This window comes from Apus apus, chromosome 1, assembly GCF_020740795.1.
Source record: "Apus apus isolate bApuApu2 chromosome 1, bApuApu2.pri.cur, whole genome shotgun sequence".
NCBI lineage: Eukaryota > Metazoa > Chordata > Aves > Apodiformes > Apodidae > Apus > Apus apus.
Window position 1 is genome coordinate 127,115,173 of NC_067282.1, and position 71,606 is coordinate 127,186,778.

General features: G+C 43.9%; 1 protein-coding gene across 8 annotated transcripts; it reads right to left on the bottom strand.

Annotated features, from left to right (window-relative positions):
• Window positions 1-2,216: 2,216 nt before the first annotated feature.
• On the bottom strand, window positions 2,217-40,807 carry CCND2 (cyclin D2). 8 transcript variants are annotated; one of them, XR_007888383.1, is made up of 7 exons: window positions 40,513-40,797; window positions 38,307-38,527; window positions 36,532-36,747; window positions 33,965-34,124; window positions 21,982-22,112; window positions 8,666-8,873; window positions 4,869-4,947 (listed from the first exon to the last, which is right to left on the bottom strand). XR_007888383.1 is itself a non-coding variant. In XM_051608107.1 (7 exons), the coding sequence occupies exons 1-6, from the start codon at window positions 40,694-40,696 to the stop codon at window positions 20,684-20,686; spliced, it is 1,044 nt and encodes a 347-aa protein (XP_051464067.1). In that variant the 5' UTR covers window positions 40,697-40,805; the 3' UTR covers window positions 11,074-11,359; window positions 20,667-20,683. The 8 variants fall into 8 exon arrangements, 7 of the variants coding, with proteins under 7 accessions (XP_051464066.1, XP_051464067.1, XP_051464070.1 ...); XM_051608107.1 differs by lacking the exons at window positions 4,869-4,947; window positions 8,666-8,873 and adding exons at window positions 11,074-11,359; window positions 20,667-20,815 and having other exon boundaries at window positions 40,513-40,805; XM_051608110.1 differs by lacking the exons at window positions 4,869-4,947; window positions 8,666-8,873 and adding an exon at window positions 11,074-11,359 and having other exon boundaries at window positions 40,513-40,792.
• Between the last annotated feature and the right edge of the window lie 30,799 nt (window positions 40,808-71,606).

The window sequence follows — 71,606 nt, forward strand, 5'->3', positions numbered from 1 at the left end:
GTCTCCTTTTGCGCCATCTTCACACTGAATGAATAAAACCCAGACAGGCAAATTTAGGTCAAGGTGAGTTTATTGTCCATACAGCATACCTAATCCCGCCAAAACACTTTTCTTAGAACCATCTTTAAACTAGTCAAAACAACAGGTTATTAATAAAAATGACAACACTGAACAAAGAAGACCTTTTAAAAGGTAATCAAGACTACACTGTATTAGAGTCTTATCCATCGAAAACAATCTTGCGTACTTTCTAAATACTTTTGTTTACACTGATCATATCTACTACCGCACTTTCTAGCATCCCCTGACCATATAAACATCCACAGCTCTTAAAGAGCACATTGTGAGAGAGTAACATTGACTTGATATGGCATCACACTCAAAAAAGCAATTAAAAAAAAAAAAAGTTTGAGAACAGAAACTGTGCAACTGAAAGGGATTTCTGAGGTACATGAGAACATGGTAATAAAGTGGAAAAAATCCAGAGGCCAGGTGGTTTGCTGAGTAATTACGAGCCCTCCAATTATTCAAGCCTAAATCATCAATATTAAAATAGGATTAATAGGATTTTTCTTTTTCACAAGCATGCTGGGAATATAAATAAATTGATTACGAGGTGCTCCTATACTACAGTAATGGGAGGGAGGGGAAGATCACCGAAGCACCATCAACAGGAAGCTGACAGAGAAACACTCAGCAATTGTGCGGATCCTTTGGCACTTGTAAAGGTATAATCAGCAAGGTATTTTTTTAAATTAATCAGTAGGAAGGTTTGTGATTTCTGCAATTCAGGGGAAAAAATCTCACACCTCTTTTGCAATAGTAGTATTCACTTTTTAAATGTCTGATAAAGGAGTACTATGCAGTGTTTTAATTTTGAATGCTACTGTGAAAAAGCTCAAGTTCTAGGTTTTCCAGACTTCACATACAGCATGCTTCCAGGTGTAACCAGATGGTTGGCATGTTTTGAGTAGGTCAGTGCTGCTGAGGACACTTACCCCCAGTGGTGGATCAGTCAGACCCACCTGGATGCCGCAAGGGACCAGGGCTGCTGATCAGCACTATGACTCCTGTGCCTGCTCCTGGCCCCTCCAACCGCCACACAAGGAGCAGACCTTAGCGGTGGACCTGACCCCCTTCCCTGTCAGCACTGTGGAGCCCTGGGAGAATGATACTACAGGAGGGGATCCCCGCATGGGACAGGTACACTGCAGGATGTGGGATGAAGAGCAGGCAACCTAAAGATTACTCCTGCCTACACTTGACCTATTGCACAGAGGGGAGCAAACCAGGCACATGGGATGGACACTGTGCCTATGGTCACTGTGGGCAGCTGTGCCACAGCCCAGGATGCAGTGAGGGCTTCCCACTATCTGGGGAAACCTCCTAGTGAAGCCATTATTTGCTATCATAGGAGGGCTCTCGAGGAATGATCTGAGCTGTCATATATATGCTGCATGAAGCTCCACACTCTTGCTTCCACAAAATTAGCAATTTTTTTTTCTTCCAGGAGAGATAGTGTCGCTGAACTTCAGGTAATCTCAATGTGGAACATTAAGCCGGGAGGCAATGGCAGTGATAACAATGCTGTCCCTACCACCAGTTTTGTGAAACTCCGGTGAAGCTGCTGGCAGAGAGTCAATGCATTTTTTCCACTATGAAAAGGATACCAAAGCCAGCGCTCTGGCTGCCTGCAACCTCTCCCTGCCATGGCCAGAGTGTGGGCCCCGGGGAAAAACCAAACTGTCATGTTGTGAGGTATTGTGAAAATGGGAACCATTTCTGTTTTGTCCAGTAAACCTGAGGTAAGTATGCTGTCTTTGCAGGATGTGATGGAAGGAAGGAAGGAAGGAAGGAAGGAAGGAAGGAAGGAAGGAAGGAAGGAAGGAAGGAAGGAAGGAAGGAAGGAAGGAAGGAAGGAAGGAAGGAAGGAAGGAAGGAAGGAAGGAAGGAAGGAAGGAAGGAAGGAAGGAAGGAAGGAAGGAAGGAAGGAAGGAAGGAAGGAAGGAAGGAAGGAAGGAAGGAAGGAAGGAAGGAAGGAAGGAGAGAGGGTTGGGGAATAATGAACACAAAAAAAACCTGTACAGGGCATTTCCAGTAAATCAAAGAACTCATAGTATCTCCACTTAACCATCTACTTCAGGATTTGAAATTTAAGCAGTAAAATAATATATTATAAAAATGTTTATAAAATAGCAGCACACTCAGTGAAACAATACAGCTAAGTACTGTTAATGTGAATAAGAATGAAACAAATAATAGCTTCTTAGCAGCGCAAAAAACCCCCAAAAAAACTAAAACAAAAAAAAACCCAAAAAACCAACAAAACCTTAGAATCTTACTCCATTTTCTACCCTCATCTAGCCAAATTCGGCTTAGTCCATTCATATATTCTTCTAAGTAGCATGGTCTTTATGAATTTTTGTCTTAAAAATGCAAACATTAACATTTCAACCAACAGCTTCATACTGTATATTTGCAAACTGTTAATAATACAATTGTGCAAAGAAAAAAAAAAAGTTGCTCCAACTCCTTTGCCATCTAAATGCCTCTTAGTTACCAATGGAGCAGAAAAATAAATTCAAGTACACTGAACACACCTTTGTAATAAACTCCAAGTCACACACCTTGATGTTTACCATTCGTGTCTTTCACACGAGCAATTTTCTTTCATTGTCCATAGATAAGCATGCAGGTGGTAGTAAGATCCTTCTGTGACACTGAACAATACAAATCATCAGGCTTGTATCTGGAATGTCATGACAGGAATGTCATCTGAAGCAAGTGTTGGTATTTCCAGCAACACGGACACTAACCAATTACACCACATATTGGAAAATATTGACTATAAAGCCATATGCTTTGCTTTTGTGACCCCTTCCTTTCTTTCCCTTTCCCTTTCCCTTTCCCTTTCCCTTTCCCTTTCCCTTTCCCTTTCCCTTTCCCTCTCCCTTTCCCTTTCCCTTTCCCTTTCCCTTTCCCTTTCTCTTTCCCTTTCCCTTTCCTTTCTTTTCCTTTCCTTTTTCTTCTTCTTTTTTGTTTTTTTCCTTGGCAAAATTATCATAAACCACCTCATTTAATCCCTTAGGAACAATTTTCAAAGTGCTTTTTGAATTAAATGGTTTACAAAAATACTGTGGATCAAGGAAGTTATTGAAATGTTGAAAAAAGTGTGAAGGGAAAGGTGGGTAGTAGAAGAGCAATCAAATCAAATCCCATCTTCTTTAACACAGTGAGTATACGTTAAAAAGGAAGATCAACAGAGCATCACTTAAATATCTTTACAGCCAAGCTAAGGAGCTGCCCAAAGTTAACACTGATGTGAAGCATTAGCACTGTAAGGAAATATAATGCTTTTTACAGGTGATCCACAGCATCTTGCAATCCAAAGGTCAGAGGCGATCTGATTAACCAAATGGTTGGAATTAATTGGTGTATTACCCCCATCTAATGTGAACACTTGATAACTTTGGCTTGGTCCACAGCTGGGTAAGTGGAATTGCTCTTATGCCAGAGACACTGCCATGTTTAGAATGAACCATTTCTGAAGGAAAAGTAGAAGTCAAAAGGGGAGTGGGGAATTTGGAAAAGGAAAAGGAAAAGGAAAAGGAAAAGGAAAAGGAAAAGGAAAAGGAAAAGGAAAAGGAAAAGGAAAAGGAAAAGGAAGGAAAGGAAAGGAAAGGAAAGGAAAGGAAAGGAAAGGAAAGGAAAGGAAAGGAAAGGAAAGGAAAGGAAAGGAAAGGAAAGGAAAGGAAAGGAAAGGAAAGGAAAGGAAAGGAAAGGAAAGGAAAGGAAAGGAAAGGAAAGGAAAGGAAAGGAAAGGAAAGGAAAGGAAAGGAAAGGAAAGGAAAGGAAAGGAAAGGAAAGGAAAGGAAAGGAAAGGAAAGGAGGAAGGAAGGAAGGAAGGAAGGAAGGAAGGAAGGAAGGAAGGAAGGAAGGAAGGAAGGAAGGAAGGAAGGAAGGAAGGAAGGAAGGAAGGAAGGAAGGAAGGAAGGAAGGAAGGAAGGAAGGAAGGAAGGAAGGAAGGAAGGAAGGAAGGAAGGAAGGAAGGAAGGAAGGAAGGAAGGAAGGAAGGAAGGAAGGCCCCAAAACAAACAAAACCAAAACAAAAAAAAACCCACCTGCTCTTCTGGCTGGCAAAATAAAGCATCTTCTTTCTTAGGTAGCAGCTACCACAGACAGCAGGAGTAAACAAAACTAACATACAGAGATCCAACAAACACTTCTAACAGAGGTGACAGATCAGCAAATCTCTTCTGCATTCAAAATGGTTCAATTGCTTCAGCGACCATTTCCCACTTTGCCCTAAAACCCTTATTCTATTGCTTTGCAATCTAGTCAAGCCATAAAATCGCACACACGATTCCTTTCTTAAATCTAAAAAAGGGGTGTATGCACTACATCATAATACACAGACAAATATACTCTACTTTGTTCCCACAAACGCAGGTTTACATTTATCTAGCTACTTTGTATGCTTTTATAAGCATTTTATATCATTGATACATAATCAAATAGCAATTATGTTGTGGGATTCCCTTCTGTAGAACATCACAGGCACAAAATGTGGGTTTTTTTTCATTATTCAGTGTTTTGTTTCCGTTTTTTTGTTTGTTTTGTTTTGTTTTGTTTGTTTGTTTTGTTGTTTGTTTTTTTTTACCTAAAAGAGCTTTAAATATGTTCTATGTGGGAGCAAATTTAAAAAAAAAAAAAGAAGAAGATATTTCACTCTACAAATAATAACAAAAATAAAACGGCTGAGGAGAGCAAGCGTGACTTTCTGTGCCGGTGTCCTCACAGGTTGATATCTCTCACATCTGTGGGAGTGCTGGCCTGGTCCAGTTCATCCATGGTCTTAGGATTGCTTTGCTGTTGCTGCTGCTGGACTTGCCTAAGGCTCGTTACTAGCACCGCCTCGATCTGTTCTTGACAAGCTTTAAGGCAATCCTAGAGGACAGAAAGCAATTTGATCTGTTAGCAGAGACAGAAAGGTTTTTTCCTTACTGAGCTGGCAAACACTGGAAGAGCATCAACCTGGTATTCCCAAGGAGCATCTGCTGTGACAGAAAATCACCGTGAATTCTCACATGCAACCACTGGGCACAAACTCCCTGAGTTAAAAACTGTTAATGCCGTATTTATTAGAGTCTCCAAATCTTAATATTTTACCTGCTCTTGCTCATTTGTGTGGTCTTCTTGTGCAGGAACCAAAAGTGTGGCAAAAATAAAGGGCAGGGTATATGAATTTTCCCATTTCTCTCTGAAGGGTTAAGTGACTTAGGTGGGTCTTCACTGCAAAAAAGCTGCATTTTTCTTATGAAATAACAAACACGCGCTATAACCAAAACCACACAGACAGAGTCAAGTGAATTGATGGTAAATCAAAGTGAAGGAGAAGTTTTGAGGTCCCTGAGAAAGCACAGTGCTCTGTCACTGAGTTTTTATCAGTCATGCATTTGGGTTCACAAGGCAAATGCAAAAGAAGGGTCTGTTTATCTGTGAAAATGCATGCAGGGAGAATGAATGTTGCAGCCCTAAACACACAGGCACATTATCGTGCTATGAGCACATTCCAGAGAAGAAAAGTGATTTCAGCAGCAGAGGAGGAGAGGAGGTGCATGGTATGTTTCAATACCTTCTCTCTGGGAGAAAGACTATTTTACTAGCCGCAGGAATAGCTACTGGCAATAATTCACAGAAGACATTCAAGCAAGGACAGCTACTAGAAAAGTTTTGAGTCAAAAATGCACAGCCAAGCCTCAGAGACCACTACATTACAAATTATACTACACAACACTTGGAGAAACAGCAGGATACAGTACAGCTACACAAACTTGGGAGCCCTGTACAGAAGGAGTCCTGCAATGAAGTGACAATAAACAAATAAATGTGAAGGATTCACCCCACTTAAACCAGAAGATGACTACTAATATATTACAGGATGCTCCCCATTCTTGATAATATGCTGCAAGATCAAACAGTATGTATATTAAAAAAAAAAAAAAAAAAGTGTGAGAAACATTGATAAACACTTGGATATAGCAGGACCTGAAAAACAAAACCATGACATGACTGTATAAACAGAATGCCAAGCATGTGCAGCGCACAGGGACTGCAAGAGTATCGATATGACACATTAACCGGGGTTTTCTAGAAGCAGCCCCGTGGAGTACTGGAAAGGTATTGATACTGGTCATTAACAGCTGGGTCTCTCCCAAAGTCTTCAGGTGGTAAAGAAACAGGGGTTTCAGTGGCAGAGGTTTTACAGCAGAGTATTTTAGCCAGAGCCCTGGCAGGGGTGGTGATACCCAGTATCACCATTCCCACTTTTGGGCAGGATTGCTAAAGAGCAGAGCTGGACACTGACGTCCACGGGGTCCCATGGGCACTTGTGTCCACCTTGGAACCCAGTATGGAATGCAACTACAACTCTGGGGAGCTGGGCTCTGACCAGCAAAACACACTGCCTCCATGCAATACCAGGTTATTCAGGAGAGTCTGAAATGTTCATGTATGGATGTTTTATTTGTCATTCTAGCGAGACTCTGAAAACACATCAAATGCAGAGTATCTGTTTCACTGACAACGTCTACGTTTGTGATGGGCACAGTCAGCTCTAGTGGGTCATGAACATCCATTTTTCTTGGCTACTGACCAGCATATGCTAGCTGCAAAACCATGTCCTCTCCTTGCTGTGAAACCATCCAGCTTAATACAATGAAGCATCACAACCTTTCTCTGAAGATGTATCTGCCAAAGGGAGGCCATAAGAGATGACTTTTCAAAAGGACCAGGGAATAGGGGGTTGATGAGATGCTTGCTGTATTCAGTGATGTGGCTCACACCAGCTAAAGGCAGAGTAAGATGCCATTGAAATCTGCTGATTGTCTGTGCTACTCATGTACAATCTGATTCAGAAGTTTGTTCCCTCAGAATAGTAAAACCCCGGTGAAAGAGGCACGGTGACACAAAAAACCTCTACTGCAACACTGTGTGCATGTGGTGGGCAGACTGAGCCTTCCCCATGTTTGCCTTTTGTCATGAGAGACTGTGGGACTGCCACTCAGAAAGGTGCTGTGGTCAAGTTAGCTGGCTTGCAGCCATACACCACCTACCCCAACACAGCATCACTGTAAGCAACACCTGTCATGGCTAGAAACTTTCCCAAGTTTCAGTCACTGGAGCTAAACTTCCCCACAGTTTGTCCTCTGCCTCAGACTGGCTTTTTTATGGAAGAGGAGAAACCACAACAACAAAGTGCCTCTTGTGTCCAAGGACAGGTGATTTTACCAGCATCAGTCAGCTCTTAACCAAAGTTTCCAATTGCTGTGGGGTTGGGAAGATTAAGTGTAATTATAATTCAGCATGGCACATGGAGGTGTGGTCAGACACCTTTTGATATTCTCAAATGCAGCCCAAGATTAGCCAAGATACATGGCTAAAAAAACTGCATACTGCATTCAGTTCAGAGCCCTGATGATTGAGGAGGTCTGTGCATTGGAGGAAGGCACCCACCATCATCCCTCTTTGCCTCTAAACCTGCCTGAACATAGCAGAGTCCCTGCAGGGGTGCACAGGAGTTACCTGCCAGCCCAGGCACCTATTCTTCCTTCCTCTGGAAACTAGATTATAAGAAAAATTGTATCTATGTGCCATGCCACTGGCATTGAGTCAGAATACAAATGAAGCATGATGCCAAAGGAAGCTGGGACACAGATTGTTAAAGGTGGCCTGGGGAGCACTGAACACTGAATTAACGTGACTGGCTGTAGGCTTCTTGTCTCAGGGAGCACAACACACTGCTCCTGAGCTCCAGCAGGCACCAGTGTAGCCCACAATACAGCAAGAGAGTGCCGCAACCTGCTCTTGGTCACACCAGTTCTTGCCCATACACTGGCATGACTCCTGCATGAGGTGTATTGCAGAGATCACCCTGAGCTCTTTCTAGCCACCTGTAGCTTGTGCCCTGATTTCCCTCACTCCACTAATTCATCCCAACACTCTATGAGCAAAAATCATGCTCTTGGAAGATCTGAGATATCTCATGAACACCGCCACTGCATTGTCACAGTCAGTGAGTAATCACAATCATTTGCAACCAGTAAATAACTGCAGGGCTCCGAACCATGGAGCACCTGAAAAGTTATGTCAACTCAGCAGGACACAGGGATTATCAGTGGATTACAGAAATGACCACTCAAGGGGAAAGGCTGGAAAGCTGTGTTGGAAAACACTGGTCTTGGAGTGCCTGGTCACTGCTTCCCCACCCAGAGACAGGAAACTAGCTTGTCCCAGCAACCATGCTGTGGCCCTGGGTAGACCCACACTGGGCTGCAGCCCTGTCTCCATCTCACACCAGCACCCACTGCCTTTCCCAGCGCCCCACATTGTGAAGGTCCTCATGTGGCAACCTTGCCAGCTGGAGGTTAATTTTAAAAAAAAAAAAAAAAAAAGCAGAGTTACCAAACAGATGGTTCATGCATTAGCTTCATTACAGATGGGGTTTGATGGAAGAGACTACGCCTAAACCCAGGACTCCCAGAGCTGCCTGGAAGGCAGAGCACTAGGCAGCTGCCTGACCCTGCTGGCACTCCCATCAGCTGGGGACTGCCGTCTGCTGGACTCCTGCTCCTGGAGAGAAGGGAAGCTTTAGTATTTCACTTACTTGGAGTGGAGCAGGAAGCTTCAGAAGCGAGAGATTGAGGCAAATGTCTTTGAAGATGCAATAAAATGTGAGCACTGTGTATTTTCTGGTGATGAGATCCGGGGCAGGTAAGCAAGATATCAGTATGCTTCACCTCATGGTGTTATTCCTTTCCTTTTAGCAAAAGGTAAAGAGAAGGGCTTCTCTGTCTGTCACCACTTTCCTGCTGCTGCTGGGAAAGGTAATTTTTTAAGGTAAGACTATGTACTTTTGTTTAACCCGGTAAATGTGTTTGTTTTTTTTCTAGCTGGGGTTTGCTCTTGTGCTACTGGGCGCTTAGTGATTTCCTAATATTGGAATTGCTTGTGTAATGATGGGAGCTTGGCCTTTCTTCCAAAGTATCTACCTGGCAAAAGCTATCAGAAACTCAGCTAAAGAAAAATCCCTCATTATTAGCTTGAGCGGGTTTTAGGTCCATTGTAAGCATTGACCTGTTTGTGAGAGGTCCACAGCAACAAGTCACTTTAAGGGTCAAGACGCTTTCAAATGGTAGAAAGGACAAGGACACCATATTGGAGACACTTGTGACAGACTACACTCATAATGCACTTTTATTTTTGGTGTAAGAATATCTTCTTCTAAAGCATAGTGCTGCACAATTACAAAATAGTATGTCCTTCTGAAAATAAGCCAGATTTTTTTATGAGCAGCTTCAGGCTGGAGAGCTTAATGAGACAATTTCCTTGCAGCTAGGCTTGGGGAAGGAAGGGTGGTGACACACGGAAGGTAAGGCTTGAGCATTTGAAGCCAACTTTGTTTAGAAACCTAAACACCCTTACGCATGATCATTCACATCGTTATTTATAAACACTTCTCATGGTCAGTATGACACTTCATTTAATGCATCAAGAGGCTAAAGTATCAAGATTTTCCTACAGAAAAATCGGTAATTTTTGATGTCTTCGTTTTGTACATAAAACCAATGGACCCAGATCGGAATGGTCACATTTGAATGGATTTTATTTCATAATGGGATTCACAGACTACTGCTGTGTTTTTTCTGTCACGTGTTAGCTCTGGTCTACACTTATGTTTTGAACTTAAAATAATGTATCGCTGAATTCTTTAAAAAAAAGAACACTATGGTAAAATGACCAGCATGTTGCATTCAGCATGAAATAGCTTCCCAAAAAATGTTATTATTTGCATACTAAAACTCAGGGTTTTGTTACTTAGAGTAATACATTCTACTTAATTAGTCTTATTTATGAAGCATCTGTTGAGCAGCTGAAATTGCCCGGCCAGCACAAACCAAAAATGTCAAAACTTTAATTTTCCAGGTTGTCAAATTCTACAGTCAAAACCTAGTAAGGAACTACCCCCCCAAGTGCCAGGCTCCTGAACAAACCTCAGCCATGCAGCAAAATTACTTGGAACACACCAGCCCAAACTCTCCAGTACAGATGATGTAGACTCAACAAACGTATCCGCCTGAGGCAATGATTAGCCCTGGCTGTCTACTATCCCATCAGCACAACCACCCAAGTGTGCTGAAGACCATGCACAGGCCCACACCACCACTTCTGCTGAGGTATTCTTATCACACAATGGGTTTTTACTCACTGTAGTACCTGCAGGACAAGAGATGACAGCTGGCACAGCACAATGTCAGAGTGCTGCAGACAGATTTGAGCTATGTGTTTTATGCCAGAAGAGATGCCAACTAAACCTGTCAATGGCTTTTTTAACAAACTGAAATTGGTGGAAGAAGTTTATACCAGGCCAATGTGACACATGAGCAAAGTGCTCTTGTATGAAAAGTGCTGAAACCGTATCTGCTGTACCCTTGAACCATTGTTTCAGTCCTCAACTAGTTTTAAGACATATGAAGTACACCAGCAGGATGGTAATCTCACAGGTGAAAGGGAAAAAAAATGAAACTATTATGAGTATCTTATCAGCCCAGTTATCACAGTGTGATACAGAAAGTGGCTTATTTTATAGATGGGGCTATTACGTTTGCTTGCCTCACTGGTACTTTCTGCCAATCCAAAGTGAAGTGACACAATACAAAAAATGCAAAATCCCTACCAGGACAAACAGCTTGGCCTTCCTGTGATACAGTGTTTTTAACCTCTCCAGGTCTCATGTACATTTGCTGCATGTGTACATATTTTACTGGTGGACTTTCATTTTGCAAGCTCTAGATAGCACTGACAAAAAAAAATTAATGTTTAAAAAAACATATCAAAGAAAAAAAAAATTCATTACACTGTATTTTGCAATACAGTGACTGGGCCATTCCCTCAGAATACTGTAGGACTGCCTGTGTTGTTTTTATCATAAACTTTTTGAAGTGTGTGTCACATGGATCAACTTACCCATTCTTCTATAGGGTCTAGTAGTTTTAATAATTAAAATAGTCCAGGTGCTTTCCATTTCATAGTTTTATTTTTACTTCAGCATGTACAGAACTAAAAAGGCAATTAACTTTTGGGTTTTTCATCCCTGGGTGATTTTAGTAGCAGATTTGAAAAGCATGTAAAGGAAAAACAATGCTTTTCTGTGTCCAATGAGGAGTACCCTTGTGACTGTGACAGAAATGCTGGCAGTGAAAATGACTGGAAGGAGGAATCAGCAGGCTTATATCAGGATCTACTTATTCAGGTCAATACTAATTGAAGGATTTCATTTTCCCTGAATGACAGGGAAATCCTGAAAGAAAACACAAGCCCTTAGAAAGATCCTGCAGACTATTATATATAATTCATTTTCTTTAACTTTTCAACACCTCTGTAATATATATGCCCTACAGTGCTTCTCAGCTTCCAGTTCTAAACTGACGTCACTAATGCTATTATGAAAATGCCATTGGTGAGCTATTAGGGGAGACACCCCACCCAACTCAACCCACAGACTCTCACTTTGCACTGGTTACCACTGAGATTTTCAGTGCTCCAAGCCCTAGGACTACCTCACTGTGACACACGCAGCTTATCACTCCATCTTTACTGAGTTAAACAGGTGCAAGACATCCTCTTTATCTTGCAAGATTAGGACAGGACTGATAAATAAAAATAAAGAAAAAAAGAGACAAGGGAATTAATACAACATTTTATAGCTATTCTAGTAACTTAGCTTGGATTTCTGCCATAGACTCAAACTAGCCATTTTCAAGTCTTCCTCGGCACCCTGTCCAAACCAAGTAGACTGACGGCACCTTTCGGATGACAACCATCTCTGAATCAGATCCTGCAGCAACTGAGTAGCAGTACACCACCTTATCTAGAAAGAAAAAGATTACTCCTCTCATACGCTGCTAGTGGAGGGCTATCACAATAAAGTGAATTCTTTCAGCCACACATCTTTTCTCTCCTTCCCCATTTTGAATCAATACAGAGCTTCTTTGACCACAAGGGGACCGCAGCTGTGTAATTATGGCATGCAGTCTTGTGATGACTACAACTCTAAAAGATCTTCAGACTACCAGATTAATTTCATAGCCAGGCAGGGCTGAGGAACAACAGTGCAACCATAAATTCGTATTGGTCATGTAACACCCAGGCCTGTCAGACCCCATGCTCCTTGTGCCAGCAACCACCACAGCTTTGGTGCTCACTGACTGGCAGGCAGCAAGGCATGCCATGCTGAAGTGGTATAACTTAGCTCTGGTCTCTTCTACAGTGCCTCAGGACACAGCACTGTTCATATAATGATTTTTAGATTCTCCTTTGCATCTCAATTTTGGTCTTGTCTGGAAGAAGAAATAAGAAAGCTTATCCCAGCAAGCCTCCTAATGGGTACATGGAAACTGATTTGAATCTTGCAGCCACCCAGCCTTTGCTCATCCAAGATGACACTCACTGTCCAGAGAAAATGTGTTACAGCAGCATTTAGTGAAGAAACCAAAGACTGCAGAACTACTGTTTAACAAGGTTCTGGTTCAATTCTGTTAAACTTAAATACCCTTGACAAGATCTTAATTTTATGGTAAGGTGTTGTACATCAGCACCCACAGAGTAAGTTAAGTCCAGCACCAGCCAAAGCCTAAGCCAGTTAAACAGCTTTGATCAGACAACAGAGAAATGACTAAAGAGAAATGACAGTGCCTCCCAGAGCCCAGTGTACAGATGTCCAGCTGCCCAGAGCACACCTGGATAACCCCAGGGAAGTCGGTGGGGATCGGCATGCCCGCCAGTTCTTCCACAGCCCAAGATGCACCGAGCCTGGGCCAACGCAAGGCAGAGTCACAAACCCTTTGCAACGCCAAGGCCAATGACAATCCCACTAAGTGATTCAGAGGGTCATTTCTCATTGCAAAAATGAAACTGCAACCCTCCTCACCTCTGCAGCCAGCAGCACAAGAGTAATAGTAGGGCTGTTGTTACACATAACTTACGCGTATAAACGATGCAAAATGCCAAGCTGTAACTCTATAGGATACGTCTTGATGCTCTTACTTTTCCTGACCAGATTTAGGAGCCTGCACCCAAACACTGGGTGCTCTTCTGAGTGCTTTAAGTCCCAAAGCTGGGAATGCTGCAAAATCCTTCTGGCATTTCTGGGTTAAGGAGTGGTTGGTTTTCCACATATACATGAATTACTTCACAAGTAACTGTTAAGACCCCCGATGATGACCATAAGGGTCTCTTCTGCTACCTTAAAATTAATTGCAAAAGTAAAACCAGAAAAAGGACTGCTTTTTGGGTGCAGAAGCAGGTATGATAAATGGAAAGGATGCTGGAGATACCTGAAGAGACAATACCGTTCACCAGTCATGTATGCATTACTTGGGCAATCTAAGAAAGCAGCAATCTGAGATGTATTAAAGTGTTGGGATTTACATAAATTCCAGCATGGAACATGTCATCTGTCCTCCTAAATACAAAAGGTGGCTGCATTCTTCCGCTGTTTCACATTTAGACCCCAATTCAAACCTCTCCAAATCACATGCCTCTCTGTTGACATAAACAGGGATTCCTTCCCAAAGTGGGGCCTTCATGTGCTGAGCACTGGCCTTTACCTTGCTGATGTTCTCCAACATAAGAGCTGCTGTGGGAATATCATGCCCATTCACTAAATTTACTGTATCTCCAGTGATCTCACATCTAATGGATACGGTTTAAAAACAGAAATAGTTTCCCTCCTAAATGTGTCTGGTATTTGCAACTGCAACAAATAGCAACAATTACAGATAAGCATCTATGTCTGTTTTTCTGTCTGCAAGTACAGAAAATAGCAATTTGCTGTTCCAAAGGGCACTTCATGCAGATGGAGGACAACTCACTTAAAAAAAAAAAAGTCCATCTATGCCAGAATTTCTGCACTTACTATCGCTTCATTATTGTACTAATGCAATATACAAGATGAGTAACTAAGTATCTAAAAGATGGCACATTTTTCTTTGCAAGTTTTCAGTCTTTCCAGCACTTTCAATGGTGTACTTTCTAGATTCGGTTCCACTGTTTGCTTAGCAGTTTGTTTGTTGGTTTCCTGTTGCTCATGTGGTATTTGTCATAGCAACGGGAGAGAACAATGTTTTCAGAACTGGAAAAAGTGAGAGTAAAGCCAAAACACTGGCAGAGTGATCCAGGGGCAGATGCTGTGCTCGAAATTGTACTCCTTGCTTAATGTGACTTGGGGTTCCAAGCTGATCATCTCTAACAGGTATACTTTGCAACTATGAAAAGCTGTGAATTTACCATGCTGTAAAAAATGCTGCAAGTATTTCTCGAAAAAGGGGATTTTTAAAAAGCTGTAACAACCCACCCACATTACACAAAGCTGTAGGAGCTGAGCAAGGATTCCCTGATGGAGGTCAGGGGCAAGTCTCTGACCAGGCTATCTGTTGCTGGCCCATGAGCTCCTCCAGCAGCAACTTTTGGGCTGCGGAGCCGGTGCCTCAGCACGCCCGGCTTCCTTGGCTTGCCAGCCAAGGCTGTATTTATGAATGGATCTGACGGAACTCCGCCATGAGCCCGTGGTGTAACTGCATCACCCCATTGTTGCTACACACGCACAGCACTCACTGGGGAACAAAAAGCTGAATAAAGCAGAGCAGCTGCCAACTCAGGCAAAGACAACTTAGGAAACTATCTCATTCTTCCTTTCTTTTGGAGGCTATTTTGTCTGTTGTTTCCTTGCATACAAAACGTGGTGTGCAACAAATAAAGCAGGGTAAGATACAGTCAGTCCTGTTACTTGGTTTCAAAACCACAGCCCCTAAATGCTACAAAGAGGGGGATGAATGGTGTATGTGCTGTAGGGACAATGTTCAAATGCTAACAATTCAGAACAGATTTTCTACTGGAACTAAATTCTTGATTGTGGTGGTTCTGAACGTTGTTTCTGTGATGAAATTTGCAGGGATTTTTTATGAAGGGACTTTTCAGACCAGAAGGGGAAAAACATCGTAGCAGTGACACGTGTAGCACATTTAAGTGGAGGTATTTTACGTGCCGTTTATTATGGAACCAGTCGTTGAAACAGCCTGACTCCACATTTTCAAAGGTTCACAGCCAGCTATTTCTACAAGACTTTAGGAAAAGCCTGGTTCCTCTTTTCTTTCTACCTCAGGCCCTTAAATATGCTTTGGATTTTCAAAACCACTCAGTACACACCAGTTCCCAGCTGGGAAGAGACTTTAGAAATTACTTGTGCCTGTGTACAAACCTATGTGCTGGCTCTGCCTGAAAACCTTTGCCCTGCTGCTGATGCTGGGAAGGACAACTCCTTTTGTCATCCAGATGCAACCTTGGGAGCTGGGCTCTGGGAGGAAGACGCTCCTTATGTGTGTATAACCCCCGTTATCACACAGAGTGAACCTGGCCAAACAGCTAGTAACTGACTTAATTTGGGATCTGACCTTGCCAGCTTTTGTCAATGATATAAACCTGAACACATTTTTATTATGGGATTGTTTCTACGTTTCAATGCATTCAGACTCATAAAAAGTGATTAGAAGGGACCTCTGGAGGTCACTAAATGCAACATTCTACTCAAAGCAGGCTACCTTTAAAACTTAGTTGTGTGTCTAATTCTCACTGAATTTAGCCTATAAAACTCTGGTCTGAGGTGCTTTCTAACAGTCATGACCTCATCAACCTATCCCTTCAATAGTTTCTTGAGCTTATCACAAACCTTAATGCATTTCTCCTCCACGAGTAGATCTGGGGTACCAGAGAATGGAAGAAGGGGTCAGGACAGACTCAAGGGATGCAAGCAGTAACCAGGCCAGGGTATGCATCTCCTGCATGTGATTTATGAGAACATTCCCAGGCATGCCCAGAGGGGTGGTTTCCAGATTCATGGCTGGTGAGCTGACACACTGAACCTGCAGCTGCTCTTTCAGGCTGTCATGAACCAACAACGTCACTAGTAGGCTGCCAGAAGTCAGGATGCTTCCGTGACTTCCTCTCTTATTGAGAGGGTTTTTTAACCAGTCTATTAAAAGAAAAGCCAAACTAAGGGACAAAGGTTCAGGAAGGTAGGCTAAGGTATATATATCAGGAAAATAATTCAAAAGTACTATGCCCAGGTGGTGAAGGGAGAGATTTGCCCAAGGCAGGTCTGTGGCAAAGCAGAACATTGATTGCATGGTCTTAAAATGTGCCCTACCCATTCAGATATCCTTCCAAACATCCCATAACTGTACACAACGAGGATGCTCATATTCTCCTCTGAAGCATCTGGCTCCACTGGGGACAGGATACTGTGCATACTGGAGTGCTGATCCGGGATGCTATGGAAATTCCTGACTACCCGAGTTGTTTATTTTTCCATTGAAATTACCCACCAAGAGATGCACAGGGAGCTTGGCAACTTCCTGTGAGTATATCTCTTAACTATTTGCCCACCAACCTCATCTCTCTTCTCCTCTTCAAGCAACAGCAAAGGAAATGTTCTCACCCTCTGGCAGCAAAACAGAACAGATCATGCAACACCCATCCTGCAGAGTTGTGTGAAGCTGTGTGTGACTAGCTCTTAATGACTACTTGGGACAACAATTCAGAATGCAAAGCTACTTTCACTACCCATAAGGCTGCTGAGCTTCTCAGCTTCTCCAAGAGTAGCTCCCTGGTGTTTATTTTGGTAGGTGGAAGGAGTAATTAAGGCTCGCATGGCCTCATTGTCAATGTCTCTTCAGACTGTGATTCGACCTTCACCAAACGGCCCATGGCAGCTATTTTTCAGAAATAACTGCTATCCCTAGAATGATGCTGGCAGGATGCCTTGTACTATCTCATCTAAAGTCTGGAGCACTGCTTTGGATTCATACAAGGATAGCCAACACAATGTGGTTTTGAAATATATACTCATGTATGAGTTGTTTGCTTACCTAGCAGCTGGGTTCTAAATTATATGCTGTTTATTACTAACATATTTTTGGTCTAATTTTTCATAGAATCATAGAACCACAGAACTATTCAGATTGGAAAAGACCCTTGGGATCACCGAGTCCAACCACCATCCCTACTCTACAACGTTCTACCCTAAACCATATCCACCAACACCACATCCAAATGACCCTCAAACACACCCAGGGATGGTGACTCCACCACCTCCCTGGGCAGCCTATTCCAGTGTCTAATCACTCTTTCTGTGAAAATATTTTTCCTAATGTCCAGTCTAAACCTCCCCTGTTGCAGCTTGAAGCCATTCCCTCTTGTTCTGTCACTAATTACCTGTGAGAAGAGACCAGCACCAACCTCTCTACAATGACCTGTCAGGCAGTTGTAGAGACTGATGAGGTCTCCCCTCAGCCACCTCTTTCTCAAACTAAACATTCCCAGCTCCTTCAAGTGTTCTTCGTAAGATTTATTCTCTAGGCCCTTCACCAGCTTCGTTGTCCTCCTCTGTACTCACCAGCACCTCAATATCTCTCTTGAATTGAGGTGCCCAAAACTGGATGCAATGAAACATGCATTAAAAACATGATAGCACTAAGTGCCAAACTCTAGTCTCAGCTACACCAGTGTAAATCTAAAATACCTTCACTGATTTCAGCCTCCTGCTTTATGCTGCTATTTCCTAGCAAAGAGCATCCTCAAATCACCATTTTAAAACAGTAAAAGATCAGAAAAGTTCATTGCAGTTAAGTTGCAGCAATATTTCATTATCATTCTCTATTTTCATTGCTTGCAACTTCAAAGCTGAAATTTTTCATGCTTCATCTCAAGACATTTTTGGGAAACCCAATTAGATAGTCCCATCATCTGTTTCCATGCTATGAAATCACACACACCAAATGAAGTGGAAGCAGAAGCCCACAGGACCCTCTGGCTGGGAAGGACTCTCCCCCTCAGCTCTCTGCCGTTTGCTATGGGCTACCAGAAGGCACGGGGAGGGGCAAGAATTTTTTCCTCTGCAGAACTGTAATTTCTGTCAGTTCTCTCGCTCTTAAACTGCATGATGGTCCTAAAGCCTAGGCACTCATTTCTTCCTCTTCTCTAACCTCCCTTTTGAAAAAATAATTCACACAGTGATGATGAATTAATTGTGCTGCTGCAGGAGGAGCTCTCAGGCATTAGAAATTAGGAAGTGAGAGAACTGAAGCTGTTCATTCAACTGCAGTTATGTCCCAGCGTAAAATGTATTACAACAGTCTTCACAGCCCTGGGCTAACTCTTACACAAACTAGCCAGTACATTTTTTCCACTATACAGATAAGGCTGGTATTACTACCTATTACTAAGATTGCCCGATACAGACCAATACAGGTCTCTGAGACCCTGTTTTCAGTTGTTTATTTCTCTCTTAAGCTTTAACATGTGGGATGAAAGCTGCCAGTCCTGGGTCTTTTTGTATTTTTCCAATGCAAAAGTCACAAAGAAAGTTTCTATGAAAATATTTCTGCCATTTCCAAATATCTGGCTAATGAAAAATACACTACTTTGCCCAAGTTAAAAATTCTGGCTGCCTTTGTTTGGGCCAAGACTTCAAAGCTTGCAGGAGACAGACTCTGTGTTAAGGCCACCTGTGCCACAACAGGAAACATGCTGAAAAATAACAACACCTCTAACTGCTGCAAGGACTTACAATCTTCAGCAATTAAATTATCCAGAAGCTCCTTTTGTCCCTAGTGTGCCCTGACTTGGGGGGTGAGTGAGACTTTCCCCTGTGGTCGGTCCTGCTGTGCGGTGAGGCCAGGAGCAAAGGGAAGAAAGCTTATTTCTACACAGCCCCAACAGGCTTGTGGAGAGATGTGATCAGTAAAATGTTAAGATTTCTTTGTTATTTGGGAAGAGTGATAATTTATCTTTTTTTTGCCAAAGGCATATGAGCTCAGCCAGATCTGGGAAGATTTTCACCATAATGGCAAAAAAGCACATTCCTGACAAAATTCCATCTGCTACATTTCAAAGAAAAGGCATGATGAATTTTTCAATACATAAAAAAAAATTATTGTTTTTTTCCTAACTACTTTAGAACTAAGCTGTTTTGGCAGGTATTTTCTCTCAGACCGAAACAATCAGGATAGAAAAATTCAGCATGAGAGATAAAGTTGGGGGAAAAGGAAAAAGATCCTTGTGACTGCACAGGGAAACTCTTAGAGGAGGTGAAGAACTACCCTGAAGAACTCCCTGGCATGTCCAGAAGGACAGAACCCAGCTACTCAAATTTTTATCAAAACCCACGAAACACCTCAAATACTAATACCTCAGCAAGGGCTACCTTGGTATATCTCCTCTGACAACTGCTAAAATACTGTGGAAACAACATCAGAAGTTTATCTAGATCTTATCAATATGGGCAACATAGTCTAGTGATGGAAGACTGCATCATTAATCAGATGGAACCAAGTGATGAGCTCTGCTGAGGGTATCTGTTCTAGGTCTGCGTTTTAGTGATATCTGAGCACCACTTGCTTCTGCCTTCCAAAAAGAATTCCAAGGACTACCTAGGGACTTCTGCAGGCAGTGATGTGCTCAGTTCTGCTTCACAGCATCAGAAGCAGGCACTAAGCTTGTGAAGGGTTGCAATCATTTTTCCATTTGCTCTCTTCTCTTTCCCTTTGGATAAGCCCCTGACCCTCCCCTGCCACCATAAGGGCTATTTGCGTTCCCATTCCTTGCCCCACACTGTCATTCCCTCACACTCATCTTTATCCTCGTTCTGCTAATTACCAAGTTGGTCCATAAGGCTGTAATTTCTATAGCTGTAGTACAAGAGGCTCACAGACAATGATGGTTACAGAAATTCCTCTCATTCACATCTGTGCCTACAGTCCTGCTCTTTGCCACTGTGCACAGCACTCACAGATGTCTGTGAGGCTGTTCTTGGAAATCTATCAGTTAACTGATGTGCTCTACAAACCAAGCAAGCCCCCTGACCTCCCAGCTCTGAAACAAGTGGTCCTTTCCTGCCTTCCTTAAGCTAGATTAGTTCCAGGATGGGTTCTGAAACACAAAGACATGAGCAGCTGTGTGGGCATACACCAGCAAAAACAAGCATGAAAATAAGCGGCAGCTGAGCAGGAACAACTTCTCATAAAGGAAAATCACTGCAGAGGAGTTATCAGCCTTTCAGACACTCCATGGAGTTAAGACACGGAGTTCTCAAGAAGGGCTAACACCAACTGCTTTTCTTATTCTACGGGTATTTGCAACCTTGGCTGAAGACAGCACCTTTGCTAACAAGATGTTAGTCTCTCCCTAAATATTTGTCTTTCTCTGCCCAGTTTTCTAATGCTGCTCTCATATCTGCTCACTTGTCTTTGAAGTCCTCCCAGACATCAGCTGGATGCAGCATCCAAAACTTAACAGTGTTACATCCAATCAGGCAAACATCCAAGCAGAAAATTTCATTCAGCTAGTAACTGTCAATATTAATACCAATAATGGCTAATTCTTGTTATCCACATAAATGAAGTAAACTTAATGGATGTACAAATGACCTTTGTACATTACTTGTATCAGGCTTGCACACTCCTGATGTTTACTGTGATGTATCACCACTCTGTTTCCCCATACTTATAAAACAGACAAAAATTAGCAATTACCTGTGTAAAATTTTCACTTACACTGAAATGAGTGTCTGTTAAATTTCTGCAGCTACTTGATTTACATTATGAACATTCAGAATTTGACATGGTCCTTTCTCCATGCAAAATCTAGATCCAATCAAAAGAAATGGGAAGCCCCGGAGCTGCACTTGAAAATTAGGCTCAATCTGATTGGGAAAAAAAAAAAAAAAAGCTAAATTCTTCCCTTTTTATTAAAACTGACTATTCCTTTTTAACCAAAATATAGAATATTTGTTGGAAAAAAACAAACCTCCCCCTGACAATGTTACACAGATCTAATAATCACAGTGTATTTACCCTGAGAAATAAAAGCAATCTGAAGCTTTATAGTTAGCACATGTTAAGTTCAATACATCAGAAACTGATACTTCTACCATAAAAAAAAAGCATTATCTTATTAGTGGCCTGCATTTCAGAAAGCCTCACCCGTTTTCTTTCCTTTTGAGCAAATTTTATCACAGTAAAACATGTCAGCTTTTTAAGAGATGAAACTCCTGTTTATCCTTGGATCAAGCGGTTTGGATTTGCACAGGCTCCTGCAGGGCACAGAGAGAGAGTCACTATCCATTGGGGAAAGCCCCCTGAGTGCTCCTTCCAGTCCTCCCAGCCTTCTGCTGAGACTGCCATGCAGAACTGCCACATTAGACTTATTCTGATGTCCCCACTAGAAGCTGACAACAGACCAGTCAACTCACTCTGGAGCGATCTTGAGCACCACTGAATTGCTATCAGATTCACCTCTCCTACTGGCAACAGGACTTCTCGAGAAGCCAAGAAATGTACTTTGTGTGTTGAGCTTAGTGAAGTTGCAGACAAAAACCCATAAAGCCTGGGTTGCATCTGCCTTGCACTGTGCCAGACCAGGGAGATTAGTTCATTATTCTCTTCCTTCAAGTCAAGGATTTTTAGATGATACCTCAACAAGGGCCAGAAGAGCAGTTTCCAGGCTGTGAATACAGTACAAGCACATATACTGGTTTGCCTTATGCCTTGGGGGATGCTGTCTGCCATTGCCCATGGTGGTAACCCAAGGCAGCACACCCCTATAGCAAGTCTGAGAATCGGCCAGCGTGGGCAGAGCAGTCTCTCCCCACCAAGCTTCCAAACAAAATAGGAGTTACTATGCTAGGGGAAGCTTTGGACAGTCGAAGCACTGTAAGCAAGGTGCTGGCTCCATGCCTGTAACCCACTTGCCCCAGAAGCACACCCCTCCTTCACTCCACTGGGCTTTCAGGATCAGGCTGGGTTTGATGGCCCCATTCTCCACCGCACCTTCAAAAGTGAAAGGAGAAGAGGAATGTGGGACACTCACCACATCTGTGTTTGTGATCTTGGCCAGGAGGTCTGTAAGGCTGTCCCCATCATTGAGCTGAAGGCCACAGATGGCTGCTCCCACGCTTCCAGTTGCTATCATTGATGGTGGGTACATGGCAAAATTAAAATCTGCAAGAACAGATCTGGGAATTAGTCCAAGCCCAGACCAGAAAAGCTGCAAAACATCAGAGGCAAGCAACATAAAAAAACCACACCCAAGAACAAAAAACAGGGCAGTAGAAGAAAGGGAAAAGTGCCATTCTTTTTCATCCAGCAGAGCTCATTAGTCACATTGCTCATCACAAGCAGTCAAAGGAGGGGTAACAGATCTGCAAATTAAAATGGAAATGTGGTTTAGTCTTTTATTCTCACTGATGCATAAAGTAAACCTGGACAACTTTTATTAGTCTTTCCTTAGTTTTAAAGAAAAGGAAAGAGAAGAAGGAGGCTTTCTGTAATTTATGTCAGAAATTTGGGTCTCAGTCACATTAGAGCTCTCTGTATAACCAGAAAACTAACTGGAATAAGGTATTATAAAGGACAAAACTGAGATTTTTTGTCATGTCAGTTTTTAAAGACTTAATTAACTTGAACATTTAAAGACCTGTCCAGGAAAAGATTTTAATTAATAATTCATTTTTACCACCTTTGCAATTAGGAAGTGAGAACACTTGCAGCCCATAGCTATGTAATCAAAGAAAAAACAAAGATCACATTTGTCATTACTATTATTTCTTAATGAACTGAATTGAAAATGAAATGAATTGAAAATACATTTCAAAACTTCCTCTCACACATCTGTGGAGATCAGGAGAGAAATGAAAATAAAACTTGATGATCTCGTAACCTTTATAAGGCCATTTTACAGTTTATGATACCCTCATAGACACTGGCTCATCAGCATAGCTTACTAAACAGCTTTTTCAGGAGATCTCCTAGGTTACTGATATCCTTCTAAAATAAAACTTGGTTTGCAAGTTGTTTGGCTCAACAATAACTCATTAACAAACCCTTCTCTACCAGTTTTCAGTTGAAGGGACTGGAAAAGGAAGAGGAAACACAAGTAATACCTAGTATGAAATAAACCAAAATCAATATATTAAGTCTACTTATAGAAACAGACTGTTACAGAAAATTGCCCTTCTGTTAAGGCCAGATCTCAAGCCTTCTCTCTTCAGCTAGCACAAATTCTGTAACCCACTTGATGTCTATGTAAACACTTGTTACAGACACATGCAGAGCTGTTCTCAGCCTCCCAGACTCTGAGCTGGCAGACAGTGCAATAGATGGGGAAATGGTATGTTCTTCTGTAGGCTGGACTATGTCTCTGCGACCCATGAGAAATCTAGCACTCAGTAAGAATAGGGTTCAGGTCATAACATTAATCCAGGCGGACCTGGGGTGAGGATTTTAGAAATGGGGAGAGAAAACGAGGAGCTGAAACCCTGGCATGGATTTATCCATCTCATGAAGCGACCAGGAGATGACCTGCTGCAAGCCCACTACTTCATACTGCTGATATCCACAGTCCTTCCTACCAGGGGAGCTCAGCAGACAGCATACTGATAGACTCTTCTAAAGGAGCAAATTCCCACTGTCTGAAGCAATAATTATGGACTGCCATTATTATGAAAAATAATAGGAGAGGTGCTCCAGCCTTCGATTATCTTTGTTGCCCTTCTCTGGACTTTCTTCATGAGCTCCATGTCCTTCTTATGTTGGGGGTGCCAGAATTGGACTCAGTACTCCAGGTGGGGTCTCACACGAGCCAAGTAAAGGGCAGAATCACCTCCCTGGCCCTGCTGGCCATGCTTATTTTGATGCAGCCAAGGACATGTTTGGCTTTCTGGGCTGCAAGTGCACACTGCTGGCTCATGTTGAGCTTCTCGTCCACCATCACTCCCAAGTCCCTCTCCTCTGGACTGTTTTCAATCCATTCTCCACCCAACCTGAGTTTGTGCTTGGGATTGCCCCAACCTAGGTGAAGGACCTTGCACTTGGCCTGGTTGAATTGCATGTGGTTTGCACAAGCCCACCTCTCAAGTCTGTCAAGGTCTGCTGGATGGCATCCTTCCCTCCAGCGTGTCGACCTCACCACACACTCTGGTGTCGTCAGCAAACTTGCTCAGAGTGCACTCAATGCCACTGTCCATGTCACTGACAAAGACCTTAAATAGCACCAGTCCCAGTACTGACCCTTGGGGAACACCACTTGTCACAGGTCTCCATCTAGACATCAAGCCATTGATCACCACTCTCTAAGTGAGACCATCCAGCCAGTTCCTTACCCAACAAGTGGTCCATCCAACAAATCTGTACTGTTCCAGTTTTGATACCAGGATGTCATGCGGGACAGTGCTGAAGGCTTTGCACAGGTCCAGACAGATGACATCAGTTGGTCTTCCTTTGTCTACCAATGCTGTGACCCCACTGCAGAAGGCCACGAAATTAGTCAGGCCGGATTTGCCCTTGGTGAAGCTGTGTTGGCTGTCACCAATCATGTAATATTTTAGTAGCAAGAACTCACAGCACATAGGAAAACTGATGATCTTGATCATTACGTTATATTGTCCTCACTAATGAGTCAACAGTAGAGCCCTGACTCCCACTTATCAGTGCAGGACACAGCTCTGAGGATGCTGATCTCCACACATGTTGAGATAACAGGAGTTAGTTTCATGACTGAAATTGCTTTCACATTTACCTCATGTGGATTTATACATATGCATGTAACTGCAAGCCCCACACAGTCTATAAATGGATAACCAGGGAGAATAGATAAAGTTACCTGATGCATTGCACATGGACCCTCACAGAGCCCACCCTATCCACAGTGCCCCATGGTTGCACTTATCATCGGGCCACACCTCAAGAGCAGGCCAAAACTAAGGTGGGATTTTAAGCCCTGGAAACAGTCCTTGTTTTATGCCATTGTGCCTCTCTTCTTACTCATTGCTACTGCCGGGAGGCCCCGGCACCCGGCTCTGGCAGACTGTTGCAGTAGCTCACTGTTGTGGGTCCATCTGGTGGCTAGTGGCTTCATGGAAGAAGTGTGATAGCTGGGCCACAAGTTTACAAAGTACAACATGAAGAGCAGGTATGGTTAAAAGAGATTTTTATATATGGTAACGAGATTTTCATAAAGGCTGCAAATGTGTATGTGCTTGTATGACTGTCCAGAATCTCTCTCTGGTCCACGGAGCAAGTAATAAACATCTATAAAATTAAAGAATGTTCAGACACTTAAGAAAGAGATCTAGAGTCCCCCACACCTGCTGTCATCTGCACAGAGAAATTCATCAGCAATCCCACTAATTTATTTAGAAAGGGCATAAATAAAAGATGACTACATCTCCATGGGTCTCTTTCTCCTCTTCTACACAATGCATTTGCTTGGGTTTGCAAATCCTGTGTGCTTGCACTGGCGTGAATGAGGCTGCATTGGCCAACATGGTCCTAAATTGGAATACAACCCCTGCATTTCAATATTTGGGCTTACCAAACCATCATCTCCTAGTTATGCACAGAAACTACAGGTAGCAATGGACTTCGCGTAATTTACCCATAATTTTGTCTTGAGTTTCAGGGAAGGTGTAGTGAAAAGATGACGCAAAACCTCTGAAACTCTGCTGACATTTGGACAATCCTTATGGAAGCTACAATGCAGCAGATTGAGAACCAAAACCCACTCCCTCCACCCATCTGGGCCAGCAGCAGGGCAAAATGGACCTATTTGGAGGCCTAGATGGACCCACACCCCTGTGCATGGTCACTGAGCCCCTACAGAGCAGCTTTACCTAGTCCCACGTGGCTGGAGGGGAGACACAAGCAACAGGGGGCTCCCATGTCTTGCACCCAACACTCAGCATCGCTAAGGTATGGTGGACTAAGCAAAGGACACAGCTCCAGCCTGCCCTCTGAACTTCCCTGCCTCCTAAGGACCTTCCTATTATCCCAATGCCAGTTTTCTTGTGGTTGGTTTCATATCTACTCCCCAAAACCATCTTCCTAGGAAGCTGAATAAAGAGCCACAGTGCCCCTGCCAACTAGCACTGCTGTAGGTCTGCTTCCTCGTAGGGTCACATGAGAACATTTCTATGCCCAATAGCCTTGTTAGTTCCCTTAATGTCATTCATAATGCAAATGAGACAGCGAGCGAATGGCCAGAGGCCCAGAGTGACTAAAGCTCAGCATCCAGATAGTCTTACATTGCCTCTAGCTCTAAACTAACTTCACTCCATAACAAGCACCATAAACTTGGCTATCAAAGCTACACATGCCCAGTCTTTGTTGTACAACAGGCAGTGATTTGTATCACTGGCTTCTATTTTTAGCATATTAATTAACTACTGCAACTGGTGAGGCAAGTGTCTCCAACTGGAGAGTGTGGCGCCATTGTCTGAAGTCATCACCTCATCTTGCACTATTGAAAATCATGGCAGTGACCCTCCTGCTGATATGAATTTAACCTGACATGCCCACAAAGGGATGGGGGGTGGTGCACCAATTTTGTGCACATGGTTCTCCAAATCACCCTGGACCCTATTAGTGTGGAAAGAGCTCATTGAAAGAAAAGAAGCCACATTGTGCTGGGCCACCTAGAGGGTTGAATAGAAAAGGCTGAGGAAAAGAGCAGGCAGCAGAATAAAGGCCGCAATTAACATATTTCCATATTCAAGCAAAGCAATAACTACGTGAAATGTTTGTCAAGGTGCAATGAAATGCATAAATATTAAGCACTGTATCTGAGGGGATGCAGAACCCCCCTCCAAGTCCCTTACATTCCATCGAGAAATTACAAATAAGCTTTTTATACGTTACCTTCAATTATAAACCTCTATCCCTGCTTTCCCCATAACAACAAGTCAAGCTCTTCCATCCTCACTCAGTTTTCACCCAAGTAAAACTGCCCTCATTATTAAGTCAAAAGTTTGCTTTAACAACAACAAAACAATAAAAAAGGGCAGAGAAAGGATCTAAACATGTGAAGCTGAAACATGCTTTTATTTTAAATTCTTGTTGGAGATGAGGAACCTTGAATTACAGGGGGAATCTTTAAAAACTTGCTTCTTAGTAGATACCTGAAGCAAGACTTCGAGCTAAATCCTTCTTTCTGACTTGTGTACAATCTTGGCTAATGCGAACCCAGAGCCCGCACTGAAGACACATGGCTCTGCCTCCAACTTTCTTGTGGTTTACGCCATGCCATGATAAAGTACAACTCAGAGGAGTAGTGCAACAGCATGTAGTCTACGAGGATGTGAACGCACAAACACTTCAAGGCAAGAACTGAAAGCAGGACTAGTTTTACCTTCTGTTCCCAGGCAACAAACAAGAGAAACCATCCTGTCCTCATTTCAGTATCACCTTTTTCATAAAAAGTATCCTCAAAACAAGGGATCAACCTTGCACAACTCCACTGACTTCAATGCCGGAAATAAAAAAAAGCTGATAAAAGAAACAAGAAAGCCCTTTGAAACGCAGCCACCTCTGGACCAGCCAGCTGGAGTCACCAAGCAAATTCTAGGTACCCTGAATCCATGTCCAGCTTTCAGACTGGAGCTCACACAGCTAGGGCATGAACATACGCATGTGCCAAGGATGTTTTTCTGCCTGCGTGCCACACATAAGATGTGGTTAAGTTCTAGGACCCTGCATACCACAGCTGAGCTGTTTTGCTGGCTCTCTCCTGATCTGGTGGACTTACTACCTCCAAGCCAGGAAAACACAAGGTCGACAGCCAGCCTAAAACAGGAGGGAACTGGAGGCAGGAACCCAGAGAGGTTCTGCAAGGGAAGCCCTCACTTGCAGCCAATAAATGAAAACTGCCGGAAGGAAACAAGCACTGACAAATACCCAGGCTGAACGTGCTCAGTGTGCCAAAGCCATATGGGAACTCCACCTTCTTACAATGACCCTTGTTACTGCTCTGGCTGCTGGCTGTTTTTTTGTGCAACCTGGTCTAGTGCTAGGGTTCCCTGCTCATGGCAGGGGGGTTGGAACTAGATGATCTTTAAGGTCCCTTTCAACCTTCATGATTCTATGATTCTAAATAGAATTCTAAATAGGTTGCAGACCTCCTTTCATTCTAACTAGGCAGGAGGGCAGACACCTAATTCTGCTCCTGGGCTACAGTAAGGCAAAAAGTATTTGGCCTTTATACAAATGGGTCTAAAGTGTCCTAAATGCTAATGGTATATCACAACCATCCAAGTGAGGCAGAGACAGGGAAACAAGTTGAACAGTCTATGTGAAGCACATGAGCACTCAGTACAATATGTTACTAGCTGATCATAAATTCTATTTCTGAACAACTGCACTGATTAATAATTGCATTTGTTCTACACCTTCAGTAAGGAAGCCCAACCAAAGATCAGGATTATGTTACTGCTTGAACCACCAAAAGAAAGGTCAGATCTCTAGACGGTAGGAAGGAGGGCAACTTAACCACAGGAGTTAACGCAGCTTGTATCAGCAAAGTCTCTCTTCCTCCGTTTCCTTTTACCTCATCTTCCCAGATTTGATGGGTCCTACAACTGAAGGAGTGAGTCTGCTCACACAAAACACTCCCCAGGCCCTGCTTACTTGATGATGGAGCTTCCATGGTTCTTGTGGCTCCATTTTTATGGAGAACTCAACATACTGACAGGTGCTGCATCTCTCAGGAACAAAAGCCTTTTTTTGTATGGCAAATGTGGATTATTCTCTCTTCTGTCATGCAAGAAGGATTTGTGCAACCACTGCCACTTTGCAACATGTATTTTACTCCTAAGAGATTTCTCCACATGACAAAGCCTCTGCGGACTTCTTTCCTTCCCTCTGCAAAGAAGAGGTCCCAGCTAAAACTTGTATCACACTTTTCTCCTCTGCAGGGACAGAGCCCAATAACTCTGACATTGGCTGACAGGGAAAGAATGCAGAGTAGACTTGCTCAGCAGGAGCCCTGAGGCCTAAACACACCTCTTGGTGTTACAGAGCATTCTGTCTGGTTAACCTCCAGATCACTAGGACTGTGGGCCTCACCTCGTAGCCTTTGCTCAGACAACACCCTCATTGACTTCCACAGAACTTCTGTCTGCATAAGAATCCAGGAATTGGCACAGAAGTTAAAAAAAAGCCTTCTCAGCTTTCAAACGTAGACGATTAATGTCCCAGAGACAGTGGGCAGAGGTTTGGCACAGTGTACAAAACTGACTTACAGCTGAAATTTTCCTCCTCTTTGCAGACACAGGCTTTGAAAGCCATTGGTCTATGAGATGCTGCATTTTATCCATCATGGGAACATCTCACCTGCCACAGGACTCAGCTGAAGCACAGAGGAGACCACACAAAGGGCTGAGTCTAGGGATATAGACAAGTTGCCTTCTGTCTCTGTGAGTCTGCAAAGTTTTTTGCTTCCAAGATTTGCATGTCACTTAAATAAAAACCTCCTCACTGAGATTAGCATCTCCATTACGCTGACTTGCACAGCCTCTCCTCCCCCAAAACCCACTCCCTTATAGGCACTGAGATAAAAAGACATATCCTATGCCAGAACAGTGGCATATACCGCCTCCAACAAGAGAGCAAGGAAGCAGCAAGGCATCTGTGACTCTGAACAGCCTGGAAGAAGCAAAAATGAAGGGCACACTGAAGTCAAGGATATAACACTCGGTCCTCTTCAGCTTTGCACACAGCTTTGTAAATGGTGCCCTTTACCACTCCTCCAGGAACAATTCCCTGGCTTGGAGAATGTCACATACAACCAAACAAGACAACCCCAGAGAAAACACTTCCAAACTGTGAAGAGACAGTGAACAGATAGAGGTTGGGTCACAGTGGCAAAATAACAGGATCCCAGAGAAAAAAAGAAGGATGACATCTGTTGGGCTCAGATAAACAGGATTTTCCCAAAGTGAAAAAGCAGTAAGTGACAGTTTTACCAAGCTACATTGTAGACAAAGGATTCAGATGCAGCCTCTTAACGCTTTTAGAATTCAGAACACTCCTGAAGGAGATTTTAGCTTACATGTGGAGAAAACAGCAGGATCACAGAATCACAGAACCACAGAATGGTTTGAGTTGGAAGGGACTTTAAACATCATGTAGTTCCACTCCCCCAGCACAGGCAGGGACACCTCCCACTAGACCAGATTGTTCAGAGCCACATCCAACCTGGTCTTGAAAACTTCCAGGGATGGAGCTTCCACAGCTTCCCTGGGCAATCTGTTCCAGTGTCTCACCCCGCTCAGAGTGAAGAATTTCTTCTTAATGTCTAACCTAAATCTACCCTATTCTGGTTTAAAACCATTACCTCTTGTCCTATCACTACAAGCCCTTGTACAAAGTCCCTCCCTAGCTTTCTGGTAGGCCTCTTCAGGTACTAGAAGGCCACTATAAAGTCTCCCCAGAGCCTTCTCTTCTCCAGGCTGAACAACCCCAACTCTATCAGCCTGTCTTGATAGGAGAGGTGTTCTAGCCTTTCATCATCTTCGTGGCCCGCCTCTGAACTTTCTCCAAGAGCTCCATGTCCTTCTTGTGTTTGGGGCTCCAGAACTAGACACAGTACTCGAGGTGGGGTCTCACAAGAGTGAAGTAGAGGGGGAAAATCTCCTCCCTTGATCTGTCGGCCACAGTTGTTTTGATGCAGCCCAGAAGACGGTTGGCTTGACACGGTGACAGACTAGGCTATATGTATTTCAATCCATATGCTCTTATAGCGCAGCAAGTGAGGCAGCCTGAAAAAAGCTGGCCTATGCATGGGCAATTCCCATCCTACAGATCACTTAATGACAGTACCCTGTTTGCATGGCCATGGAGCTGGAAGCACCACCAGGGATGGGCTGTGGGTGAATGACACTTTTGGCCCCTTTCAGTGAAGAAAGAGGCTTCTGAAAGTATTGCAAGTGCAAGGCACAGTGAAGAAAAAACTTTATTCAGGGAATAAGCTTCTGTCTTGCTCAGCAGCTGTATGCTCAGATGGGACCAAAGGCAGAGAGGGATACATTCCAGTTTCAGTCATGCTCATGTGAATCATTAATCACCACAAGGAGTGGGAAGAGGCTGTGGATTTATATCCCTGCAGCTTGTTTCAGAAACTGGGCTCAAAATAAAGAAAAAGAGGGCCAAAATGACAAAAACATGACTGAGAGGAATATGCACAAGAACCGAGTACCATCTCCTTTTGTGTAACATTAAAATGGAAAGGAGAATAGATGAGTATCAATGTGATCCTTCACATTCAGCACAGCATCCGGAACTGCTGCAACCGAACAACTGTCTCCCCCTCCTTTCGCTGACATAAAATATTGTAGGACCAAGATCACAGCTGGCTCTGTGAAAGAAATGCTGCTATACAGTTTTTGCTGGGAAATTGAAATGGAGCAGTTGGTGAAGAACTCAGAGTAGAGGAAAATATGCCATATTTTGCACGATACACTAACGATGATGTAGTTGAGAGCAGAGGAAGCTGCACTGAGATGGAAGTAAGAGATTCTTTGCTGTGCTTCAGACTAGAGCTGTTACTCAGCCAGAGAGGTCAGGTTCAGTAACAGTAAAAAGTCAAAACCAGGCTAAAAATGCAAGAAGGGAGCAAGGGAAGAGGCAGCCACATGTCAGTGGAGGTCATCCTGCTGAAAGAAAGCAAATGAGGAAATGAAACACTGGGCTTAACCCGAGCTGGCAGAGAGCCAGAAGCTTTGAGGGAAAAATGGAAAGAAAAAACACAGTGGCTGATGAGAGCTCTACAACAAATAGGACAAGAAAATGAAATGACAACTGGATCTGAAAGGAAGTCTGATGAGAAGGAGCTTTTCTTCACTGAGGCATGCAAGAACAAACTTGAGAAGTGGCAATGAAAGGTTAACACAGCAGAAATAATATCATTTCTACAATGCAAGCAGGGGTAGTAGCTTGCTAGTAAACTGAGTATAAGGTAGAAAACTGGGAATGAGGGCTTGACTAAGAGCTTAACTTTTAAAATTGCAAGAGGTTGTGGGTCCTCCTCAAAATCAAATGCTGACACAGTGGTTTGCAAAAAATATGATGAAAAGAAGGTTTACAGCACCATGGTGCCCTGTCATTCCAGAAGCTCCATATGCAGTCAATCATGTCTTTCAATTGCAAGACAATTGAAGTCATGACTTACTGCTTCTTTAAACTCTATGTAAAGGATTTCATTTCACAGATCTGAAACATGAGAAGCAAATCACACAGAGGAAACAGATGAAAGATGAGAGAAGTGTATGATTGGCCTAAGGGTTGTAAAGAGGATGCTGTTTTGGATTTCAGTAAATGAACTAGTAAAGCATGGATCTAATCATCGAAGAATTCATGGAGAAGGGTGGAAAGAAGCCATGGACTTTGGAAACTCCTTCACGGCCCACAGTCCTGCAATGGTTTGGTTATATGGAAAACTTTAAGGGCAAAGGATTACAGACTAGAATTCGAAAAGTTAAATAATGAAATCTACATCACTCAAGAAAACTCTTGGATAAAATAAAACAAAACACTACTGCAGCAGACGACAGCAAAAAAAGAAAGGGAAGACTGGTCTGGTTTGGAAGATGACATCCAGATATGTTGGAAGTTGATGGCTGATGGTGCTGTGAGGATCCAGAGAGATGTCCATGGAAAGACCATCTTTATCAGAAGAAAAAAGGGCTGTGTAAATGAACCTTGGTTAAGGGGAGAAGACAAGGAAAGAAAGAAAAGCTGATGGAACAGATAAAACCTCTAATAAAAAGCTACTTAGTCCAGAAATGTCTGATGAATTACGAAGAGTGATCCTACAGACTTTGAGCAATATTTCTATTGAGTCCTGTGACCTTCTGCCTGAAAAGGATCACATAGCAGTGGGAAAAGAACAGAAAGCTTGAGCATCTTGGTAATTACCCTAACGCAGCCCATATAAGATCCCCTAAAACAGATAAACTAAAGTAGCAAAAACTGGTCTACGTTCTTAAAAGTCACCACTACATCTCTAATATCAAGAAACAGGCAGAGCAGTAGCCACTCACACCCAAAAGCTGCATACTATTTTCCTTCCCCTCTGCAAACACACAGGTAGCTATCACATATGGCTATGTATGTCAAATCATAGTGAATGCAACCATTGACTGATATCCTACTTGGTAACAACCCCAGAAAACACTGCATGCTGTTTATGTATTCCAGGTCTAGCTTCTAAGAACTGGTCTAATAACCATGAATCCTTTGGATTAAAATTAGAGTACACTTATTTTCTAAAAGTCACTAGGGGGAAAAAAAAACAACAAACAAAAATCAGTGTAAATTAAAAGCCTCTCTGTCATAGAACCCATTTTTCTCACCTAAATCTTCAGAAAGTGTATTCAGCCAAACATATGACAAGCAGGGAGTGTAAGGGTTGCCTACCAAAAGGACTGGTTTCACTCTTTTCTTGGAGCAAAGTTAGAGAAAGAATCCAAATTTTTTTTAAAAAAGAAATTACTTCTTAATTGTTATTCCCTGTGCTTCAGTGTATGTGATAGCATCACACACATGTTAAAATACAATGTTAACCTTTCATCTGGACAGTGCCCAGTTAATGAAAAATGTACAAACCACGTTAGTTGAATGCATTAGCTCAATGCATTTTGGGCTAATGTGCCATAACAGCTTCTAGTATTTTGGCTGTCCCACATCTGTCCTTGAAAACGATCTGCAGCCCTTTTTAAAAGTTAGCGAATCAGCAAAGCAGAAAATCATATGGTCTAACCTGGTCTTACTGACTTCACTGCAAAAGTCCTGCATGTGCCAGTAGCAGCAGGACTGCAACTGCACTACAGCTCCCGACTGCAAGAACTCTCGTAGCTTTGAAACATGATTCATTATGCCCTTCACAATCAGTCCCACCAGCTTGAGCTGCTCTTCCCACATCACATAAAGAGGGAGGGAATGAAAAGCCTTTGTACCACCAGGGACTAATCTGCCCTTCCAACCACAGAGGAAGCAGCAGGCACAGCCAGAGCGCCTCGGCCTACCTGTGGCACAAAGGGCAATGAATGTTTGTGCATGTTTCCGGATCAAAAGCAACTTGTCTTTAGGTAGAGGCAGCTTCCTTAGGATGTGTTCAATGAAATCATGCGGAGTGATGGCTGCAAGGTTCCACTTCAACTTCCCCAGCACCACCAGCTCCCATTCCTGCAACAGGAGACGGGGAGGGGAGAACAGATGAAAAGCCATAAGCAAGCCTGAAAAAAAACCCCATTTCATCTATTTTTCTGATTGTAATTATATCACTGCTAAATTGGTTTTGCTCAAACATTTTTTTTTTTCTGTATGCCCCTACTGCTTTGAAGCTGTTGACTTTACTCTTTCCTTTTTTTTTAAAACACTGAAAATGTCAAGCTCTACTGAAAATAATGAAACGTGGCAGCCCCAGCCAAGTTTTTACTTTTTTTGTATCCAGTGCTGAATGCCCAACCAGAAAGTTTAGCCTGCAATTAGATATTGCCAAGGTCACTGTGGTCCTTTCCTAGTAACTTCTTTTAAATGGCTATAGTTCTTACTTTATAGCCATTTAAAGCCCTAGGGATAACGATGCACAAAAATAACCTAGATATACATTTTCTTCTTCTTTTTTTTTTTTTTCAAAAACTGAGGAAGTTAGCCTGATGGTATTCTCTCCCTAAACTATATTCAGAAGCTCCTGTGGATAAATCTGATGGTAATTTAACTACTCAGAGACAGACTTTGCAGAAAGGAAATGCACGTAACATGGCCAAGTAGCCTGTGTAAATTATCTGCCAACAAATTGTGTAGGATCCATTCCCATGTTCTTTGCACGCCTAGAACTCCCAGTGAAATTGAAGGAAAGCTTGGTTGCATATATAACTACTGGCCATTCCCCGCATGTGATTACATGTGGAAATGGTACCTCATCAACAGATCCAGCTATGGGTTTTAAGCAGGGCTAGACATTTAAAGTAAGTTTTGAACACCTTACAGTGCCCCACAGATTGAACAAAGCTCAGGACTTGGACTTGTTTTTGTCTCATGCATCAACTAGTAGCTATTCAACTAAATTCCATGCACTGATTCTCGAGTTCTGACAATGTATGAGCCTGATGGAGCCCAGCATGGCGAGGAGCCCCAGCTAAGCTCGTAGAGCTGGCAAGCTGAAAAAAAGTCCTTTAATTTTGCAGTTGAGGAGATGTCAACCAGCGTTGCTGAGAAACGATAAACATGGACCCCACCATGCCATGTCTGCAGTCATTTCTCTGAATAGATGCTTGCTTTAACAGCAAGTTCCTTTCTTACAGACATTCCTACTGGATTATGACAAAGCCCTACATAGCGTGAAAAAATATCATGTTCACATATGTAAAAGGCCCTAGAAACCAGATGGGTTTGTTTTCTTTCATTCTCAAGAAAACCTTTAAAATGTTTGAACATAATGGCAATTACATCAACTAAGGACTGAATTTCTCAGCATCGCCTAACAGATCTTGCTATACAAGGGCACTTAATCTATAAGACAGAATACAGGGAAGCATTTAAAATACATGCTTAAACCCATATGGCACAAAAAGGTCGGCACATGGTTCTGCACCTTCTCACGTGGGGGCCACAGCGCTTCCCTCAACAATCCATACTGTCCTGTCACTGACAGCCATGGCAGGGTTTGCAGTGCAAAGTTCCTCACCCTGCAGAAGCAGGAGCTCCCAGCACCTCCCCGGGGGGAATTCCCACTGCCTTCACCCAGTGACTCACAGGAGACATTCTCCTGGGATCTGGCTGGCTATGACCATTCACCAGGGTCTGTGAGAGCAATACTTGTCTGCTGATCTATCCCACGACATGTTCTGCAAATATTAATTATTCCATTATGTGGCTTTAACTCTTCTCTGCTTCTGCTTTCACGACATCCGAGTTGGATGTAGGGGAAAAGGCCACACGTGTAGAGTAAAAAGGGAACCCCACTGCCGAAACCCACGGGAACAAGGCCGCAACTTCCCAACCTGCAACACCAGCCGGCTGCCCTCTCTGGCCCCATCGCAGGTATCCGCAGGCAGAGAGGAACACACCCCCCCCCTACGCGGGGGGACCCTCCGCCCGAACCCGCCCCCCCGCCCCCCGCGCCGCGGCCAGACACGCACCCCCTGGCACCCGCCGCCAGGTGGCGCCGCCGCCCCGCGCGGTCCCTGCGGGGACAGCCGGGCAGCGAGGGGCGACAGGCGGGCACGCAGCCCCCCGCCCCAGCCGCGGGCTGCCCTCCCGCACCCTGCTGCCCGCCAACCAGGCGCGGGGCGGCTCTCAGCCCTGCGCGGCCGGAATGCCGGGAGCCAGAAGTCACAGGGAGCTCCCACCGCCCCTGCCCTGGCACCCTGGCTAGGCCTGCGGTTTCGGGTCTACCCCTCTTCCCAGATTTTAGCACTTTCTGACAAGTGCATGAAAACCAGGTGTTTTGTGTTTTTTTTTTTAAAGCCGGCGGGAGGACTGCAGGGATGCGGGTGGCCAAAGTTAAGGGCTTGGGAGGCAGGAAGGGAAGGAGGCGGCCGTGAGCGCGGAGGCTGAGGGAGGGGAGGTGGAAAGGGGGGCTGCTTACCAGCAGCTCTTGGGGTTTGATGGAATTGTCCGTGTAGATGCACAGCTTCTCGGCTGTGAGGGGGATCGCCTCTTTCAGCTTGGAGGCCAGGAACATGCACACCGCCCCCAGCAGCTGCAGATGGCACTTCCGAGTGGGCACCACGGCTAAGAATCTGTCCAAGTAATTCATGGCCAGGGGGAAGACTTCTTCTTCGCACTTCTGCTCTTCACAGACCTGCGAGCGAGGAGCGTGGGGTGGGGAGGATGGGGCAGCAGGGTTGGGGGAAGCGGAAGAGAGACAAGCAAAACATAAATAAATGAGTGATCCTACGAAACAGACCACTGCCTCCCTGCTACGGCTTCAGCTATTTTTGTTTCCCGGGGAGCTAAATTCTGGGGGAGGGGGAAATCTCTGGAGAGGCTGGGAAGGCTGTCAATCGGCTTTCACATTCCTTTAGTTCATTCAGTAAGAAATGAATTCAAGACACTGTGTGGGAGAGCCGAAAAGCCCCATCCAGCAGCAAGCGAGCTGCCTCCGGCTTTTTTTTTTTTTTGACCCAATTTTTTTCCTTTTTTTTTTTTTTTTTTTTTTTTTTTACTTCGTCATATTTTCAAAAAATCGATTAAAAAAATAAAAACTTCCCTGGAGGTCCCGGTTTTGGTGCCAGTGGCATCCCGAGAGGATCCCCCATCGCTTCCGACAATTACAAAAATTCCGTCGGGGGGTATTCCCGAGCTCTGCGCCCCCGATCCCGCGGTTGGGGGGGGGGGGGAGGACGGAAGACACAGCGAGGGCGAGGTAGGGTGGAAAGCCCGAGCAGCCTGGATCCTTGTAGCAGGAGCGAGCGAAAAAAATGTTTCGAAAATTTACCAAAAATCGGAGCCGGGGAGTAGAAGCACAAATCGCACATGAAAACCAAGCGGGGAGTCTGATCTTTCCAACCCAGGGGATTTGGTCCAGGAAAGGTTCCCCACAAAGGAGATCCGAAAGGGCAAATGGTGGGTGGTGGGGCCAGGGCAAGGCAAGAGAGTCTGAGAAGATCTGGGCCCCCTGCCACCCTGCCTGAAGTGCCGGAGTGCGTGGGCCGTTCGTCGCCCGTTCGGGGTCGCCGGCATCCCCCCGGCCAGGCCGAGGGAACCGGGGAGCAGGGGCGGGGTGCGTTTCCGAGCCCCTTATTGGGAAAGGGGGGGTTGGAAAGACAGGCTCGGCGCCTCCGAGCAGAGTTGCATGCAACGCAACATGGCGAAAAAAAAAAAAAGGCACGTCTTCACCACTGCATACGTGGGCATGTAATCCCCGCTGGGCAAAACGCAGGGGGCATGGGGTACCCCCGTCCCTCGCCCGGCCCCGGGCGCTGCTCCCTTTTCCCAGAAAAGCCTCATTCTCAAGCGCTCGCGGCCGCCTGCAGCCGGAGGCAGCTTTTATTTGCTTTTTAGTTGCAAATCACTTTTCCAGCTCCCCCCCACACCTCTGTGCCGCTTCCTCCCCTCCTGCACCCCGCTTTGCAGCGGCCCCGCAGCGGGGGCGATTTCCACCGCAGGCTGCCGAAGCTTCCCGCGCCCCTTCCCCCACCGCACCGCATCGGGTGAGCTCGGGGAGGGGGAGCAGAAAGAGGGGGGGGGAAGAGAAAAGAACCCCCACCGCGACCGAAGGGGCTGCAGGGGGAGAGGGGACCAGGGCAGGCGGGGGTGCTGCCCGCGGCGGGGAGCCCGCAGCCGGCCGCCCTGCCTCCCCATGCCCGGGAAGCACCGCTCCGAGCGGCCAGGGGGGAAGTAAGTAGCCGGGATACAAACCTCCAGCATCCAAGTGGCCACCATCCTCCTCATAAAGGGCTGGATGTCCTTCTGGACGCACTTGAAGTAGGAGCAGTGGGGCAGATACCTCTCCTCTATGGTTAGCAAGTTGTGCAAAACGCGGTCATCGTAGAGCAAGTTTGGGTCGGGCAGAGCTCTCCTTATGGGATCCACCTCGCAGCAGAGCAGCTCCATGTTTCCAAAGAGATCTCCCTCCTTCTCTGATGGAAAAGGTTTTTTTTGTTGTTGTTTTGTTTTGTTTTCTTTTGTTTTTGTTTGGGGTTTTTTTTCAGTTTTTTTGGTTTTGTTTTGTTTTTTTGAGGGGGGAGAGGGGGTGGGGAAAGAAGGGGTAAAGGAGGAGGGGTAGGTGGGTGGGAGGAAGACGGCAGGGCTTTCCAGCTCTCTCCTGCCTCCCTTGAAACTCGTCTCTCACTCTCTTGATTTCTAGCCTAAAGTTGAAGCAAAGTGACGCAACTCGCAGGGCAGGCAGTTCTCTCTCTTGTTATTGTGGAGAACAGCAGCTGGTCAGACGTAACATCAAACGCGGTTTTGGTTGTTGTCTTGTTTTTGGTTTTTTTTTTTGTTGTTGTTGTTGGTTGGTTTTTGGGTTTTGTTTTGTGGTTGTTTTTTTTTTTTCCTCTATAAGCTAACAAGGAACCAGGAGGCCCTCGTACAGGGACACACACATACACAAATGACAGCTTCTCTTTTTCTTCCTTCCAGCGACCAAATAAATCCGCTCCACACTTTCCTTCTGCGGGAGTCCTTCTGAATCTATCCTCCCCTGCCCCCCGCTTCCTTATTGCAATATCTAAGGGCTCCACCAAGACGACGGGGGTGAAGGATTAAATGTCCTGGCTCAGAGAGGTGACACATCCACGTCCCGCCCCACACCCCCCTTTCCAAACCCTTGATTCACTGCCTCTCCCCCTCCGGTACCCCATTACTCTGCAGCTGAAGGGGGACAGAGCTTGTCACTAACGGCAGCGGAACAGCAAACCCAAGTAAAAGGACCCCAAAGCCCCATTGAGTTTCGGTGGCGTTTGCGGGGTGAAGCCTTAAGAATAATCACGACGCGACTTCCTCCGGCACACATACGTGTTTCTAGCAGGCGAACCGTTTTAGCGCTACATGGCCACACTGATATGAACTTTCCAGGGAACGCAGCGGGGGAGGGAAGAGAGGAAGGAGAGAGGTTGGTAGGGGACACACACACACACGACACAGGAGTTACGTCACGCGCCGGGTGACTTCCACCTTCCTCGCACTTCGCCGGCGTCGCGGTCACTCCCCGCCTGCAAAATATGTCAACTTTGCGAAGTCTCTGCCGCTGCCTGCAGAGGCTCCCGAGGGGGCAGGAGCTGCGTGGGGCCGGCGGGGGGACGAGCCGCCCGGGCGGGCGCGGAGCGGCAGCTGCCCCTCCGGGCCGGCCAGGAGCGCGGTCCCCGCGGCGGCCGCCCCTCCCTCCCCTCTGGGCGCCCCGGAGGTGGGCTTAGCTCGGGGGGACAGAAATACCGCCTTAAAAGTGTGAGTGGGAAGTTTGGGGCGCCGCTTCCCCTCCCTCTATTTGCATAGCCAATAGCTCTGGGGCTCTCGCTGCTGCGCGCTGATTGTTACCGGGCAGATTATATTTTAAGGACGCATGCTGCCCAGAATCGAAAGCAGCCCGGAAGGGAAGGAGGTGAAGGTGGAGCCCCTCACCTGACCGCACCACTGGGCGCGGCAGCCGCACGGGCCCTGCCGGCATCGGGGAAAGCGGGCGAGCTGCCGTCGTTGCCGGCGAGTGGGCAAAGGCGGCCTCTCCCACGGCAGCCCTCGGCGTTAAAGGGAAGGGGAAGGGACGGGACTGGCTTTGCCGTGGGTGGAATCTCTTCGGAGTACAGCAGCAAGGGCCCCCTTGCAAAAACCGACTGGGACGGCCCCACAAGTCGTCCGTCGGATCAAATGGCTTCTTGGCCATCGAAAAGCCAGCAGAACTCTCTTTCCCCCCCCCCCGCCTCACACCCCAGTAACACGGAACCGGGACGGGACAGCCGAGCCCTCCATTCGTTGCTGGCAGCCCCCCCTCGTGCCGTCCCGTCCACGACGCGAGCAGCCCCCGCCTACAGCAGAAATGAATCGACGGCGCCGTCCGGCCGCTGCCGGGCACCCAGTATGACCTCTTGGCCCCGTCAAACCCACCCCCACCCCCGAGGCGGGAGCTTACCGGGGTCGGGGCCGAGCCCGCCGTAGGCGGAACTGGGCAGATTTTTGCCCGGCGAGACTGGCGTGTTAGGGCGAAGGAAAGGAGCGAGGAGGGGGCATCTCCCGCCGTACGTCGAGGGCGACGAGCGGGCGACCCGCTGCGGCTCGGCGTGCTCCGCAATGAAAGGCTCTTTAACTTCCACCATTCATTTCCCCTTCCTGGCTACTCCTGTGAACAGGGAGCGTGTTGTGTCAGCGCACGTTTTCCTTCTCCAAACTTAAATTCATAAGCGCTCCCTTCTGGCTTTGTAGCCCGACAATGCAGCGATTGTGATTTATGTGGGTTTCGAGGGGGAGGACGACGGGTGTCCTAATTGTCCGGCACCGACTTTCCGAAGTGGGGTAATGTCTCGGGCACGGAGCGGCTGCCAGCGGCGGGGGAGCCTCGGGGACTGGGGGAGGGATGCGGGGGTCGGCTCTCGGGGCGCAGCCAAGGACCCCACGGGCGGGTCGTTAGGGAAAAAAACCCTACTAGATCAGTAATGGAAGCATGCCAGCTCTGCACGCGGTGGTGCCGTTGATTTGCAGCGACGCCGTGAAAAAAAACCAGCACTTTTTCCAGGTGCGACGGCTTTCCTATATGCGGTACTCGTTTCCAACGGGGAAACGTCGGTGCTGTGAAACGCGGCCGGCCGGGGGGCAGGCACTCGGGGAGCCCGGCGGGAGTCCCGCGGCCGCGGAAACCGGCCGAGCTGCCCCTTCGCCTTTTTCCCGTGCCCACGGGTGCTGCCGCGTGCGTTTGGTGGCAGCAGATGTTGTGAAGAGATTACCGAGTGCCATATGTTAAATACCACCCCCCCCTCCCCCCTTTCCCGAATAAATAAATTTTAAAATAAAATAAGTTATACGTTTCGCACTCGCTCCCCTTCTTTTTGATGAGCTGCTTCCCAGATTTAAAGTAGAAGTGATCAATCAACCCCTTGCGGTATCTGCTTTTTCCCCCGGCGGGGGGGCCGCCCTCCCCGCCCCTCAAGTCCAGTGCGGGGGTCGGAGCCGCCCCCAGCCCCGCCGTAGCCGCCGGGTCCCTGCTTGTGCCAGGCGGGAGCCCCTGGGCTGCGGGTCATCAGGTCTCGGGGTCGTCATCGTTGATCCGTCGCTCAGGTATCTTTAACTCGGTCAGATGTAATGGCATTTTATTGGCAGTAGTGGGAGAGCGCTGCGAAATGCGGCGACTCTTGCGGTTTTTGAAAACAGATCCTGAAATTCGTCGTCACTCCTATTTGTTTCATTCCTTTCCTTTGCAAACACGAGAGAACCGCCTTGAGGAGGCTTCAAGGGGCAGGGTGGGATCAAGCTTTGCATGTGAACTGCAGACCAAGAAACAGGTTGTGTGGTCGCCCGGCGGTCGTAGGTTTGTTTGTTTAAATGAAATAAATATTCCCTTGCAATGCTTGAAACCTGAAGGCTGGAGTGTGAAACGTGAGAAATCTGAAAGTGAAACCGACCGGAAGCCGAAAAAGAAACAGATGAATGTGTTTCCACTGTCCAAGCTGAGGAAAGCCCCGAAAGCAAACGAACACCGTGAATAATGAAATAGACCATAGATTTTAAATAAAATTATTCTAGCTTGAATCACTTGAAGAAGTTTATCTTGGTGGGGGTTTTTTGGTGTTTGGTTTTTGGTTTGTTTGTTGTTTTGGTGTGGTTCGGTTTTGTTGTTTTTTTAATATCTGATATTTTGCTGTTCAAAGGTGAATTCCATAATTCCATGCTGTGCATTCAACAGGAACAGCATGATAAAATTGTCTTTTCTTTCCTCTGGTTTCTCATTAAAGACTAGCAAAGGATTTGTTTACCACAGGAACTGCTACACAATGCACATGTATTTTCAATGAATTATTTTTAATTTTACAAGCAATTTTCAACTCTAACTACCTGTGTAATGGCAGCTTTATCAGTAACAGCCTCCTTAAATAACATCGCCACTGAGCAGTTGAAATATATCCTCTAATAAAACTATACTTGCCTTTAGAGGGAAATTTTATGCAGGGACAACACTTACAACATAAATTAATGAATCGAGAGTGATTGCTTAACTTTTGTAATTGTTCAACGCTTTCTGTTTTATGGAAAGTTACTTTATTATCCTTTGTCATTCCTTAGATTTAACTGCTTCAGAGTAGTTAATCAGAAACCGTGTTTGTGCAATGCCCAGTGCAAGAAGAGCACAACTCCATTCATAGATTTCTATATTAGTCGTTATGAGAAAGGAGTCAAAAAAGAGCTACAAGGAAGATCACATACCTGGGACTCATGTTTTTGACTGGAAGACTTGGTAAATCCAGTACAGGTATCCCAAACATACTCCCAGGTTTGACATTAACATAATGGCGAGAAATCTAGAGAAATTCAGGGAGATTTAGGGTGGTAGAGGTGGAAGTGGTACATTTAGGCTAACAACAAAATGAGCTTTTCAACTGCAAGTTTAATTAAGCCCTTGATGTTTCATTTAGGGCTCTGTCTTTAAGGTAAAATGGCATCAAAGCCTAAACAAAACAAAACAAAACAACATTCTACCACAAATCACAGTTGCAGAGCTGAAGGAGTTACTGCGTGGAGTTCTGTGACCAGTGTTAACACAAAACAAAATCAGATGCATAATCCCTGTGACACATCCTGGCCTTAAAATCATCTGATCTGTGAATCTACATGGAACCTATAACGTGGTAATAAAGGCACATGCAGAATTAGGGAGAGATCTTGCAGTGTTTCCTGCAGCAAAGGAGTTGAAAACAGTGATACATTTCTACTGGAGCTGAAGGTCTAGGATTAGGATTTTTCTTGCTATATGGGAGACAGGGAAAAATTTGTGTTGCTTAACTCTCCTGGTGCCACAGCCTTATATCACAAGGCTGCCACGTACTTTGCAGGAGGTGTTGCCGACTCCATCCTCTCCTTGGTGAGCTGAGTGATAAGGCTGCCATTCCTTTACAGGGAGCAGGAACACCTAACAGGTGCCTCCCACACTCCAGGAAATCAATTGAAAAGGAAAGCTCTTGACATTTTTTACGGGATCAGGCCCCTGGTATGCAGAACTGAATATAAATGCTGTCCTTTTTTAATTTTAATATAATTTTTTTTTGAGCAGGTATTTGAAAGAGCGAGGACAGTTCTGATAAATTGCAGGTATAAAGCATTGCTATTTCTTTCATCATTAAAAGTATGGCAGGATCTAACCGTGACAGAAACTTCTTTTTTTCCTCTGCTTATGAATCAGCTTGTTTTTCTGCTTAAAACTGACTACTGTTAACCTCTTGCGTTCTGCTGTGTGATTTCCCTGCTCTTCGGGATGTTAGTTCAAAGATGGCTTCAACATTAAATGCACAGTCTCCTTTCTTTCCAGAGTATTAGGAGAGATTAATAAAATATTCTCTCTCCCCAGGCCTTCAGCTGTTCTCCAATTTTTGAAGCATCCTGTTGTCACACACCTCCCTTCAAAAGTAATGTTCTGAACTTTTCTCTGTGGTCTCTCAGTCTTGAGCAAATGCATGTGGTTTTACTCTTACCAAAACAAATGTGGAGCTTCCATTCATTTTTTTCTTTCTGTCTACCTGAAGGCAAAGAGTCTACATTTAATAGGCAATAGATATAATAATGTAATATGTAATACATGTAATATATGTGCATAGCATACCCAGAAACAGGGAAGGGGAGAGGAAGACCTTCAGAGCTAATTGCTCCTTTTGTGGGGGGTTGGAAAGGGATACTGCATGCCTTAGTGGTATTAATATTGCTGTGAGCAGCTAAACAATCATATTTATTTCCAGAAGCAGCTGTGTTTTAAATGTAAGTGCAATGATTCTCTTAATCTGCAGTGAGACAATTATCCTGACACAGGTCCTCACCCTGGAACATAGAAGGCATCTATTGTCTGGCAAATTGCACAGTATCTTCTAGGGAACTACATCTGTATAAGATTTCGTTTTGGAAGACATGAGAATGTGTGTTAAGTGACAACTTGTTGTGGAGATAAGTTGGACTTCTCATTTTGTACAAATGTTTAGAGCACACGTGAGTTGTGAAGATTGATGGACTTTTAAAGGGAAGAAAAGCTTTGTTTCCCCTCAGCACTTGGTTTATTTCCTCTGTAAAAGCATCAAAAACTACCTGTAAAGAAATACTAGCTTCACAAGTATTCTGGCTTAAATAAGCATTGATACAGTATTTTGGATGTGCCCTTTGCATTCTAGGGACTATAAAATCCTGACAAGCAGATAAACACATGAAGAACAGAAAAGGAATAAAACAAATCAAAGAAGTGTAAATAAATGCCCTCTGCTTAAGTAAACAATTTTACTCATTAATTTCCTCTTTCAAAACTGCTGCATTAAAAGCTATTCCTATGGATAAATAGTTCAAATATGTTGCTACTCGGCTCTGTGTTCATCACACCTACACCTGGGAAAACTCATTACTTTTAAAACAGTAATTGCCTAAAATATTACATTGCATATAATGTTAATGACCACCTGAAGGCAGGCTATCATTTGCATCTTTGTTTCTCTCTTTCTCTTTTAGGAATGCAGTATTTTATTCCTGTAATGGAGTGCCTCAGCAGCAGTGTGTTACAAATTGAAGGAATATGTGTTTTAAAAGTTGGTCAAGAAATTACAGCATTTTGAAAGGCTGTGCCCCTTTTCGTGGTGCCAATTACAGCCAGAGTTTTCACTTTTCTGGTGCCACATGGCTTTTGAAGGCATTTTCTTATTGAGAAGTAAGAAACTGTGGGTGGTGTGAAACCCTTCTCACCCATGAGCTCCTTAGCACCCCTTGTTATCCCAAGTCCTCTTGCTCAGTGTTGCTGCCCTTGTTGAGGCTTTGCTGGGCATTTACATGAGTAACAGGGAGCAAAGACCTCAGGGACTGACCTGCCTTTCCACAGTGGGGTGATGTTTGCCTTTGTTTCAAGCTCTTGCCCCAACCACTTCAGATCTAAAGCTGTCAGCACTTTCATGCAGGTAGTTTATGGCAGACTGGGGTGTCTTACTAGGTATGCTGAAAAGCATGTCTGCTTTGTCTGAGATACATCCAAGGTCTAAAGAGGTTCCCACTTGGTCTGGGCAAAACTCCTGATACGAGTAAGCATGTTGCTTGCACAGGGACTGAGACAGGAATGCAGCTGAAGTGATAGCTGCCCTCCTGTTGAACTGGAAAGAAATTCTCACAGGTTTCTGCAAAATCCACTGCTGCTGCTCCTGGAGATCTCCCAAAGCTCCTCTATCACCCCAGAGGGGCAAAACCTTTGGCAGGAGCTGGGCAACAGTGAGTGATTATCTCAAGGGTACCTCTGCCCAGGGCTATCAGAAGAAATGTCCTTCTCTCCTTTCTGCAGCTCTGCTACCTCACTTCTACAGCATTTTGATTTGCTCTCGACTAGGAAATCCTTTTGGTTGATCTCTGGTTTCCCCGATTCTGAAGTTGGTGTTTACAGGCATACACAACTTTCTATGCATGACCTGATGCTCCCTGAAGGGCAGTGCTGCCCTTCAGCTGTTTTACTGGATGTAAAAATACACAAGTCTTAGAGAAACATTGCTCACAGAGTTAGGTGGGAAGTTATATAGTCCAACTCACTGCTCACAGCAGGGCCACCTTCCAAACTAGGTTGGATTTCCCAGGGCTTCATCCAGCCAAAATATCCACAGATGAAGAACCCGCAGTTTCTCTGGGATCTCAGTGCTGCACCACTCTCACATAAGAAGAACCTTTCCCTTGTGCCTGGGCAGAGTTTGCCTGGCTGCAACATTTGTCCATCACCTTTAAGTTTCCTGACTATTTGAAAAATAACAAGAAGCAGTGATGGCAATTATGGCATCCCTTGGTGGAACTCCATGTACATAGTTCAGATTGTAGTGTGCAGGATCTGTAGATGAGGGTTTTATTGGTAAATGGAACTACATTACATTTTTTAACCAAGAAATTCATTAACACATGTTCTGTGTTGCTTTCCTTCACTGAAACCTCCAGATCTTCTCCCTCATCTTCTCCCTCAGCTCTATTCTGGGTTTTGAGCTATGCTCTTTCTTCATCCCTGATGTTGCAAATTTGTACCCTAGCAAAACTCTCTTGTGCCACTGTCTCATTTTTCTGTATGCTGAAACTTTCACCTGGGCTTTCACCTCATCTTGATGAGGCAATAGCCTCTTTGAAAAGGGAGTTAGTTCCTGTGTCCATGTTGATATCTCCTCGTCCTGTTCTTCAACTCTTCCACAGGTACTGTCCACTGGCAGAGTGAGGGCACCGGGCTAGGGCACCTTTCACCTGCGTGACTGCTCTGATGTCCAGACATGAACCGTTTCTTTCTTGGGTTTCACATTTTTATTTCTAAGCCCATATGTAGCAATCACCATCCTTAGAACAGATGCGTTGCAATGGCCTGTGGGTTGGGAAAGCATTGTTTCTCTTTTACAAATGGGAAGCTGAGGCTCTGTGGTGTAAAGCAACATCCTACAGGAGCTTCACAGCACAGCCTGGAGTAGTACTGCCTTTCAGAGAGGCACCTGTCAGAGAGGTGTCTGAACAGAAACATTTCCCTCATCACAGTGGATGGGATAGGTAGTCTTCTAGAAGTGCTATGCACAGTATAGAAGCCCAATTTCTTTTTGTGTATGGTCTCCCCCTTTATGTTCTAGGGCTGTCTTTTGTTGTGCCCTTGTCTCACAAACATTGCAGTAGGAAAGAAGGGAGTGGAGCTGTTTTTTTTCTGTGAATAGATGTACTACTAGAGACTGTTGGCACCTGAATGGGGTCGTTAGCTTTAGATGACAATGGAACTGTTCCAGCCTGGAGAAGATCAGGCTACCCAGGTTCTCTGGAGCAGGCTAAGACTGAGGGAAAAGCACTCCCTTAGAAGCAGTGATAATAAGCCATATGTAAAGGAATTTGGGGAAGAAAAAAAAAAAACAACAAAAAAAAAAGGAAGAGAGAAACACACTTCTGCAAAAGAAGCATCCTTTAAAATGAGGCAGTACCTGAGAACGGGAGCTGCAGAGGAAAGGCTTCCATTTCATGTGGGGAGATCTTGTGCAGGAGAGAAAGAAGGTCGTCCTGAAAAGACCTGGAAAGGGGCTGACAAAGAATGAAGAACCAGACATGAGGAAGCGCAGATGGCCTCTTCTGTTGCATTATTTAGCTCTATGTATTTTTTTTCATATCTCGAGTAGCAAGTGATTATTTTTACTAATGTTACACAGTCAATCTGCTATGTATTTTAATAGTTGTTTATCCCTGAGGTGGTAAATCACGAAGTAGAAGGCCTACAAAGGTGGAGTACATGCAGAAAAGTAAGCTGAAACTCCTGGAAAGCTGGGAAAGCCAGTATTAGCCTCTGGTTTTGGCTGGGGAGTCTTAGGCAGAACTACTCCTAACTTGAGGGAGGACCCGTGCCCTGAGAACATGCTTAGAAATCTGCTATGCCCAGAATCTGTTTGGTTTCAGGAAGCATAAAATGCTGTGACCAAGCACAGCAACATCATGAATAATCAGAATAAAAACTGAGTGGGATTTAGAAAGGATTTAGCAGGTTTGGGGGACTAGGGGTTTTTTTTTTGCTCATCTTGTCCTTTTTCATGTGAAAGTCACAGACAGATTGAAATCTGTTGACTCCACACTTAGAAGATGGTTCAAAGCACACAGCTCCTGGCTCAGAGTTTCCAAACCTTGCTGGAAATCAGCACATATGTCCAGAAGAGCATCAAATACCTAGAGAAAGTTAGAAGGAGAAGTAATTTTGCTTCTCTCCTGAACTGAATCACAGTTATGTTTGCTGACAACTTTTTGATGTTTACTTTAACTGTAGCTTTTTTCCCCCCTCACCACAGAAACAGCATATTCTTGTCATGCAGCTCAGCTGTTGCTTACTGTGTCTTTCTTCTGCTTTGGGTGGATTTTCCTGTGTTCATATCCATAGCTTTTGAGTCCTTCTGTCACTGAACAGCTGTGAGCTGATGCTAGATAGAGCTGAATTTTTTCTCTGTTCACATACATGCAGGCTTATGAACAAAAGATTTTAAAGAAAGCTGATAAATGAACAAGGTCTTTTGGATTATGCAATGTTGCTAACATTGTGGACACTAAAAATCCTTGTACTCATTGAAAGCAAAGGAAGACATAATTCAACATGTTCTATCTGTGAGCCTCCAAGCTTTTCCCTACAGGCTTGAGAGAGAATGTTCCATACTGAACTCATCTTTTGTGTGACAGAAAGGGAAATGCTATCTCAAAGGCTAATGCTTGCATTTCTATCTGGCATTTAACTTGGACGTCATCTTCTAAGAGGAGCCCCTGTTTCTAGGTGTCAGAGTTTAAGAGAGGATCTGGGTAGTTGCAACTCTGACATGTGCAAACCACGTAGCTTCCCTCTGTCTAAAAGGAAAGCAAATAGAGTTATCTCAATGTATGTCCATCTCAGGCATGCTTTGAGGTTTGTTCAGTAAGTTTTGCCAGCTGTTCAGCAGGCAGAGGATGGTGGGCCCAGACAGGCACCCAATCAGTGTGTCATTGTCTCCTGAGCAGCATGGAAACAGCAGTGCACATGGGGAAGTATCGTGTCCTGGTTTTGCATCTCTTGCAACTTTTACAGCTTTGGATTGTCCCTGCGGACATAAACTTAAGTTTGTTTTTCCTGTTTCCTTAACTTTTTTTCCCCATCGCTGAAGTAATTCTTCTGCACATACAAAAAAAAGCCCAGACCAGCAGTGACTGACCAATGGAACTGGCACCCTCCACTGTCTGCTCTTGCACAAGTGGGCACAAGAACAGCAACAGATCCTAGTGCCATGGCAGGGAGCACCATGAGGAATTCTCTGGCCGACTCACCCCAAGTAAAGTGCAGGAGGCTTTTTGAGGAGAGAAGGGGAAGGCCAGGGTATACAAGGATGGGTTTGGCACAGAGCTGGCCACCCTTTGCTCCCTCTGCCAAGGGGCTTTGCCAGCACAGACATTTGTGTGTACTGGGGAGAGGAGTGTGGGCTCTCCTGGGGGAGGAATATGCAGACAGATGGACAAAGGAGGATAGAAGGGTTATGCCCAGCTTTTCTTAGCCTTCCTGAGAGAGCCCTCTGTCACAGCTGCTTGGGACATTGCCAGTGGTGGGCTCTGGTGTGAGCATGGTGGGAGGCAGGGAGAAGCACCAAACCCAGGCCTGATACTGGAGCAGAAAAATAAAGCAACAAAAGAAATTAGGGAATAACTGGAGACAAGATACAGGACTAGGTGGATCCTTAGTCCAAATTGTCTCACCTGTGCCCTGTTTTTTTCCTGCTTTGCCTCATCTGTCTTTTGTCTTATGTGTGGTATTGCAAGGTTCCTGGGGGAAAGATCATGCCATGGAGCTTTGTGCAGAGTCAGACACCCAGGGACACATGTCCATGTGCCAGCAAGGAGACCTAGGTTCAGCTCCACTTTCTCTTAGGGCAGCCTCATCATTTTAAAGTCCACTTCCCCAGCAACAAGAGAGCTGGAAGGAGAAATGTGGTTTAGGTTTCCATGGTATTCACCTGTTATGCAAAATGCCCACAGCAGATAGGAGAGCTGAGTAAAAGTATTGCATGGCTTTAACAGCCTAAGACAGTGAAGCCAGCCTTGGGCAAATATCAGTCTGCCAAGGTACATTGCTCTGTTGGTATATGTCCATGTGCATTATAGCCTTTTGGAGAAGAGTCAAGAGTTGAGAGACATAGGCCTTGTGGTCAACTGAAAAAAATTACATACCCTGACTGAATTACTTCTCACATAAAGTGATCCAAAGCTGGAGTATCAGTTTCTACTCTGAAAAAATTATTGCCTATTTTCATCCTATCTGTGAAATCAGGACAAGTAACTGAAAGGGATGATAAGAAGCCTAAAGGGGTAAGTGGTATATGGGACACAGCTAGTCCACTGTTGGCACTTCCCAACAAATGTGCACTTTCTTCTCTCCTGGTCTTTACATAGGGAATGTTCTCCTTGTAAAACATTGCAGACCCTCTTCACCATCCTGCAGACCTTTCTATGCTGCTCTTTTCTCCTCGACCTTTACAGAAACTTGGCAGTGGCAATACATCTGGTGTCCTGTGACTGCCACTCAGCAGGCTGAATAGTACCATCTAATTTCTTCCCTGGGCTCCCTGCCCTTCAGTTCAGACCCACCTGCTGCCTCTCATTGTACTGCTGCGTGTGTGTCCCAGGCTGTGGTTATCAGCCCCACTTGGGACTGTGCTCCCCAGGCAGTGTAGATGAAGTGTCATCCTACGAGTGGGACATCATGCTCTGGAAAGGTTTCTGCTAGCCCTACCCTATTGCAAATACTCCTCATCTGACATCAAGGGCCTAGGAAAAGGTTCCTCTGAATCCTTTTGTTTTCTGCTTCCATTAATGCTGGCTTAATACTGTGGTGAAAACATAGACAGGACAATATGAGTAAGGGGAGAGAACTGTGTGGGACCTTAGGTACAGAAGGAACAGGGCCAGAGAAGAAAAGTCAGAGAAACAAGAGGAAGCTTTTTTGGGGGGAGAGTTAAAAGTGTCTGTTGTGTGAAAAGTGGAGACCTGCAGTGAAAAACACAGCTTAAACTCTGCATTGGGTGCTGTGCCAGCAGGAGCTAAGCTACAACAGTGGGCACTGATGGAAAATGACAGCTGCAGCTTACGTCAAGGAAGGCTTCAGGGCCATCTTCCATCACATTTTGACAGGCTGCAGCATGGTAGTGGCCCACAGATAGTGCATCATCTCAGCTGGCATGAGGGGGAATTAAGAAATCTGGTCAAACCAAGGAGCTGAGGTGAAGGAGAACTGTAGCAGCAACAACCCAAATGTTATAAACAACTTTTAGCTAAGGATTTAAAGAAAGCAAAATGTACTGATGGGATTTCTTACACAGTGATATATTACTCAGTTGTTTTTTTGCACTAAGGAATTATTATAATCTAGAAAACCTTTTTCATGGGGATAGTGCTTTGTAAACAGGAGAAATAAAAATTTTGTTCCAAAAAGTAGCATGGGATTGGAAGGGTTCACCTTCATCACCAAGGCAAGTTCTCTGCAAGTCACAGGCCACTGAACAGAGGTGCTGAGCTCAAAGGAGTTTATCAACCGTTTATTCTCAAGGACCTCACCACAGCTCAGCAGGTTTTTCAGCACTCCAGAAGAAAATACTGCAAGAAAAGCCCAAAGCAAAGCCATGGGAAGACTGTATAATGGAAGAGTGGGGTAGATCAAGGACTTTGCTGGGATGGCCAGCTCATGCACTAACAGGGAGTTTTACTTCCCTGTTGATCCTAAAAATTGGTTATTCGGCAAACAGTTTCCAAAGGCTCTGTCAGTAAGCAGACTGCTTATGTTCAGAGGATGTCAGCATGACCACTAGGCAGAGGTGCAGGAGGTTTGAACATGGTGACCCACACTTCCTTCAAATTGTGGTTGACCAGGGAAATGCATGGAAGACCATGGAAACATAGTATTCATCAGCTGATGCAAACAAAGAGCAGTTCAGTCTTCTTCCCAGCTCCCATGCAGGTGATGCTAACACCTGTGGACTCCAATTGCAGGCATAGTTCTCTCTCTCTGGGAGCTACAATCTCCTTTAATCTCATACAATCTCATTTAGTTATAAACTCCTTTTATTTTTTTTTTTTATTTTTTTTTTTTTTTCAAGTTACGAAAACTTCATCTTCACTGGGAAAAAGGAAAGAAGATTGGAAGGGCATATGAAACTTAACTTTGCTAAGTGCTTGGTGCTGCACAACGAAAAGGTGCATGCCTAATGTGTCCCTTGAAGTCTCTGGCAGCCGAAGTGCATTCTGTTTTTAGGTACCATGCTGCTCAGTTTTGACCATTTCTGAGGTGTTTAATTCTGTAACACTTTTGAGAAAGCTTTTCCTCATTTGCCACAGCAGTAACTTCCTAGTTACAGATCACAGCTTTAAGTGGGGTACAGATGAGTTTGTGAGCCTGCCAGTCGCTCCTTTCCACCTGCCAGTATCAGGAGGGCAGAAGCTAAGGAGAGTTTGGTAGCCTCTGATGGACTGTCAGGGGAGGGAACTCTTTGCTGCTACCTGTTGGAGATCAACAGGAGGGACAGTCATTGACAGAGGTTCATTTGCCTAAGCTTTTTACCCAGAAGTCCTCTGATAACAGTTTGAATCACTATCAAGTCAAAATCAGCTGGGTGTGGAGGAAAAAAGGCTTCTAAGAAGTTGTCAGACATCTTCCTGTGCTTTTTCTCTTCCGAATGAGAAAGGTTTCTTGAGCAGTGACACAGTCGAAGCTGGAGTCTGGGGCAGAGCTATGGTGGGGACTTCGGGATGGCAGGAGATAAGATGAAGGCTTCTGATAAGGTAGTAAAATAGTAATGTACCAAGTTGTTGGATGACATCCCAGTGTGATAGTTGCTACATTGCCAGCATAAACATTACCATACCATGAGCAAGGAACCCCTAAAACGGGGTTAAGAACAGCTTAAAAACAGGACTACATTTAATTTCTATACTCTACAGGGTTTTCAGGGCCAAGCAGAGCTGGAGGTGAAGTTTCTGATGAGGTGGGAGGAGAAAAGCTCTTTGCCAGTCCTGGTGACTGAAGAGCAGTAGGAATAGTCTGCACTGGATAGCATGTGAATTGCTGTTGAGAATAAAAAAATAGGATTTCTTGTACAAGGAATGCAAGCAATCTGCAATGTTATTTCAGTATTTGTTATGACAAAGATAAAAAGGTACTAAATGAATGCAAGGAGAAGGACAGATCAGAGAGTTTTCATTCGAAAATATCAATGCTGAGAAATGTTGAGTTCTTCTGGAAACTGATTTCAGTTTCTCTAAAATTTTGTAAAAGAAAACTAAGGAAAAGACCCTATCTAACTTTGTCCTTTTTTTTTTTTTTTAAATAAAATAGTGTAATTTTAAATTTTGAAATAACTGATTCAATGAGACTTTATAATGAGTTTGTGTGTTCTTGCTGTCAAATAAAATCTAAGCACAAACTGAAATCCTCTGGACTGTTCCAAAGCAATTTATCATTGCTGATGAAACTTCTGTCTGTGAAGTGTGGAATTTTCAGTTTTCTTTCTGCTTGAGGATGCGCTGAATTTGGGCTTTCAACATCCTTTTGTGTGAGCAGAATCCACAGCTGCTGGGTATGGCTCCAAGAGACAGCCCCCCAACAAGCCCAAGGAGGCTACAGCCACGTATTGAGCAGATGAATGATGCGTTGTGGAGGAAAAATGGTGAAAGGCTTCATCTGCAAGGTGCTTATCAGTCTGGTCTCAATTCAGCAAAGCCCTTATTGGGCTGAGTTTCATCCTCAGTGACACAGGAAGTATTTACATGCCTGAAGTTAAGCACCTGCTTAGGGATTTTGCTGGATTGCAGCCTGAACACTGGACACCCTTGGGATAAGGTTTGCTTTTAACTCACCACTTCCAGACTGTACCTTCCTCATTGTCACTGTCCTAGTCCAGATCCCCACCTGATTTTTTTTCCACCCCTTCATTTTCCAGGCTCCAGCAGAAACTCCTCAACACCTCTGCCTCTTTTTTTTTTTTTAACATTCCTTGCTTGTGTTTGTACTTCTCCCCAGTTTATTATCACCTGTAGCTTTCATTCATGCTTAATCACATGATGAAAGTGGTTTAATAACACTGATACTAACACAGATTTTAATACCTTGCGAAGAAAAAGGAAACAAAGTTTTTCCAGTTTGATCGCTGCTTATAATTTGTTTCCTGTCTTCTAGCCAGTTTGCAGCCCACGTGTTAATGTCTTTTTTCCAAGCCAATTTGGAATAATTTCTCTGCTGATGGTTTCATGGGTCATGGGTTCAAATATTTTGCTAAAATCCAAGCACATTGTATCTCTCGTATTCCCTTCACCCACTAATTTTGTAACCCATCCAAAATTTAATCAAATTTATCTGGCAAAACCCAGTCTTCTCAATCCCTTGCTGCCTATTTCTCATTCTTTTCTTGCCCTGGAGATGTTTAATGATGTACCACCCTTTCCCACCCCTCTAGTTGTTTCCATACTGTATTTTGGATAGAAGCTGGACTTACAGGATAAGAGAGTCTCATGGTCACCCTGCATTGTGCTGGGCTGCGAGTACTGGGAAGAAGGAGTGCTGCTAGGAAGGGCGTGATACTGGATGTGCCACTAGACAAAACACTTCCCTGTCAAATATCCAAAGATTTGGATGGATTTTACATAGTGTCATTCTTGGTCTGCGTTCCAAAGGGCACTTTCAAAAGAGTAGGCATCAACTCTTAACCAGTTAGAAGGAAAGCAAGCAAAGTTGCTTACCACTTTGGACATTTGGGTCTCTCATGGTCTGAAATGATGCAGCCATCAGTGGTGGACAGGTTAACAAAATGTTATTCAAATTCTTACACTTAAAGAAACCTTGAAAAGCCCTTGATGTCTCGGCTGGGACTACAAGTAGACATGCTGAGGCTATGAGTGACCCCTTCATTAGAAAGGGTCTCTTAGGAAAAAAGCCACAATGGGAGGAAGGACATTCTTTTGATCATGTCTTTGGAGATAAAAACTCTTGAATCAGAAGGGTTCCCTGTAACTGTAAAATGTGCAGTGCTGCAAGTGTTGAGGAAGAGAAAAGACTGTATGAAAGAGAATGAACTTTAACAAGTGTTTGCCACAACAAAATACAATCCAAGGCAGTAAAATGAGAGTTTGGAAATAATATTTTTTTGGTTTTTGTTTGGTTGGGGGGTTTTGTGTGTGTGTTTGTTTGTTTGTTTGTTTGTTTGTTTTTTAAAGCTGAATAGTTGGTACTTTGCAAATCATGGTCAGGGGTGTGATATAAAACTGTCTGGTAGAGAAAACAATGACCAAAAAATCCTAGTTCATCGTAGATCTGGCATTTTATTCTATGAAGTTTCTCCATGTGTGTTGATTCTCCAGTAAAGCTACTTGCATTGCATACTTGATAGCAATTCAGTGACCACAGAATATTTCTTTTAATCCAAGGAAAAAAATAGGTCTTGCTGGGATTTAAAAAAACAAAACAAAACAAAAAAACCCAAAACAAACAAACAAACAAAAGAAACAAGATTCACAACACTATTTTCTTCCAGGTGAGTCTGAATTTGAAAAGATTTGTTTGTTGAAGTGGCCCCAGATGTTTTAACTGGCAGAGGCTCCACATGAAGTTGTGGTGCAGAGCTTCCTGGGAATTGGAGTTGCAGTCTTGAGGCTGGGCTCTCTGAGCAGACCATGTGCCCCCAAGCTGCAGTGCAGTCTCCCCTTTAAGCAAGAATCCCCAGACAGCAAGGCAACATGGATGGGGTGGCCTGTAGCAATGAAGAAGGTCACAAGGTCCTTCACTGCTCCTTTCCAGGAGGCAGCACCTAGCTCCATCAAAAAGTGCTGCTGAATTTTGAGCTAGCTCAAAAAGAAGCATGTAGGATGAGTTAAACAGATCAAATCAAAACCTATCAGCCAAGGGATGCTGACATTGTGTTGATAGAGTGTGACAAAATTCAGAGTTTTGCAATTCTATATAATATTTTTATTAGTGAATATGATTAATCACTCCTGAGCAGGAAGAAAATAAATGTTGGGATATTTTCCTCTTGTTGAAAACTCCTAGTTCTCAATTCAGATTCTGAGTATTTTAATTTTCCACCATGCAAATGTTTGCACCCTTGAATACCTGCTCTTTCCTAATGCCAAACCTTGGTTCCTTCTCTCACCAAAGTCATATGCTTGCAAAGATATCTCAAAACCCCGGAAGAAGGTTGGAATATTTATTCTAAGCGTAGGGAGGGTTATGTAACACTTTGAACTGCGGGTTAAATCTCAAAGTCATTATTTAGTTTTCTTTAGGTTTTTATCAGATAAGGTTAGATTTGACTATGTTGGTGCAATACAACACTATGGCCACCCTGCTAAGACCCGGCCTCTGGGAAATAAATTAGAGCCAAACATGGCCCCTTTGTCCTGCCCTTCTGCAGGCTGTGCTGGTCGAGACTTGACTGATAAATTACAGCAAAAGCTGTCTTTATCCTACCTGGGAATGTGGCCTGTTGGTTTATATTGTTTGTTTACCAGCTCCTTCTAAAAAAAAAAAAAACATCTGGGCTGATACACTGTTAGGCTACCGGGTAAGCTCTGATACAAAATAAGTACCTTGTAGCATAAGTTTGCCCTTCATGTAGGGCTGCATCAATGGATCTTCAGTCAAATAATAAGTATGTGACTTTTTCCTTGATAAGTCATTGTAACACAGCTATACAGAGCTATACCATCCCTCTCACATTAGAGATACGTATTTTGTAATTTTAAAAACTCATGGATGCTCACAGGCCTTTGCAGAAAATACATTTGTAAAATTTTTACTAGACTGCCTCTTCATTTTTGCTGACTTTCAGTAAATTGAGTATCTTTGCAGCACAGTCAGGTTAGATACAGACCTAATGTACCTAAAATGTTTCCCCCATGGTCTAATTCCACCTAGCTCAATCCATTTAAAACACTCCTTCAGAGAGCCTCTGGTTTCCTTGTCTTTCCAAGTTGTTTCTCCAATAGCGAATGTGAATAGGCTGGGCTTAAGACTTCGTGCTTGCTCTCTGCCCTTGGAGGAGATTTGGGTGCTGAAGAAGGCACAAGGCTATAGTGTCAATAACAGTTTCTTCTTCCTCCCTATCATCAGTTTGATGTATCCCTAAGGCAGAGTTGCAAAGGTTAAACCACTGCACTTTCAACATGAGTTTTCTCTGTTCTTGGCCAGCAGCAAGGTAAATCTGTTTTAACTTTTGTTCGGGCTTTTTGTGTTTGGTTTTTGTGTATGTGTGTTTGTTTTGGTTTAGTTTGGCTTTTGTTTGTTTTATGTTGTTGTTTTGTTTTGTTGTTTGTTTTGTTTTAATTCACATTGATCAGCCAGAGCTTAATTTCAGAGGAAGCAAGACAACCATTCATCTGAATGTATACGATGCTACTTGCCATTACCCTCTACTTACAGACACCTGAGGCACTGGTGGACTAATTCCAAGGGGGGAATTTAGATTAATGTATGCTAAGCTCCTCTGGAAAATCCACAGCTGGAAAACAATTAAAAATCACTATCCCTAGTATGAAAATGCTAAGCTAGTGTACCGGAGGGTGGGTATGGTTTGAGGTGATCAAACAGCTACTGCCACTTAACTGGGCAGTCCTGCCCCCACCTAACATCATCCCCCTTGCCTCGCTTGTGCAAGTGGTGGAGTTTCCCAGGTCAGGCAGCGACCCAGTGCCAGGGCTGGACCCAGTAGGAAGCTGTTCTGGTGTTTGCAGCTGTGATAGTTTGCCACCAGTTTAGATCACGTCCCCTCTCATCCCCCAGATTAATTCAGCAGGAGGTCAGCTGAGCTTCAGAGCTTGTGGCACACAGATCTGGAGGAGGGCAGGAGAACTGCCTGGAGAACTGCTCATCAGATCAGTTCAGACATAACACAAAAATCACAATCCCTAGAAAATGAAAAGGAACACCTAGATGGCTTCTCTGAAACTTGTAGGAGTGAATGCCTTGCTGATAGAAAATACAATCTTTTTGTGAAATTGGTACTCACTTAAAAGGTCTCTTTGGGTTTGAGGAATAGCATGTAATCATATAATTAAAGGCTGAATCCCTCCCCCTACATAGCAAAAGGAGAAAATTACGTTGGTCATTTAGTCTTCACTCCAGTGTTTGATAAGCTTTCCTGCACAGAAATGCAGCTGTTGGTGTGGAACAACCAGCTGAGTTTAAAAATGTGTCTTCACCACAGAAGAATTCATCTACTGTTGTTCTTCCATTCAGAAAAGATGTTGTGAGTAAAAGTCATAGTTTGCAAGAGAATTGCCTTAGTTCAGCTTGTGCTTTCATCTGAAGAGTACTACCATAAACCTTTCCTCTCAAAACCTGTGCTTGCCCTCTAGAGAACCCTGAGCTGACATTCTTAACTTTCGCATTTACATAAATCTAGGACATCTTCATTGAATATATGTTTTGTCCCAAGTCTATAAACTGCTAAGCTGTGAAACAAGGTAAAATTTGACGCTTGATGCACACTGGGGATTTGGCATAGGCTCTGATCTCATTCACAGTCATAAATTGATTTTGTTAATGAAGTGACATTGGAAAGTTGTTTGTTTTGTTTGTCGTGTTAATAAAATGTGTTCCACAAATGCAATATAGCTCCTTTTAAACAAAAATAAAAGGCTCAGTGACATTCTGTACTGATGCAGAAAACAATTAATTGTCAGCAGAAGGGCTTATGCAAAAAAAGAAATTAAAACTGCTTCACAGTGTTTGTAGAGTGTCAAGGACAATGTGGCTCCAATCCATTTGAGGTACTCCTACTGTAGACAGTAATGTTCAAACAAAAGAGGAGTACAGTTTTGTTTTTTTTAAATCAACTTGCCTAGAGCTTCTGCTTAATAATACATTGCTCTCAGAAACATGTCTTGTATTCTTGAAGTCCTGGTTGTACAATCCAATTCTTTCATGACCTTAAACAAATTCTTCACTTTCTCTGGGTACAGCTCTTATTTATGCTTTTCTTACTTCATCAAACTGCCTGTAAAGTAGAGACAGCTCTTATTTACCACAATACTATCAGTGATTCAGAGCGGCCTTGGCCTAAATGGAAACTGGTTTTCCACATTTGCAATGGCTTCACTGGTATTTTTTTCTGCCTGCTTTAGCTACTGCATCAGTTTAGGTGAGGATGTGTTGGAGAAGGGGCAGTATGGAATAGCACGTGTTGTGTCTAGTGCTATGAGACTCATGCCTTCAACTGAGGTCTCTAAGCACCACTGTAGTGCAGATAATAACAGTGCCATCGTGGCACAACAGGAGAGAAAAGCAGGTCCCAGTGCAGCTGTGGGCTTTCCCTGCCCCTGAGGTCCTGATGACTTTCCTGAGGCAGGGTAATGTTGCCTCATTTTTCACAAAAAGAAAAGAAAAGGAAAGGAAAGAAAAGAAAAGGGAAGGAAAGGAAAGGAAAGGAAAGGAAAGGAAAGGAAAGGAAAGGAAAGGAAAGGAAAGGAAAGGAAAGGAAAGGAAAGGAAAGGAAAGGAAAGGAAAGGAAAGGAAAGGAAAGGAAAGGAAAAGAGAAGAAAAGAAAAGAAAAGAAAAGAAAAGAAAAGAAAAGAAAAGAAAAGAAAAGAAAAGAAAAGAAAAGAAAAGAAAAGAAAAGAAAAGAAAAGAAAAGAAAAGCCTCTGCATGTGGGCTATGAAATGATAGCCTTTCATAACCCCTGTCTGGTCTCAGTCAAGAAGGTTACATATAATGGCCCCCAACCTTCCCCATGCTGCTGGTGAGAAGGGCAAGGTGGGTGTCCCTGGGCAGAGCCAGACGTCCATCCTCCCTTCTCTGCACACACCCGTTGGGCTCACACCAGTGAAGCAGATGGGGTGTCTGGGCAGGTGGCAGGGCAGAGGCCTCCTCACTCTTCTGTCAGCTGGGCTGCTGCAGGGCCCTGAGCTTGCAGGAGCTCAAATACTGCACAGGGAAAACAGCCCCATCCTCTGCAGAACATGCCAAAACACTTGCCTTGAGCTTATAGTTGAAAGGATGGGAAGGACAGACATCCCTGCACATCCCAGGGTTATTTGGGTTAGTGCAGGTAACACAAAACCCAGCAAGAAGGGAGCACAGAGCAGACCCTTGACTTTTGGGTCTGTTGTTTATTGCCATTTGCATGTTCACTGCCTACCTCTTTCAAAGCTTAATTTTTTATCACACTGGGATTCCTGAAGGCAACAAACTGCTACCAAAATAGTATTAGAAATAAAAATAAATCCAAGCCTGTCTCATATTTTACATCCAGGAAAATGCCTCTGGGGCCAGGTTGAGTACCACTGGAACTCCATTGCCTCTGAGAGATGTGTACCACTGCCTTTCCAGGTACCGAGGCATAACATGCAGTTTTTGTGGTAGATGATCCAGGGGAGTTTCCATGGCTCTTTGTGTGCAGTAGGTGTCATTAAAAACTCAGCATTGCTGTCTTGCCTTGGCTGTAGCACGTTTTGATGGTTACAGCTCCCAGGGCAGCGTGGTCTGGCAGTGACTTGGTGTAGCAGTTCATTACTGACTTAGAGGCACCGTTTTCCCTTGAGCAAAAAGAGAAGCTGTTTGGGGGAGTCATGGTAGCTGCAGGTCTCTTTGTGTGACTGCAGCAGTCACCTAGACCTGTAGAGCAAGAAGAATAACAAATAAGCCCACCTGTGATGGTAATTGTTCTTGGCAACATCTCAACAGGTTTATCTAGCAGCTACAGTTCTTAACCAGGTTGTGGACAACCATTTTTCTGTTCCTAGTTAGGTACAGACCTTGGAATTTTGGGACATACCTCTGTTTAGCATGAGGGTGCTAAAACTTCTCAAGAATGTGTGTGGTGCTCAGGTATTGCAGGGATTCAAAGTTTCTAGGTCTCTCCTCAGTTACAACACAAGCACAGAAAGATTTGAAGAGAGAGGTAGTGTCAATTAGAGATAGTGATCATTAAATGCTTTATGTCAGTCTGTCAATGGCAGCCTGAAATATCAAATATGGTTGGAAAATATTTTGCATTAATATCTTATCCCAAGTGCCTTCTACTTCTACCACTGTTAAACAGCGGGGATGGGTGGAAATGAAAGAATGGTAAATGTGCAAGGATCTTATCCAGCACATTTAGCCAGGCAGTGTCTGCTTTTGTTTTTGTTTTCCTTAAAACAAAACCTTTACCATTGTTAGGTTACCCACAAGACAAGTAATTCCAAAGCAGAGGAGCTGTTCAGTATTTTGTAGATTGACTCAAGAAACATGATAAAAGACACTGCAACACTTTCTGAGTCAGAAAACATGTAACATCCAGAATCAAGAGGTAAATTATACAGTGCATGCTTTTCTTCATATGGCATACCTGAACAGTCTCTGAGCTTCTGCAAATTCAGATCTTTTATGTCCAAATGCTGTCTACAACTTCCTTACAAGGGAGGGCAGAGATGGAGGTTCTGATTTCTCTGGACACAAGGGAATAGGTTAAAGCTGTGCTGGGGGAAGTTCAGGATGGCTGATTAGGAGAAAGTACTTCACTGAGAGGGTGGTCAAACACTGGAACAAGATCCTCAGGAGACTGGCCATGGCACCAAGCCTGACGGTTTTCAAGAAGCATTTGGACAACTCTCTTGGATATATGATTTAATTTTTAGGTTGTCCTGTGGGGAGTTAGGATGGTCTTGTTGACCCTTTTGAGTGCCTTCCAACTCAGGATATTCTGTGATTCTGTGATTTTATGAAGTACTGCAGCTGGCTGACTTCACTTCCAACAGTAAGATTCATAACCAAAAGTCATCCAGAAAGAACTAAGGTGTAGAATGGAATTTGTCGTGGCTGACTTGGCACTGAAAAATTACATATCTTTACATAAACTCCAGGTGGTTGAATATCTGTAAAAGAGTTAATGGATTCAGATAGTTTCTTACAGCTTTGCTGTCCTTCCTTGCACTGATAACACTTCCCATACTGCATGCAAGCCATTTGGTCTCCATGTTGTCCTCTAAAATTTTCAGATGTCAGTATGAAGTGCTAAAAAGGGGTGACTTGAAGTGCATTTTTTCAGTAGAAACTCAGATTTTTTAATTCCTCCTGAATGTGTTGCACTGATCTTACCTTTGCAATCAGCAGTCAATAGAGTAATTATTTTTATCACCATTAACCTTGATTAGATCAGAGCCACTAAGCTACTGCCTTCACTCCAGAGAATGGCTTCACTAACATGGAGCTTCACTTTATTGTGGCTTTTGGTAGTTTCTCATGTTGGAGATTACAGAGCTTCCTTGATGATCTCTCCTAATGCTTCTCAAGTCTGTGAGACACATGATGGTCAACTGCTTTAAGCTGGATGAGGTGAGACTTGCACCATTGAGCGTGATGAGGTGAGACTGGAAGAAGTGAGAACCCAAACAGGTTGTGGAAATACTATATTCTGCTTTCACAGTCTTTTTGTTTCCAGCTTGAATTGATTTATTTCTCACCTTTTCCTTCTACCAAGGGTACAGAGAATTAATCTACCTGCTCTAGATACTGCACTCTCCTTGGCTTGGTTTAGTCATTAGGTCTTTATGTGTCTACGTCATGTCTTGCACATTTGAGTGGGAAGTTCAGAAAAGACTAGCAGCTGACTTTTAAGTTTGCCACTGTTAATAAATAAAATAAAATGGCTAAATAAATTCTGAGGCATCATCAAACATTTAGTTTGAAACACTTTCACTGTAAAGTGCTATAAACATTTCTGTTTTTTTACCAAGGAAAAGCAATCCTCTTCTCCAGTGTTTGTTATTTTTTAGCCACTGAAGCATTTAGGGCAAAAATACTTGTTTCTTTGGGAGGGCTAAAGAATTAGACAGCACAAATAAAATTTTAGAGTAGAATAAATATGCCATTAATTTTTTTTAATAGGATTACAAAACCATTTTCTCACCATTAGTAATTCCTGCTGGTTTCCTAACTCTGCTGAACAGAGAGAAAAATCTTCATTTTGAGTAATGTACAGGTTAAGTGAACAAAAAAGACCAAATATGAGAGACTGAGATTGTAATTCTTATTTTGCATGAGTGAGTCCTAAGGTAACAAAATGAATTGACTCGTCCCCCTCCCAAAATCATATGGATAGTTAATGATTTGTTCATAAATGGATTTGGATGCCTAAACAGATCTGTAAAAGGTTGGCAGAGCTCAGGCTTTCCTGAGTCTCTTAGTACTCTGAAAACTGTGTTGAAGAATTCACAAACTGACTTCAAAAATTCTCTGTAGGTTGTTGTTTGGTTTGGGTTTTTTGTTTGTTTGTTTGTTTTTCCTGGGGAATGAGAAATCCTTCATAATGTTTTTTTCTTTTCCGGGATTTCCTCCTCTAACAATTAGGAGATAAATAATTTCTGGGTAGATCTGTTTTTAATCCAGTACATCATGACTGAAATTCAGATCCTTTGCAACATGATGTTCTTGAGCAGGCACAACTGTGTGAGGCAAGACAAGGAATCTCCAATGGGAATATTTACCACACCTGTGACAAAAGTCTGACACTCACGGCAAGTCTGAAAAACAGAGGATATCTGAAAAAGAGTGAAACAAGCAAAGAGTGAAAGCAGAGCCCCAGGAACTCACACAGGCTGTCCACTGGGAAACTTCCACAAAAATAGAGACTGTTGAGTGGGAAAAGAAAAACAAACATTACCTTTTACATGTTAACAATGTGCTAAGTCCTACGGCAAAAAATACTCTGAAAGGTTATCATTTTGCCTAGAAGAACTTGTACAACCCCTTGTGCACTGTGTGTAGAGGTTATCAAGGTCCAAACGTTGTGCTGTCCAGCTGACTAGAGCACAGTGCCGTGTAGACATGCTGTTCTTGTGCTACTCGGGGACTTGTGCTGTGACACTTTTCTTTACACGAACCATTTATATTTTAGGGGAGGTGGCATATTACTAAAAGCTCAGCACAGAGAAGCTCTCAAAGGGGCTGCAACTCAATGCCTCCTGTAAGAGGTCCCTCATGTTGAAAGACTTGTTTAAGACCTTGGACTTCATTAGCTGCCATGAAAGACTCAGGCGGGAAAATCATAGTAAATGAATCAGGAACATCAGCTTTTATTAAAAAGCGGAGCATTCAAATATAGAAAGAGTCCTAAAAGTCTACTGGAGGTTGAAATCCCTTTAGATGCCAGACACAACATCTGAGATTCAACCTGGAAAAGCAACCAGGAGTGTATCTTTCTTTGGGCAAATGCAGTTCCCCCCTTTCAAATACATGAAAGTAGCACTTTGAAATTACTTACAAGCTATAATGGTGTTGTGAAAATGGAGCATAAATTCCTTGGTTAATCTAGATGGCCAATTTCACGTGTGGAATTTAATGTAAGCTTAGTTTTAATGCCCTTTGACACTTGTTTTGCAGTTTGAATTTTAATATTTTTTTTAGGTGTTTCTTTTTCTTCATTTAATAGTCATAAGACTCTCACAGAAAGTCTTTGAAATCAGATGCTGTGTGACGCCCCACCTATTCTGTTTTTAAATTCATGTGTACATGCATACATATAGACTACTTTTTATGGACTATATATATAAAAATACATAGTCAATTAAAAATGGCTAGTTTTTCTGATTTAACAGGTGATTTAAACCTGAGATTAAATTTCCTTCCATTTCTAGCCATTATCCCTGGCGTAACCAGGCAACGCCACCTTCATGTTATTGATGGGGCTGTGCACACACAGACCATGCTGACTGAGATATACATAACTACACTCCTCTTTAACCAGTAAACCTTGGATTTTAACAGCACTGCTTTTCTGCTAGTGTACGTGGAGCTGCTGATGCAGAAGCATTGATAGGGAGCTGCTTGGAAGTGTATAATGTAATAAAATAATAGAGCAGTTGCCATTCTCCTCTCTTCTGCCATGCATCAGAAACATGTCTCATCTCTCCTGACACTGTTTTATCTGACCATGCTCTCCAGTGTTCTATCTGTCCCTTTTGAGAAAATGTCTCTTTTTCTCCATGTAGTGTGTCTTCCTCAAACAGCTGTTTCCAAACCAGCATTTCGGGGTACAACAGGTTCCTGCACCAAGTGTAGCAGACCTGGATGGAAAAAAAACAACCTAAAAAAGGTTTGCTCGTTGAATGGGGAAAGAGATGATGCATTGTGGTCCCCAAACAGCCACAAATGTATTTCAAATGAGGCACTGAACAGGACTAAGGTGGGTCAGTCCCACTGGTGAGTCCCACCATCTGCTCTTTCATGGTCTTTGCAGAACATTCCTGGTAACTGAAATACTGGGGTTCTGGGTGGAGTCAAGTGGATTCAATGAAGTTTATTATTTTGGTCTCAGTGCTGACATGGCTGGAGCTGGCGTATATATGGAGACAGCAGTAGCAGCCACAGACAGAGTGTGTGGAGCTGTGTTGGAAGAGCTGGTGTTCTGGTTTGGTTTGCTGGGGTTTTTGGTATCTGGGGAAAGGCCACAGGAATAGCTCAGACAAGAAGCTGAGAAGCTCCCCCTGCTCCAAACCCAGCCAAGGAGCCATTAGAGAGACAATAGATGCACCTCTGCAATTAACATATGAAAGAACTCATATAACACCTGAGTAGAGAAGTAGTTGAGAGGAGAAGACTTGTGCTGGAGAACAGCTGTGCTGGGGGAGGAGAGCAGTGCTGGTGGTTGGTGAGGAAGAAGGGGAAGATGGTGCCCAAGCAGAAGTTTCCCTGCAACCCATGGCAAGATGGCAGCTGTGCCCCTGCACTCATGAGGGAACATGGTGAAATACTCCCTGAATGTTCCAGGAAGGGTGAACTTGGCCACTGGGCTTGGATGTTGTGGCCAGTGGGCTCTGATTGCACAGCTGTGGAAGACCCTGGCACCAGGGGAGGTGACTGTTCCCGAAGCAGCCCCTGACTCTGTGGGAAGCCCCGGCTGGAGCAGCTCCGGACCTCGTGGGAAGGACTCATGAAGGAGAGGTTGGTGGAGGACTCTCTGCCATGGGAGGGACCCCATGGGGAAGCAGGGCAGGACTGTAAGGAATCCTTCTTCCTGAGGAGGAAGGAGCAGCAGGACCCACCAGCCTGTGAAGTGACTCTAAACCCCATCCCCTGTCCCCCTGTGCCGCTGGGGGGAAGGAGGGAGAGAAACTGGGAACAAAGGGATTTGGGCCCGAGAAGAAGGGAGGGGTGAGGTAACATCTGCAAGCCCTGCTCTGTGTGTGTCTGTGTCCTGGGTGTGTGTGATGAGTGTGAAATTAAGTTATTATTTTTTCCCCAATTTGAGTCTGTTTTGCCCTGGACCTTAATGGGTGAAGGACCCTCCTTGTCCTTTGTCTTGACTCAGGAGCTTTGTCCTCCTCATCCCAGAGTGTGTGTGAGGGAGGGAGTTGGGTGAGCAGCCACGGGGCTGTTTCTTTCTTGTTGTGTTGGGCCCAAACCATGACAGCTGGGAAGTAGGATGGGATTAAATTGATGGCGCAGCAGTGCAGGGGAGAGGAGCTTGGCCACATGAGACATGGAGCACAAGTGGCTTTCTGAGCATGGCCCAACTGTCCACAGCAGACTATGGGAGGTATGTCATGTTAGTAGCTGTGGGAGGGGAGGAGAGAGTGTTATATGCATATTAATGACCTGAAGGTGCATTTCCTTGATTTCATGGATTTGTGCTGGGGATGTTATGCTCCATCTCCAGTTTTCTCAGCAGAGTGCTTGGTAGATAGATCAAAAAAATAATTTTGAAGACTGTAGAGGCACGTCAGTCAAAGGTGTTAAGGAAAAGTAAGGGAGATTCTTTCTGACAGTGAGGAATGAAGATTTGAGGATGACTAGATAAGTCATGAAGGCTTGATATTGCAACGGTTTGAGTGCTGTATCTCTCATCCAGTAAAGAGCGCTTCAAGAGCTTTGTCTGCTTGCACTGGAGTCAATGGTAGCATTCACAGGCTTAAAGCTCAGCAGTACTCAGGAGTGATACCCAGAATTCAATCTCTAGGACCTGCTTTAAAAGAGGGAGGGATGCAGATTCTCTATTAAATATCAGTGGGATTCAGAAGAGGTCAAACTAAGACAAAACACATTCCCACGATAAGGTCTATCTCTCTGAAATTTCTGACCTGTTTTCTGAGCCCAGTAAATGTATTACTAATGCAAAATTTCATGCTGCCTGAATGGATTTCATTTAATTGACTGCTATGAAAGTATTTAAATTTTATCAATAGCTGTCACTCCCAATATAATACAGAAATAGTTTAGTAATACAGGTCTTAAAACACTAGTTTGATAAATATTTATATTATTTATTTTAAGTTAAAAGCTTAGTTATGGATTGTTTTCATTCCAGCAGTGTAAACATACTTCTAGAGTATGCACTGTAATGCTGAGATTGAAGTGACCCACTCTATTTGCCTGGTCTTGTTTTATCAGTACAAAAATATTCTTTAATGGAAGCTGATAAAAGTATTTTTACCACTTTCACCATACAAACGCTCTTCTGCACAATATAGAAGGGAAAAATAATGTGAGGTGCTTATGGCAAATGAATATTCAGTCAGCAAAAAAATTTCAGTTCTGTATTTGCCATATGTTATTTTAGTTTCAATAGTAATTTGAATCCGTGAGGATAAAGCACAGGCCTTCTTTGCAAGATACATTTTCCTGATGATAAATGGATTTTGCTTCTAATGCATCTTTGGTAAAGAGTACTCAGCTTTATAAAATGAGAAACAAAAGCTATTCAAGGTGTATGAAATGAGGTACCAGTGTAAATAGCCTCAGCTCCAAACTGACCAGCAGTAATACATAAATAACTGTATACAGGTTTTGAACTGGAACCCCAGCCATATTCATGTGGTGAAAGGTAAGGATTTGAATGATGGCAGCAGAATGCAAGCCTCCTCGGTGTCATCAGAATCTGAAGTCTGGCTGTAGAAACTCAGGCAGTCATGTAATAAAAAAACGTCTTTTACTATGGAGGCCGTAAATTATACAAGCCTGTCAAGTTACAGCTCTGCCTTTGTGCTCAGCATGATTGTAATGTTCTCAGTCCATAATTTAGAAAAGGATTAAAATTCTCTGATGCTTTGCTGTTTTTACAATGTTTTGTTGATAATAAGATTACCTCAGCGTCCTCTCATGTGAAAATGTCACTAGAAAGACATACCACATATGAAGGTGGGGTTTTCTCACACACATGCGTATATATGAGAGGGAGAAAATACATGACAGTGGTGTCTGGCATAAAAATCCTATTGTAGGGCTGGAGATGCCTCATTACTCATGGATGTTGAAGGCCTGCAGCTGATGTATAGATTTGCTCTGTACAAGTGCTGGTAAGTCTTTAAGGTCATGTCAGTAAGGTTTCTGTTTATGAAAAATAACATTAAAAAAAAAAAGGTTTTAAAAAGCTTGCAAAGACTACAGAGCTTTAAGAGAACCTATAGCTTGGGAAGCTAAGTTTCTTTACTCACTGGGTCTCTGCAACTGGATAAGCCTCACAAGGAGAAAAACATTACAACTGCTGTATGTCAGAAGGATTTTCTCCCAGAATAAAACTGTGTATTTAAAAGCCTAGTGTCAGTGGATGGAAAAATATTGCCCTGGCACTTTGTTGTTGTTGTGGGGTTGGATTTTTGGTTTGTGTTTTGGTTGTTGTTGCTTTTTTGTTGTTTGGTTGGTTTTGGTTTTGGCTTTGTTTGGGTTTTTGTTTGTTTGTTTTGGTTTTGTTTTGTTTATGTTTGGGTTTTTTTCAGAAGATGTCACTAAGAAGCCACACAGAGGTTAGGCAGAGCTCTTGTAGAGGACAGATTACACAGCAAAAGCGCAGAAGAGTTAGTCAAAGATGCAGGAAAGGCAGTATTTATCATATGCTGCTTCAGTATTGCTCTGATTATCTCTACCACATATCAGACACACTTAGGTTTCAATTTCCATGCAAAAACTTGTGCTAATACCATTTACTCAAATTATTTTAAGAAAAGTAGAAAATGCTAGAAGATATCAAAGCCCTAGTCCTCACCTACAGCCAGAGCCTACAGCATGTATTACACAGAAATAACTAGGCCGCAAGAAGACATTACATTCTTTGTGCTCTTCAGATCCAGGAGCAGGCAGCTCCCCTGGAGTTAGCTATTATTTCAGCTATCTCCTATATGAATTACCCCAGAAAGCAATTCTATCAGGAAGGCTTGACTGTTGTCCATGCATCTTGTTTATGCCTCATTTCCCTTCCACCCTGCTACCAGGAGGAAGAACTAAAGAGCTCAGCCACCTTTAGTGCCCAGGACTTGCCCCAGGCTGCGTGAAGGACAGTTTCATGTAGTACACTGTAGATAACTGTGGTATCACTGGAGTGTTGTCATGTGTTACTTTGCCATCAAAAACCACAGCCCTTTCCTCTGGTGTTCTCAGAGCCATGCAGTTGCCTGCTTCAGTTGTGCTGCTCTGGTTGCCCCTTAAGATACTCTTTCCATACAGATGGAGAGGAAAATCTATTTGCAACGACGCTGAAGTCTGCAGTGGACCATGATGGAGTTGAACAAGCTGGAAAGCTGTGCCCACCCCTTGGAAAACTCTTTGGGGTAGACATTTCAGATATTGCATATGCTCAGAACACCAGGGGTGTTTTCTACCAAAAAAGGTGCTGCAGCACTTGATCTGGTGTTCCTCTAAAAACAGTCTCCCTGAAATCAATGGGAGCTTTACTGGAATAAGGAGCTTCTTTGTGTCAGCAAGTGTCCCAGAATCTGGGCCTGCCTGTACATCTCTGCATCTGGGAAACTGGAGGTGGCAGTAAAAAGAGAGATGTGGGAAGTATATTGGGGAAGATCGCACTGGGCATGAAGCAGCCTCAGGGGAGATCCTTGTAGATCCCCCTCTATTTGCTTCTGGACCTTGAGACCAGGTCATTGAGCTGGCATCAGCCTTTCTGCTTTCCCTCTTTCTCTCTGTGTGCCTGTGTGCACTGCATCTGAAACCACACCTGCAACCAGTGTGGCATGATCAGGCTAGCCTGCTGTCAGTTGAGTCAATACACGCATCAGGTACCACTGTTGCATGTGTTCCTTCTGGAGGACAAGCATGGAGAAGCTGACAAACTGGGGCAAGTCCTGCGAAGAGACTCTAGGATGGTCAGGGGCTGGAGCACATGGTGTGTGTGGGGAGGCTGAGGATGCTGGGTTTGTTCAGCTTGGAGAAGACTCAGATGAATCTAGGTGCAGTATTCCACTGGCTAAAGGGGAATTACAGAAGAGGCAGAAGCAGATTCTTCTCAGATGTGCATGGAGAAAGGAAACAGTCAAGGGACACATTGCAACAATTTTTTTTTTTTTTTTTAATTTATTTTTTTTTTCTGGGAAAAATTCTTCCCTGTGAGAGCGGTGCATCACAGGCGCAGGAGCCCAGGGAAACTCAAGGATATGTGGATCAAGCTTTATCAGACAATGTCCTGTGACATCTCATCTAGCTTTGGAATTACCCCTGCTGTGAGCAAGGGGTTGGACTAGGGACTTCCAGACGTCCCTCCACACATGAAGTATTCAATGAGTCAAAGTTTGCACAGATTGGTCTAGCTTCTCCAGAGCCACTTTCCACCTTCTGATGCTGCTCCTAATGCAGCCTTCCCTGGGTTTGCTTGGTCAGTTAGGGCTTACTGACATTGCTGCAGTGTGTGCAACTTGTGATATCATGTAAAAAAGAAAACTTGCCTTATTCCCCCAGTTATACCTGCCTAAAAGGTTTTTCATAAACACTAAGCTAGGAAAATATAGAAGCAGTTCATTTCTGTATGTTACCTTGTCATCTACCCTGTTTCACTCACCTAAAATCTCTTGAAAACTTTGTTCGCTCAGCCTTAAGTTTCCTAAAATGACATTCTACCTGGGGACAGTATCGTGCCTCTGAAAGTTGAGGCTGATTATTTTTTGTGTAGAGGGAGAGTCAAAATTTGCCTTATAATGGAGGTCTTGTCTCAAACAATGGTGAGAGAATTTAGTGTTTATGACGTCAGTGGAGTGGCATGGGTGTGGAGTTGCATGCAAGAGGGGGGAAGCCAGGCTCTTCCCTGCACCTGTGGTTTTGTGAAGTCTTTCACTGGTGGAAGTTTATTCAAGCCCACCTAAATACATGTGCATATTTATTTACTAAGCAAGCCAGACTACAAATGGGACCAAAATCCACATTTAAACATCCCTACAAGAAACCCAGCTATGACAAATACTTTCTCCAGCCTCACTTAAGAAAAAGCCTAGGAGAGTTTCTTCTCCTCAGGCTTTACAACTCCCTGTTTTCCACAAAAGCACCCCTTTGCTTTTCCAAGAGTAAGGATAATTCTATGGCTAAAGCACATGACTACAAGTTGGGGTTTTCTTCCCAGCTGATGCACAACTTGTGTGTCCTTGAGTAAACCTCATTAATCTTGCTGCACATCTGTAAAATGGGTGGATTGCTGTTTTTCCTTATTCACACAGGAGCTGATGTGAGCCTTTTGGACCTTTACAAGACAACTGATTAGAAGTGGAAAGAAATATGCATGCACTTTTGTGTACCAGTGTGTGTGCTACTTGAGGAAACAGTGGGAAATTTTCTGCCAGAA

Excerpts from the sequence above, each read along its gene's own strand:
- CCND2 (XM_051608105.1), bottom strand. The coding sequence starts at position 40,696 with ATGGTGGAAGTTAAAGAGCCTTTCATTGCGGAGCACGCCGAGCCGCAG. Across the intron at positions 36,748-38,306 it reads TGGCCACTTGGATGCTGGAG|GTCTGTGAAGAGCAGAAGTG; the intron begins GTTTGTATCCCG and ends CCTCGCTCGCAG. Across the intron at positions 11,930-21,981 it reads AGATCACAAACACAGATGTG|ATAAGGTGGTGTACTGCTAC; the intron begins GTGAGTGTCCCA and ends TTTTCTTTCTAG.